The sequence below is a fragment of the Triturus cristatus genome, chromosome 3_1, assembly GCF_964204655.1.
Source record: "Triturus cristatus chromosome 3_1, aTriCri1.1, whole genome shotgun sequence".
Classification (NCBI taxonomy): domain Eukaryota; kingdom Metazoa; phylum Chordata; class Amphibia; order Caudata; family Salamandridae; genus Triturus; species Triturus cristatus.
In genome coordinates, this window is record NC_140583.1 from 611,555,922 (window position 1) to 611,628,010 (window position 72,089).

A 72,089-nucleotide genomic window follows, 5' to 3' on the forward strand; every position below is an offset into this window, starting at 1 on the left:
TGCGTTTTTGGCGGATTCATTTGCATAATAGCATTAATCTGATCTTAAGAGACTTTCTAAATTCCCTTTTCAATGATATGTCCCAAATACAGGACTTCTTTTTTACAGAACTGCAATTTTGCCGGTGACACTTTATACCCACCTACTGCCAAATGGTTCAGTAGAGCAATTGTATCTGTCACACAACCTTCTTTTGTTTTTGGATGCAACCAATAAATTGTCAATATACTAAACCAAAACTGAGTATTTAGGCATTATTAATGACTCCAAACATTTCTTTAATATCTGATCGAAGATTGAGGGGCTTTCTGTATACCCTTAAGGAACTGTGCACCATGCCAAAACACGGTTTCCGAACTGGAACGCGAATAAATATTGGCTATCCGGATGCAAAGGTATCGAGTAAATTGCTAAACACAGATCGATTACTGAGAACCATTCTGCATCACATGAAATTTGATATAAAACCACAGGTGGATTTGGTACAATAGGACAACAAGGTATAACAATTTGGTTTACCTTTCTCAGGTCCTGTACAATCCTATATTACCTATCCGGTTTGCGAGTTCCCATTATAGATGAATTGCATGGGCTCACTAGAATCTCTTTAAGAATTCCCTGTTCAATCAACATGTCTGTTACAGGTGTCACTCCTGAAATTGTCTCAGGATTCATTTTGTACTGTGTTGGAAATTCTGCAGTAGGTTTTACTGTAATTTGAATAGGAGCAACTCATTTCATCAATCCAATGTCTTTCCCTGAAAATTCCCATATATTCGACAACACTGTATCTTTCAATTCAAATGGCAAATCATTCCCTGTAAACAATGGATACAATTCATTCACCTCTGTTCTCTGCCTTGACAATTTAAAAATGACATCCTCATCTTTCATATGAAAAGCTATTCCATCAGGGGTACAATAAATGGAACAATTCATTTTGCATAACAAATTCCTTCCTAACAAATTAACTGGACTTGTATCACACACAATGAATTTGAGTAGTTCTTGGAAATTGCCAATTTGTACTTTCATTGGTTTAGTTATTGGCGTTTTAATCAACTGGTTTGAAGCTCCTACAACTTGGATATTTTCTCCTGAGAGGGGTAGGTTTGGGATTTTACAGTTCTCACAGTGGAACGGGTAGCACCAGTATCTACGTGGAAAGTGATAGCATTACCATCAACTTCGTCATCCACATATGGACCTGACTGATCTAACTCTAGAGATGCGCCAAGAACGCACTACTCTACCCCCCTCAGGCATTGTGACAAATCTGAATCATTTTCCTCTGTTTGCATCAAATATTGTGACGCCAACTGCACATTTGAATTTACTTGATCAGTAGTAGGAAAACCAGCATTCATATTGTATCTTTGCGCTTGACCATTCACATTATGATTCGGCATTTGAGCTTGTGGTACTTGCAAACCCTGTCCTCTATTATTTGATACCTGTACTTGTGGATTTTGATTTTGTATCTGATTCATCTATATCTGATAACCCTGATTCTGCATCTGAGTCAGATCATATGTTCCAGACTCTCCTGTTTTATTTAACAAACATCAACTCTCGCGTTGCCAATGTCCACATTTACCACACATATGACCAGGGAATTTCTTTTTCAACTCTTCTTTGTCTCTGAAATTACCTCTACCTCTTCCTTGACCCATTGGGACCATGTGCATCAAAATACTACCATTCGAAACGACACCTTTCATACCAGTTGTAGTCTGACCATTAGTTTGATAAACATCTGTCAAGTATCCTCCTTTCTTCACTGCTTTCATTTGTTTTACCATTAATTTCTCTTTCAACATTTTATGCCTCATTTCTTTGTCATCCCCACAATACTTCGCATAACAAAGTATTTTGTCAATTGATTTACTCTGCCAACAAATCAAATGTTGCTGAATCATGGCACTTAATTCTGGTCTCAATCCATAAACAAACCTATACACAAAATGTCCCATGTCTTTTTCTGTGATATTCTCCATTCCACTAAATTGCTTAAACACTTGAAGAAGTCTTTCATAGTATTCATGCACTGATTCTTTCAACTCCTGAGTTGTTCTATCAATCCTTACCCAATCTGTTTCTTTTGAAGAAATATTCATTTCAAAAACGTAATGACCTGGTTATATTTTTTCATAACTTCTTCTGAAGGTGCTCCTGTTTTACTATTTCTTGTATATTCCTTTTTAGCCAATCCACAGCAATCTTACACTCAACCCATAAATCTGTTGGAACCACAACATCATAAAGACCTTCCAAATCACTCCACAAAACCGTTGAGACTTTCACAAATCTTTCTACTTATCTGTATCATTCCCCAGGCTTCTCCCTCAATTTAGGAAAATCATTTGTAAATGACAAGATATCCTGTCTTGAACATGGAACGTGAACAAAACCACCTCCTAGTACTTCTCTCATTTGGTATACTGTAACAGCATCCGTTGGTGCTGTTTCTTTTTCTATGTTTCTCTCACAGGATACAAGGGTAAAGCTTTGGCACTCTCATCTTCTTTCTTTTTAGCCCATCTTACTTTCTATCTATCTAATTCTCCCCAACGTCTTAATGTACTAATCAATTCTTTAATCTGCAATCATTTCCCTGAAAAATTCAGATTTTCCAAATCCTTGTTAGTAAAATCAACCTATATGTCTTCTGTAAAACCTTTGACTTTTCACTGTCAACTCCATACATCTGTGCAACTTCAGCCAAAGTCTTATGTAGATTTCTCGCTTTCCTCGTAATATTTGTACACAAAAAAATTAACTCATCTTCCTAATATTTGCTCAATCTTTCTGGACTAATTGTACCTGCAATCGTTTCTTCTAAATCTCCTTTTCATTTGCTCACATCTATGTATGCATCTTTATTTTGCCCTCTGCAACCAGGAGCTATTTCTGAACCTAATGATCTCTGTACATTTTCACCTGTCTCACTTCTCTGCCTACTAGGTATCTGTGAATTTGTTCTTCTTTCAGCTTGCATTAATTTCTTGGGGTCAAGATATGCAACTGTTTTGGCGTTTTAGTCCTCTCTGTAATATCAACCAATTGTCCCACTTGTCCCGTGGCTACACACACATTCATGCCACTGGTTTTATTTGTTCTCTCATTAAGGAGCACATTAAGGGTGCTAAAGCCAAATATCCCCATGGAGGTCCTCACGTTGGACTCTGGAGGAGCGACGGCTCCCCGTTAGTCCTACGGGCGGTTGTGGACCTGAGCAACCGGGGGTTGCCTGCAACGCTCCGCCCCCTTAGCTGGGGGGGCGTGTGTAAGGGAGTGGACTGGCGGTCCACCGGTTGGAGGGGCCATCCCCTCCCCCAAATATAACAAACACCAGTTGGCTAGGGCCACAGTGTAATTTGGCTCATCATTCAGGCTGCCTGCCCTGGGATCGCCCGTAAGATAACCCGCCATGTTGGCATATTTGTTATGCAAATAAACCTGCAGCAATTTTCTCCACTAGGAATGTGTCTTGTCTGATTATTTATCCAGGTTATTGCTGTGGGAGGGATGGGGAGTGTTGCTGATATTGGCACTATGCAGGGCTGCCCCGGGACCATGAAGGGGGCCCTACTGAGAGGGCGCCCCCCCCCTTAGTGCCACAGGATGGCACATGAGTCAGCCTCCCAGTGTTTGGGACCGTCTAGGGTCACCCATGCCCGCATCACTTCCTGGCAGGAGGGGGTGGGGGAGAGGTACTTATTCATCTCCCGCCCACTGGTCGCCCTCTTGTTATGCTACCTTGTTTGCCATAATTCTAGTTATTTCTCTAAGAACCGAATGAGGATGTTCATTACTCTTCTCCGCAACAGTTAAAGCATGCACTCTGGTAAGTCCTTCTCCATCATTATATAATGGAACTATTGGACCAATTGTCACTGGTACTGATAAAATATCTAGATTCTTCATCATTTTCATTATATCCGACTCTTCTCAGTTCACATTTTGAAATTGTCTTACACCTTCAGACGATCTATTTATGGCTTCTTAAATTTGAATTAAAGGTGCATTTGGTGAAGCACTTGAAATACTCGTATCAATTTGTGCTTCCTGATATGGTGGCGGCCTATTCATTATTAATTCATTCAGGAAATCTTCATCAGTCTCATCTGTACCTGTACTACTTATTAAATCTGTATCTTTCTCTTGTGATTCAAAATTTGTCTTTTTCTCTTTGAGTTTTCCCCATTCACTCATTTTACCTTCTCTAACTGGAAACATTCTAGTCCCTTCAACAACATCTCTTCTCCACATCTTATTACGGGCATCCAATTTTCCTTCAGAATATCTACTCACTATATTCTTATATCTATTCTGCTGTCTATCTCTTTCTCTTTTATATGCTTCGTAATCCCACTCTTCAAGACCTTCGTACTGCATAGGTCTTGGATTTGGACTCAAATTATTCATTTGTCGTCTCAAATTTTCTAAAATCCTAGTATTAAAGGTACCATTCTCTGGGAAAGCCAAACTACCATCCTGTTCTGTATATTCCATCCAATTTTCTAACCGGGTAAAAGTATGATAACCCCTTTCTAACACCATGAATGATGCGGGCGTTCCTTCAGGAGCCATAGGAATTTCTTCTCAAATTGATATCGGTTTATCTTTGCTAAACAAAGTTTTCAACAATTTTATTATCTTCATGATTCTTCACTAACTGTAAGTTCATATTAGTAAATAAATCTACAAAATTTTCTTTCGTGGTTATGTTCTCTGCTTCCAATCAAAATGTTTTACTCTATCCAATCACAGCGCGACTCACACTAACTAACCTATAGCAGCAGGAGTTTTCTTGGTGGGGTTTTCTCACCAACTGACCAATACCAGCAAGGCACTCTGTTACTTTAGTATTACTCTTTCTATTGACCCTCCCTTTACAAAATCCGCATCAGTGTCTTCCCAAGTCTTTGACTAACAAAACAAACTATATAAACACAGCTTGTCTGCTCCACTAAAAGAAATGCAAAAGTATTTTCATATATTCCAAGGAATTCTACACTCCAGCACAATATCGACCATCACAATTATGCTCTCTTCCTTGTGGAAATTCTCAGGACTTCCCCAGTTGTGCTTTCTGAAGTGACCCAAATAAACCTCCACTACTTCATTCAACAAAGTTCCCTGTGCAGTAACTTTCAGTTCGACAACCGCCTAATACTGCTTCCACAGCAGACAACACACATAAAGCTTAGTACATGCCACACTAAGACAGCCCTTAGGCTTATCCTGAGATCTTGGACCTACGGCGGACCCTTTAACTTCTTTCCATTGAGATCAGACAGACCTCAACATGACATACAGGTGCGAACTCAACATATATCATGAAACTATTTAAATCTGACCTGTCATAAACTCCTCTTTTCACCACCTAGTATTTTAGTCTAAATTAACCATCCGATGCAACTACCAAAAATTGATTTGGCGGAAGCGGTATTTTTTAAAATCATTTTATGTCCCACACCGATCACTATAACACTAACAGAAACTTATTTCTACTGACAGGTCCATAAGTCATTATTAATCAGTTAACAGTATCAAAGGTCCTTCGATGGATCTTTGGTAGAGCTAAAAGGGACTAAGTAATGAAAGTCAGAGAGCTGTAATGAAAGAGTAAGCTATACATCAATAAACAACAGCATGATATTAAAATAACTCATAACTCATGAATAAAGACAAACATGATTCTTTTCTATATATTTTCTCTTTGTTATTCAAAATATGAATGGTCAATCACAAGTACAAATAGTATATCATCGCTTAGTTTTCAATGTTACGGGTTAATTCCCCAACAAGTATAACAGATTAAGTACTCAAAAATGTCAAAAGATCAGATATAGAGAAGAGGGAGAATGAAAACATCAGCATAACAGAGTTCACTTACGAACCTCTTGCAACAGAAATACTAATGCACAGCATGCAATTAGTAGGAAAAGCTAACCCCATGGCCGTTGATGTGCAAAGGTTTTAGGAAAGTCTCTTAAGATTTCGCAGGATACACCAGCCAGAGTAATCAGGAATCAGCACGGCATAAAGCATACCACAAAGCAGGGACAGGTCGCCAATCTTGTAAACGAGCCGAAGAACACTTTCCCACAGTCGAATTTTATAGTACAGTTTTTCTTTATCTCTGATAAAATGTTTCTAATACAAGCCTCTCCATTGGACAATGACTAGAAGAAGACAATCTCCTGACAGTGGCTTTACAAATATCCCCTAAGCATGCTTTGTCTAAAAATTGTATAACTTCCTAGAGAGGAAGAGGAAGAACTACAGCTACATTTGTATAAGCATGTTGAAACAGTTTCATTTGAGTCTACTACATCCCTCACTTAGATAGGAAAGAACCTATATAGTTTATTCAGAAAGAAACTAATATCTACATTCTATGGAAGCGTTTGAAACATTACAAGGACAGGCGCTAGGAAGCACTTCCCTTAGTATTCCTAAGGCCTATATTATTTTAGCAAAAGAGAGAATTTATTTCTAAAGTTTAAATAAACTTTCACGAAGAATGAAGCATTTTGTTTGTGAATAAAGCACATTTCTCCAGTTCAGGAGACATAATAACATTTAATTAGACCGACAGGATAATTTAATTTATCGTTAATTAAGCAATCGCCCTCACTTTCTTAAGTAATATTTCATGATCTAACACAATCTATTTCATGTTATTTATTTTTCAGCTGGGAAACGTCCTCTGTCGAGTCCAACTGCACATTTTGTGTTGTACACTTTAATAATGCATGTTTAGTGTTTTGTTTTTCAAACATTAGTATTTATTAAAATCATACCCACGGGTGGATTTCATTGAGCAGGTTTTATTGCAAAAATCATGCTCTACCTAGAGCCTGATTTAATGTCTGCCCGATGGAATAGTGTCTGTTGGGATGGCAGAGGACATTACCTCCACCATTTCAAGGGTACTCCACCTGCCAAATTTAGAGATGACTGCTAGCCCTGCTCACCTCTGTACATTGAAAGGTACCATGATGACGCTGGTTTGGTGAAAGGCTCCCGTCAGTTTTGACAACCGTACACCAAGCTATTAACATTTTTAGTTTTTCATAAACCAACTCTGACTTAGGGAGTTGGGTTTTCAAACACACAAAACAAATAATCCTCACACCCTGAGAGTTTTCTCCCCGGGAGTGGCAGTAATGTTTGTAGTTTTTCTGTCCATGACTGCCAGGGTTTCCCTGGAAACAAAAAGAACAAAATAAGCATTATGCTATACACCCTAAATAGGGTAGATCATGTACTGTCCTTTCTTTGCTGGTGAGAATCCTTCCTATTGGAAAAAGGTTATTTAACCTCAAACGTCTTTTATTTACCCGAAGGAGACGGGTATAAATTCCTTTGCTTCCTGTTGTGTTTTCCTATTTTGTTTTTGAAGGAGGTAAATGATAGCCAAACAAATGGAGGTATACAAAAGGGTCTATCCACAGTATCAGTAAAAGGCAAAGTGGATTCACAACTGTGCCATTAATCGTTTTCCAAAAGACTCTCACTCAGACATTTCATCATTAGATTTATTCAGAAAAAGCAGACAACTAAAATAGTACAAAACAGAAAATCAGTTGTAGTCGCTGTTCTGCTTGGGATTTCGGATCAGATAGAACCCGCTCATCAGAGCCTCACTAACCCAGCCAGAACGTTTCCCCCTCCCTAGAACCTATTTACAATCCTGCAATCACATATATCTATCACCTAAGGACAGGGGATTCCTACTATGCATACCAAGACCTCACAATCGGCGGCCTCGCGATCCCATACGGATCCAGACCTTTCTGCCCATACGACAGTATCACAAATGGCGGCCTCACGGTCCCATACGAACCCAGACCTCTCTACCCAGACGGCAGTCTCAGCACAATCGGCGGCCTCGCGATCCCATACGGATCCAGACCTCTCTGCCCATACGACAGTATCACAAGTGGTGGCCTCGCGGTCCCATACGAACCCAGACCTCTCTGCCCATATGACAGTATCACAAGTGGCGGCCTCGCGGTCCCATACGAACCCAGACCTCTCTGCCCATATGACAATATCAGCACAATCGGCGGCCTCGCGATCCCCTACGAATCCAGACCTCTCTGCCCATACGACAGTATCACAAGTGGCGGCCTCGCGGTCCCATACGAACCCAGACCTCTCTGCCAATACGACAGTATCAGCACAATCGGCGGCCTCGCGATCCCCTACGAATCCAGACCTCTCTGCCCATACGACAGTATCACAAATCGCGGCCTCGCGGTCCCATACGAACCTAGACCTCTCTGCCCATACGACAGTATCACAAGTGGCGGCCTCGCGGTCCCATACAAACCCAGACCTCTCTGCCCATACGACAGTATCAGCACAATCGGCGGCCTCGCGATCCCCTACGAATCCAGACCTCTCTACCTAGACGGCAGTCTCATACGACAGTTCATCCTATGATCACCATAACATACAAAAAGGGAATCAGTCTCACTATTCATCAGATCACACAAGGATTGCCAGTTCGGGCATAGCCTGTTCTCAGGTTCGAGGGGCTCCTCTTTCCTTTATTCAGTTACCACTTACCTGATCAGGGTTAACATCTGTTCATGTAGCCACAGCTGACTAGAAGAATAGGCTACCCTCTTATACAAGAACACGCATCACATGTTGGTTCACTACAAACTGGATACTTTATTACTCATACATACACAATCACATAACATTACGATATAACACATAACCTGCAAAGAAAAGTGAAAGATTAAGTTGTACACTCTAATAAGAAAGGGTCGACATCACCTTAGTAGTATGTAGCCTGCACTCAGTGGTCATCTAGGCTCCCCTCTCGTCTGTGCCTCGGCTCGCCTGGAATCACCCTTCTCCGAGTCACTGGGACCTCTTCCTTATCGGCTACTCTCTCCTCTCTGGCTATTCTGTTAGGAAAGCATCTGTCTCTCAGTTCTTCTCCGCCTTCAAGATGGCGTCTGTCTTCCCTGGAATAAGTTGTAGCTTTACTGCTAACGGCTAGATGCCGCCTACGGACTGAACATGTAACTGCCTCAGACTTTCACTAATATAGAGGTGCATTTCCTCATGGAAAATTCCGGCCCGTAACCTGCCGCCCACCAAATTCTTGTACCTCCCCGTACCAAGGACACGTTCCCAGCCGGCCGGCCTGATGTAGTGTCTTCGGCATGAAGAAAAATACAATCCTTCGATAAGGGCCGGCCTGAACCGGTTCTCTCCAAGCGAATAACACCTCATAACTAAAACATCACACTTGACCTAGAAGCATCCCAAGCTGCCGGAGCAGAAAGAAAGATGGAGTCTCTCCCGTTTGAGGCCTACCAGGCCTGAATTCAGCACGGCTCCATGAAATACCCTCACTACAGGACAGGTTATCCCTAATACTAACGAATCTATCCCCTAGGCTATGTGTGCAAGCCCTGATCTATGAGGAAGAGCACAGAATCATGTCGAAGTGCCTAGTAAATAGGCTCCATTCACTACTCTAACCCTTAGGCTTGAATGGTAAGAGACTGAAGTCACATTCAATCACTTGTTAATACAAGAAGGCCGGGAAAATCGAGCAGAACATTTCACCCTTGACTTCAGTCTATTATACATTCATTAAACAGAACTAACATCTGTGGAAGAATAATATGAAACAAGACTAACTGATCTATGTCTAGTACCAGGTGTGCAGAATTGAAGTAGTGAAGGAATACACTGAATAAAGCAACAGATAGAAATCAAAATGCCGATAGTAATCAGAATACCTCCTAATATTTGACGTAACAAATGCAAATCAGGTAACCAATTAAAGAGCCAGTCAAACCAGCCCTGGTCAATGTGTTTTCTAACTTCTTCTGTCAAGTCATGTAATTTGTCAATGTGAACCTGAATGGATTTTGTATGATCCGACAAGTTAAAACAACAAAGACCCTCAAAATCAGAACAATCGTGTCCATGTTTAAGCAAAAGATAATCAATGGCCGCTCGATTTTGTAAGATAGCCCTTCGTTCACCCTGGGCGTCTAATAGCATGTCAGACAGGATTGTAGAAGTATGATTGATGGATTTTACCATCCAGCAGGCCATTTTCCCAATAGATTTGGCATTATAAACTGCCAAAGCAGGAACACCAACAATTGAAACAGCCAGGCTAAGGTATTCAGACTTGGAATATAAATGCAAAGATGAGTCACAATCCTCCTGTAACCTCACTGTATCTCGGATCACACGAGAGTTGGCATTCGGATGTGACGAGAACATGAGTAGGCTCAGTCTAGTAATGGCACAAGGGCCTCCAGAAATATTTGCGGGGATATATGGCCAGGAAGTATTACCACATGAGAAAAGCCATCCGGCAGGCAGTAACATCGTGCGATAGTGACTGGGGGTAACTACCATACTCTTGCAAGTCATGTTATTCTGAACAGAAGTACATGTTTTCGGTGTCCTTTGAAAGCACAAAGTTCGTTCATGAGCGGTGAATGAAGTGGGACCTTTCAATTTTAAACGCATACATTCAGAAATCGCACTAGGATCACAAGTAAGGAAAAAACATAAATCACCTTGTGTGATATTATAGGTAACTATTTGGGACTGGACAGGCGGTATCGGGTCTGACAGTACAGTACACAAGGGGCAATACTCATGGGCAGCGAAATCGCCCAGAAGAACATTGGGGCGAGCATTTGTTATATTAAAAATATGAGTCAGAGTCTCCAATGAAGCAGGGACAGCAACCAAACAAGTTGCCAATATATCAGTTACCGATCTCATCGGTGTCAAGCAGAAATGAGGGGTCTTCGTCACTTGCTTGGCCAATGTAACCCAAAAGTTTGGCGACGAATCCCACGCAGCGAAGGAACGCGACACTCGGGTTCTCAACTCAGCCCGGGTTGATGGGATCCCTCCTCTCTCGTCGTACCATCCCAAAAGGAGTCCAACGCCGACACATCCTGCAGAAACAGTCCAAAGAATGATCTGAAAAAGAATCAAATACAGGCATTATTCATTCTCGTAAGTAACATTTGTCAGCCGGGACTGCTTCCCAGCTATCTTTCCCTGGTCTCATAACTAAAATGGTGTTGTCTTGACCGGTTGCAATCACTTCTGCTTGTTCAGGGGGATTCTTAGGCGACTGCACCCAAACTCTGGCCCCAGGATTATCTGTGGAGCCAAAACCTTTCTGGCCTCGTACCGTTAGCAACGTTGGGGCAGTGCCTTTTGTGATCTCACCGCTGAACACAGGCATTATTAGCAATTGAGCCACTCGGTCAGTTTTATGTATCAGTAAGTCAACCTCACTGCTATTCAGCAGGAGCACCTTAATCTCTCCCTGATAATCACTATCAATGATTCCTCCAAGCACCTGAATGCCTTTTACAGCCAGCCCCGATCTAGTGGCAATTAATCCGAAATTTCCAGGTGGTATCTGAACACCAACACCTGTTTCAATGATGACTCGATCTTTACTTTTTATAATGGTGTCATCCATGGCATGCAAGTCTAAACCTGCCGACCCTGGGGTCGCTCTGCATGGAGCCAAAGCTCCGGGAGTAATCTCCCAGTACATCACAGTCTCTCTGATCTCATTGGGCTTAGCATCAACATTCGGAGGAAACAAACGCATAAGTGGGGATTCAGCATTTAGAAAAGGACGGTTATTCAAAATCAATAGCGCTTGAGGCAAAAAATCTCGCCAATTCTTATACTTGTCATCTGTTAATTTGCGCAGTTGGTCTTTTAGCAGGCCATTCAACCTCTCCACAAGACCCGAGGCCTGTGGATAATATGGTATATGAAACACCCATTCAATATTGTTTTCCACACAGAATTCCTGTACCAATCTTCCACGAAAATGGGATGCATTATCAGATTGAATTTGGAATGGCACACCATAATACATCATAATCAATTCCAATGTTTTAATAGTATTCAATTGGGTAGCTTGCTTACAGGGAAGGGCCACCAACAGGCCACTGTATGTATCAACAATGGTGCAAACATATTGACAATTCCTACTCATAGGAAGTGGACCAATGTAATCAATCTGCCAAATTTGAGCGGGCAATTTCCCGCGATGTAAATGACCTTTAACAATTTGGGGCACTTTGCGCTGCCTGATATGCTGACAAATGGGACAATGTAGAATAACATTTTTAATTAAATCTAGGGGAATATAAATTCCTCGATCAGCAGCCCACCTGCTAGTGGCTTTTTCTCCAAAGTGTCCTGCTTTCTGGTGGGCCCATTTCGCCAATCCCGCAATATCAGAATCTTGCGTGTCCACCACTGCCTCAGCAATTTTAGATTTCTCATCTGCAATGTTATGAAAGAATTTGTCAAGAGAGTCTATCGGGGTATGAGCATCCACATGGAAGATTGTAACAGTACTCTGTGGGAGCATTTCCCAAATCTCCTGCCATAATTCTTTTCCCCACAATTCTTTGGAATGGATTTTCCAACTATGGGAATGCCAAGTCGGTAACCAAACTGCCAGTCCATTGGCAGTAGACCAAGAATCGGTAAAAATATGACATGTGCCAGGTAACGCTTGTTTCAGAACTTGATAAACAGCATAGAGTTCAGCAAATTGACTTCTCTTACCCTCACCAGTTGTACTCAGCAATTTTTGTGTGATCGGATTATAGGACACTGCCTTCCAATGCCGTTTCGTCCCTATGAACCTTGCTGAACCATCCGTAAACCAGACATGGTTTCTGTCCCCTGCGGACAAATCATCAAAAGGTTTACCCCACTTAACAGGAGACTCCTGTACTGAAGGTACGGAACATTCACTCTCAGTTTCAGTTGATGGCGCCCGTGCCACCTGCTCATGCAAAGATGCAACTCCTTTTTGTCCCACACGTGCCCTGTCTTGTATATACCATTTCCATTTAATCACACTCGCCTCTTGAGCGTGTCCAATCCGGTGAGTTTTCGGCGAACTCATAACCCACTGCATGATAGGAATTTCAGGTCGCAAAACTATATCATGTCCCAAAGTCAATTGCTCGGTATCCACCAGAGCCCAATAACATGCAAGTAACTGTTTCTCAAAAGGTGTATAACGCTCACCAGCATCAGGTAACTTTTTGGTCCAGAAACCTAACAGTACTCTACTCTTGCCTTGTTTCTGCCACAAACTCCAATTCGCATAAAGGCCTTGTACAGACACATTCAAATCCACATCACCATCACATACAGGCCATAAATCCAGAGCATGCTGAATTGCTTCTTTTGCCAGACTGAACGCATCTTGCTGTGGTTTACCCCATTCAAATGCATTCTTTTTACGAGTGACCTGGTACAAAGGGGCCAATATTTGACTCAAATGAGGAATATGCTGGCGCCAAAATCCAAACAAACCAATGAAGCTTTGGGCTTCTTTCCTATTTCTCGGAACTGCAAAATCAAGAATTTTCTGTTTAACCTGAGGGATCACTTCTCGGTGCCCTTCATGCCAATTAATACCCAAAAATTTCACAGCCTGGGACGGACCTTGTAATTTATCCGGGTTGATTTCCCAACCTTTCTCACGCAAGCACTCAATGACTCTATCCAATTGGGTCTGAACTTCCTCTTGTGATTAACCTTGGATCAAAATATCATCAATATAGTGACATATCTGAATTTGTGGATGAACTGGTACCTCAGCCAGATGCTCTGCCACCAGCCGGTGACATATCGTAGGACTATGCACATAGCCCTGAGGAAGACTTCTAAACGTCATCTGACGCCCGTTCCACGTAAAACTGAATTGTTCCTGACACTCAGGGGCAATCGGAATCGAAAAGAAAGCATTAGCAATATCAATGGACGCATACCATGTACCTGGATGTTTCTGGATTCTTTCAATTAGGGTAATAACATCCGGTACTGCAACAGTCAAAGAGGGTGTGTGTCTATTCAATTCTCGATAATCAACAGTCATGCGCCAAGAATTATCACTCTTACGTACAGGCCAAACAGGATTATTCCAAGCAGAAGTAACTGGGGTTATAACTCCTGCATCCACCAACTCCTGAATAGTGGTACTAATCTCTTCATGACCACCTGGAATACGATACAGCTTCTGACGAACCACTTTTGTCGCCTGGGGAACTTTTATGGGGGGCATTCTTAAACGACCAACCCGTACAGGCCTGGACGATATATAATGTTTAGTTCCAAATTGGTAACATCCATCATCTAAGTGCAAAGTCATTCCTTTCAAAATATCAATTCCAATTATGAATTCTAAGAGTGGCACCACTAATACAGAGTATTCTTTTCTAGGAATTCTACCTATTCTCATTTCAAGTAAGGTTTGAACTGCGGGAGTTTCCTTTCCACCTAATCCGGTAATTGTAAAAGGCTGACCTTTAAACTTCTTTGATTTTCCATGAATAAGAGTGGCCTCCGCTCCTGTATCTACCAATGCTCGGGCCCTTTGGATATTACGATGTCTCCAATAAATATCAATATCTACATAGGGTCTATTATCTCTGTGAGCCCATCTGTGTACTGGAGCTTGACCTATTTCCTAGTCCTTTTTATTGTGTTCTGTGTACCAGGATAAATCAGGATAAAGACTCTCACGGTTCCTAGGTATCGATACCTCCTGTTCATATCCATCTCCATTACGAAATGGATTACTGTTCCCTGCATTGTACTGCGGGTTTCGATCGGCCAATATGTGTCGATCCTCTCTCCTTCTCAACTCAGGGGATTGATCCCTATCATCTCTACGTCTGCTGTTAACATAATCATCTCTCCCCCTCTCTCTTTCCCCCTCTCTCTCCCTGTCTCGCTCACGACGGGGGGACAAATCACGCGCATAACGTCGATCATCACGACGATCAGAGCGCCCACGGCGGTCGTCATCATCGCTACCATCAGAAAAACCACGATCACACTCAGTTGTCCGAACACGCCGGGCACCCTCCTTTCGATCCAAGCCACGTTTGCGAAACATTTCCCACAAACGAGAAGTAGTCTCACCATCAATGTCCTCCTTCCGCACACCATCAGCCATAAGAGCAAAAAACATATCACGTCTAGTAAATTTATTGTCACCAGGAGTACGAGTGTCAGGCCGGGACTGCCGTTCAGGTTTAAACCACTCACCCAACTCACCGAGTTGGCGTACCGATTCCAGCACTACAGATAACATGTTACCAGTATGATTAATCAATAAAGTCATCATGACCTGCTTATAAGCAACAGGGGAAGAACGAATAATACGATTCCGCACAGAAGATGTCAAGAAACCATCAAGCAACCTGTCAGCAGTATTTAGAAAAATCGCCGTTTTCATCACCTCCTCTTTGAGACGTTGCGCAGCATCGCGCAAAGTATACCACGGCTTGTCATTCAGAGGCCAGTCAGACTCAGTAGGATATTTTTGATTACAACCCTCAGTCGCCAATTGAAGCAAAGAAATTTGACCACACCATTAAAGTTACGAAAATGATCCTGTACAGTAGAATCCGAACTCAAGGAACAAAACTTCAAACAATCGCCAGCATCCAACATAATGCCAGCAGCGCCCAGTTCATAAAGGCGCACCATCCATGTGAGCAAGGGCTCACCAACTCGCTGCCGAAATCGCTGCAAAATATCACTAATTTCTTGTTGAGTAAAATCCTCCAAAGAGTCTAAAGCAATACCATTCGGAGCACCGGGAGCCTGCTGCACCTTCCGTCGAAAAACTGGATGCGCCGAGACCGCGGGATGAGCATCACAAGGAGCTCGACCAGTACACGTAGAGGAACAATCAGTGGAAGAAGCATCGACCCCGCTCGAAGGACGAGCGCAATCACGGGGTGCACCATCAGAGGCGCAAGAAGCAGATTTACAAGCACGGCCGGAGCGAGAGGACTCGCGCTTGGCAGACTCCTCACCCGAGGAAGGAGAATCACTCGAGTTCCAGATATTACCATCCCATTCATCAGGATTCCAATCCAGTCCGGCTTTCGCCACGACCAGACGCACCTTCCGCGTCGAAACCCGACCACGCCGATTCTTGTATTTATAACGAGCAATTCGCACAGCCGCCCTCTCGGCAATAGTTTGGTACGTCTCAAGTTTGTCAGCAAGCAACTTATTTTGACACCGCAACAAAGTATGAGCATTCTGAATCTCAACAAAGTTCGCTTCCACATCCTTATGCACATTCTGTAACTTCAACAACCTCTCATGCAGGATCCTGTACGCAGACAGAACAATCCAACCTCTGCGCCCCAAAACGGGAAGCCCATCACCCTTAGATACCGGCGCCTTCTGTAAACAAGTAATCACATTAGCCGGCTCCGCCAGCTCCAAAAAAGAATTCCAATTCTCACTCAAACCAGTAGAATCAGCCCACTCACGGGCTAAGGCTTCATAAGGCGTTGAATCCCAGCCGGGAATATCAACGGGCAACTTAAAAGTAGATTTCGACTTTCTAGAAAACATTTTTGAAAAGAAAGAAAAAGAGAAAAAGAAAAAGAAGAAAGAGAAAAGAAAACTACACGCAGGTAGATACAAATAATATACAAACAAAACCACGCACGCGCCGAAGGCAAACACGATACAACCACAACGCACACAGGTTTCGTAAACGGTTCGTGACGCCAAATGTTCTGCTTGGGTTTTCGGATCAGATAGAACTCGCTCATCAGAGCCTCACTAACCCAGCCAGAACGTTTCCCCCTCCCTAGAACCTATTTACAATCCTGCAATCACATATATCTATCACCTAAGGACAGGGGATTCCTACTATGCATACCAAGACCTCACAATCGGCGGCCTCGCGATCCCATACGGATCCAGACCTTTCTGCCCATACGACAGTATCACAAATGGCGGCCTCACGGTCCCATACGAACCCAGACCTCTCTACCCAGACGGCAGTCTCAGCACAATCGGCGGCCTCGCGATCCCATACGGATCCAGACCTCTCTGCCCATACGACAGTATCACAAGTGGCGGCCTCGCGGTCCCATACGAACCCAGACCTCTCTGCCCATACGACAGTATCACAAGTGGCGGCCTCGCGGTCCCATACGAACCCAGACCTCTCTGCCCATACGACAGTATCAGCACAATCGGCGGCCTCGCGATCCCCTACGAATCCAGACCTCTCTGCCCATACGACAGTATCACAAGTGGCGGCCTCGCGGTCCCATACGAACCCAGACCTCTCTGCCCATACGACAGTATCAGCACAATCGGCGGCCTCGCGATCCCCTACGAATCCAGACCTCTCTGCCCATACGACAGTATCACAAATGGCGGCCTCGCGGTCCCATACGAACCCAGACCTCTCTGCCCATACGACAGTATCACAAGTGGCGGCCTCGCGGTCCCATACGAACCCAGACCTCTCTGCCCATACGACAGTATCAGCACAATCGGCGGCCTCGCGATCCCCTACGAATCCAGACCTCTCTACCTAGACGGCAGTCTCATACGACAGTTCATCCTATGATCACCATAACATACAAAAAGGGAATCAGTCTCACTATTCATCAGATCACACAAGGATTGCCAGTTCGGGCATAGCCTGTTCTCAGGTTCGAGGGGCTCCTCTTTCCTTTATTCAGTTACCACTTACCTGATCAGGGTTAACATCTGTTCATGTAGCCACAGCTGACTAGAAGAATAGGCTACCCTCTTATACAAGAACACGCATCACATGTTGGTTCACTACAAACTGGATACTTTATTACTCATTACATACACAATCACATAACATTACGATATAACACATAACCTGCAAAGAAAAGTGAAAGATTAAGTTGTACACTCTAATAAGAAAGGGTCGACATCACCTTAGTAGTATGTAGCCTGCACTCAGTGGTCATCTAGGCTCCCCTCTCATCTGTGCCTCGGCTCGCCTGGAATCACCCTTCTCCGAGTCACTGGGACCTCTTCCTTATCGGCTACTCTCTCCTCTCTGGCTATTCTGTTAGGAAAGCATCTGTCTCTCAGTTCTTCTCCGCCTTCAAGATGGCGTCTGTCTTCCCTGGAATAAGTTGTAGCTTTACTGCTAACGGCTAGATGCCGCCTACGGACTGAACATGTAACTGCCTCAGACTTTCACTAATATAGAGGTGCATTTCCTCATGGAAAATTCCAGCCCGTAACCTGCCGCCCACCAAATTCTTGTACCTCCCCGTACCAAGGACACGTTCCCAGCCGGCCGGCCTGATGTAGTGTCTTCGGCATGAAGAAAAATACAATCCTTCGATAAGGGCCGGCCTGAACCGGTTCTCTCCAAGCGAATAACACCTCATAACTAAAACATCACACTTGACCTAGAAGCATCCCAAGCTGCCGGAGCAGAAAGAAAGATGGAGTCTCTCCCGTTTGAGGCCTACCAGGCCTGAATTCAGCACGGCTCCATGAAATACCCTCACTACAGGACAGGTTATCCCTAATACTAACGAATCTATCCCCTAGGCTATGTGTGCAAGCCCTGATCTATGAGGAAGAGCACAGAATCATGTCGAAGTGCCTAGTAAATAGGCTCCATTCACTACTCTAACCCTTAGGCTTGAATGGTAAGAGACTGAAGTCACATTCAATCACTTGTTAATACAAGAAGGCCGGGAAAATCGAGCAGAACAGTCGCATGGCATGGGATTTGGCTAAGGAAAAAATAGACAAACCAGATTAAAAAGACATAATCTAATAGTCAAGTCATTTAGAATAAGTAACAAAATTCTCTGCATGAGAAAAAACAAAGTTTGACTAGCAAGCCTGATAATAATTAAATATAAGCCAACAGTACAACTGTGCCAAGTATGTTAGAGTGAGCCTGCAAAACAAGAGCTCCAAAGCAATACTACGATCTAAAATGTTCTGGCAACAAAAGAGAAAATGTGCAAGAGGATAAAGTAAGTTTATATTGTTTTGCAGGATACACATTATACAAAACAAATTGAGACAGTTTTAAATACATTCAATTCTATCAGAAATGGAAAAAGGAAACAAGGTGTTACACAAAAACAAAAACATTGTTTTTGCTTTCCTTCTGGACATTTTATATTGTTAAAATAAAAATACTCTAATATTATGCAAGCATTCACTAGTTATTATTTCTTTACATCAGAAGTAAAATAACAACTTTAAAATACATTGCATCCATTCATGGTTTTGCACAACGTTTCTTCGTGCAGGTATCATGGTGAAGGAAGATTCACACAATAGACAATTTAAATATTCACTTCTGTCTGTAGCCTACAACCTTTGCCCTTGAAATTTTACATCTTAGTAGCTAAGGAGGGATGCAGAGACCATACTACCAGGCACATTAAAACTATTTCACAATGTTTTTCTATTGTACAGGGATAGAAACTTGTGGACATTTATTTGTCAGGTACGTCTTAAAGGCCTACAATCAGCAACATGAAAATTATGCCAAGTACATTTTTGATGTGTTAATTAGCTTTCTCATATCTAATCCCTCTGAGGACCCATAGGTGACTATCCATAAGACCTATAAGGGTATGCCCAGACGTGGGTCCTATGCACGCTGTGACCCTGAACCAAGCTACACTTCATTGAACAGCCCGAGTCAGGGAGAAACCAGTCTAAGGTTGTTAGTCTTCGAGTTCTGGCAGGACCTGGCCTGGTAGTTGAAGCTAGACTGTTGCTATTAAAGATGGGTCAAGACTGATTTACATATGAGTGGGTCTAAACTGAGGTGGCATGGTGGGTAAAAGACCGATGGGTTGAATTGCTACCCAAGCATTGCTGTGGTTAGACTTATTGCAAGCATTCCTCTCATCACCTTTTGCGTTTTAAGTATTGTCCTCAAACAGTTTTGACTGGGAAATAAGGAAAGAGTGCGGGTAAAGAAAAGCAGGGAGACCAGAGGGGCCCATGTATTTTAGGAAATAAGATACTTTAACCCTATATTACAAGGTAAGGATACGACCAGACACCTCAGAGTTCGATGACCTTATAAAGGCACGTTGCTTGAAGTCTTATGTCTCTAAATGGTATCAGTACTCCTTGGTGACTTAAAATATCCTTATAATATTAAGCTGAGGGTACTTAGGGGCATATTATAAAGCACGGCGTTAATATAATCGCCGCTTTAGCGGCAGAAAACTGCCTCTAAAGCGGCGATAATGTGCTTGATAATATGCCCTGGAGAGTTCCCATAGAAGCCCATGTTGACACCAGAACATGGGCTTCTATTGGAATTCTCAAGGGCATATTATCAAGCTCATTATTGCCGCTTTAGAGGCAGTTTTCTGCCGCTAAAGCGGCGATAATTTTAACGCCGGTTCTTGATAATATGTCCCTTAGTTCCATAGATATAAGCAGACGACACCCACTATGGTTGTAGTAAGTCAAGATTATTGAGAGAAGAGGCGCAGGTTTACCAAACGAATCGTCAAAGGATTTATGAATATATTGAATTAGCTGGTAAGGTGTTAACACTTAAAGTTAGAGTGGTGGCTACTGGTAACACTAGACCTTGTGTAACTGAAGCTCAAACCAAAAAGATAACAGATGTGAATGGCATTGCCAATTAATTTTATAAGTACTATAAAGAATTATATACAGTAGATGGGCAAAATCAGTGCCATCAAGTAAGATGTTCTAAAGCTATCTTTTATCTCCCCTCTGCCGGTTTTATTCCCATCACCCATCAGCACGGGAATGGCATCACAGCACCCTATACTCCTCCCCCTACCAGGGCCTACTTAATGGCAGCTGCAAGCCAGATGTGCAGTGGATAAGCGCAGCAAGTGCACCACTGGTGCACCAAAGGCAATCACATCTGTGTCCATCTTTGCCTGGATCATACCCAGTTCCAGGAACTATGGTCTAATCACCGCCCAGCAATACTCAACACTCCTTAGGTTGCCATGCCCAGGACATCGTTCACCCAACTGCTGGCACACAGCGCCTAAAACTTTATCTTTGCAAATCTTCTTTCCCTGGTATGTTTTTATTATAAGGTTTTATTTACTTTTCCTTTCCAAAAATAACTGATTTGCATTTGTTGAAAATCAATTGTGATATATTGTTTTCTTTTTTTTAAAAACACACAGATCACAGCAATTGTATTACCCAACAGGACTAATTGTTTTCTATATCACGAGTAGTGACATACCAGCATCCTCTTCATCATAGAGACCTGGCTCAACCCCTCATTTGCTCCCAACATCGCCATGGCAATCCCAGCGGACTAAAAGATTGCTTGACAGGAATGCCTTCACAAGCCAGGAGGAGGACTTGCTACCATCTACAAGGAATCTATCAAATTCAGAGAGAATGCCACCCCATTCAAGGAACACCTGCAGTAAAAGATGCAAATCTCCAAAAACTTCACCTGAACAGAGCCCTAGCCTACCGACCACCCAGACCATAAGCCACCTATACCAACCTCATCACCAACTTCATCGATCCGCTCGACATCCCCTCCAGAGCCTACATTCTCCTTGGTGACCTCAACTCTCATCTGGAACACCGAAAAAAACCCTGCTTCACAGCACTCCTCAAAAGCTTGAGCAAATTCCAACTCACCTAGATCACCCCAGAACCAACACACACCGTAAGACACAAACTGGCTCCCATCTTCACCACAGCAACCGAATCACATGCAACTCCAACACACTGCTCATATGAACTGATCCCTCCATCATTCACTTCCAAATCAATACACCTCAAGTGAATACCCCTATCAGGTTTAGCATTCCTAGACGAATCTGGAACAAAATCACAGAAGCAGACTGGGTCAGTGCCCTCAGCATAGATCAACATAGCCCCATCTTCGATAAGGACATCAACAACTGAATCAAGAACTGTGCGAACTCCCTAACAGCCATCAAACCCAATAAGCATAGTAGACCAAACAAACAGGCCAGCTGGTACTCAGAAGATTTCTGAGACACCAAACAACACCGTAAACAGCTAGAAAGGAAATGGAGAGCCAGCCACAACACCACGCACAAGAGTGCACTCACTCTATCACAGTACATTTCTCCATTGCTTTGTAAGTACTTGTTCATGGACGTCAAACATTACACATTTCAACATCAAGTTTTAAGAAAGGAATGGGGAATATTTCAGAGAAGGGTGCATAAGATGGACAAATCTCGGTCACAGGTACTTAGGCAAATAGTAGCAAAGGCATGTGTGGTAAGGTTTGTAAATATACCTGAAAGGAGTGGTAATGATAAAAGTCAGAAGACTCAGTTTGGGCCAGCATACCGAATATGTCACTTGTAAAAACAACGATGAAAATAATGAGAAACTAGGTTAATTCTGTTCATTTGTGTGAAAGGGTGGTATCTTCATTTGATGTGAACATGTTTTGATTTAAAGGAGAGACTGGGATGACTATATGTGAATGATTCAGTTAATTTTAGTAGTGGTTATTAAAAGATGTAAGAATGGATCTAAATACAAGGCAAAGAATAAATGTGAGCAGTGATAGCCATGGTAAGTTCTTATGGATATTTGAATGGCATGTTAAGTGCTTTTTGTCCACAATATTTTGGCTACGGGTGCGTAATGTGGTGCCTTTCCATAGCTAATAAATTGCAAAGCTAGAGGAAGCACCAAGAGACTATGTCAAATGCCTTTTCTGCAATATTGTCAATAATGAAGCAAGCATAGGCGAAGACAATAGGTCTGGTGTTGCATGGCAGGCTTTTGACTTTGTTTAAGCTTTTTTGTCATGATATTAGTAAGTCTTTATTGTTGAGGAAGCTGCTGGGCCCTCACCAACATAACAAAAAGGCTAGACGCAATCAGATTATTTTTGTCTTAAAATACATTCCCATAGTAGTCTTTGGCACTGAAGGGAAATACTTTGTGGGAGGACGTGTTCCATGTGCCATCATTCACCATAAATTTTGGGCTATGGCTGAAGTGGGCTGTCCCCATGCTGTTTGCTATAGTGGGTGGGACAAAATGTGAATAACACACCAACAGGCCAATGGATGAAAAGGGTTGTATTATTTCAATGTTCTCTTTTTGTTCTAGATGGCTAAAATTTACAATTTTAAAGCTTCTTTACACCAGAAATTTTGCCTGTTGTGTATTTCTCCATGAAACATTTTTCTTAAGCACATAATCCCTCATTAAAATAAAATCAAGCATCAACTGCATTATTCCTTACTGACATGTTGATAACAACAGATCGGGGTTAATGGATAACGGGCCCTGAGCCTTTTTCTCCTTTTTCCCCCACTGTATTTATCAAAATTAAATTTCAACCTTAATGCAGGAATAAAATGATCTCAATTTCTTTCAGAGATTACAATTTCACTAGTATCTCACCATGCGAACAGAATCCACAGAAGTTATTTATAGTTACTTAGGACCGAGTTTTGATGGGAAAAGCGTTTTTTGTTTTGCTAATAACGTTGGCACCATTTTGAAACAAAATTTTAAAAACTAGTTTGTCATTCATTTCAGCTTCTGTCCGTAAAAATTTCGAGGTGATTTGTTGAGGAAAAGGTTGGTGCCCAAAGCATGTTTTCCCCATATAATTTCCCTTATGGATTTTAGACACGATGACATCATGAGCCGCTGAACGGAATTAAGCCAAATTTGGTAGAAAGCTAGATTATGGTCCAGAAAGTATGCTTTTTACAATTTGGTGTATATATGTTGAGTAGTTTTGGAGTTATTAAAGGAAAATGATTGATGTATATGTAGAAACGCAGATCCGTTGTGGATCCATTGTGGTGAATCAACGGATCCACGTGCCCACAGCAATGCTGCAATTGGCTGGATACAACCTGATACAAAAGTGTTAGAATAAAAATGTTTTAGCTGTACTATTTATGTATTGTACGTCTTAAGTTAGCATTCGCAGCACCATTTTACGTGTAACTGCCATTTTGAGTCATGATTGAAACTAATTTTCCTCTCTGTCTCCCCTGAAAGCAGCTGTGGTAGTTTTAATTTCTTCAAAGTTTGGCCTTGCTGTACTAATGAATACACTGTTCTTATTAGCGCATATCTTTCCCATTAGATACAGGCCTGCTCCCATAGAGCGGCGGGCTATGGCAGAACGACCTTTGCAGTAAGATAGCGTGTGCCCGGTCTCAGGATCGAAACTCATCCTTCTGTACCTTCTTTGTCTAGCTGCCTCCAACAGGAAATTTCCAGTCAGGGCGTGTCTTCATTGGTTCTGAATTGTACATAATGTATCATCATGTCTGCTGAAGTCAGTCCCTCTGCAGCAATCCCAGGAGGCTAGTCAGACTGGACTCCACTCGAGTGTACCTGAATAAATATACTTGGTTTGTATTCTTTACTGTCTGACCGACTCTTCATTTGTGTGGAAGGTTGAGAGGTGGTCGCGAGTGACCCGGGTGGCCCTAATCGGATCATTTCCTTCAGTTGGCGCCTGAACAGGGACTCCAATCGGGTGACCCATCCTTGTCCTTGAAGGGGTGAGGAGGTCGTGGCCATCGTCGGGTCGGACAAGCAGACCAGGGATCCCTGTGCGAGAGAGTTTCTGAACTGGCAGTTTCCCTGTCTGTCTGACCGGTCGGTGCCTCATGCATCGTTCATCCCGGCTGGGGTCCTGAACAGCAAAACCCTTGGATCTGCCCGTTTGGCCCGAAGAGTCGGCAGTGGAGAATATATTTGTTTGACCTGTGTGCACCACGTAACTTTGTTTTGGTTCTTTGTGGATATGGTACCATTTTGGATTGTCTTTGGTACAGTCTCAGGACCGATTTTGGTTTGCATTTGGCACGGTCTGGGGACAGAATTGAATACAAAGTGCTTGTGAACACTTTGCCAGGCAACGTACCGAATTTGGCTTACTTTTCAAAATCTTAGTCAGGAAAAGACCTCCTTTTCAACAACACATTCAAACCAACGCACCTTTCGTACCAAGGGGATGAGGATGGACAGCAGCAGCATAAAGCACAAATAAGAAGAAATAAATCAGACAAATTTATTAAGCATAATAAAAACAATATACAGATACAAATGATGCACAAAGTCAGATAGTTAATAATGCAACAAAGACAATTTCATCGTATCAATATATAGATATTAAAAAACAGTCAATCTGATCGAAAATAAGAGAGACCTATACAGTAATGCACAACACAACATAAAATTGGGAACAACATACAAGGAAAAAATTGTAATTATAATCCTATTGACATAAGGAAATCACCAAATCAAGAAGTTTATCAATTGTGACCCAAATAAATGTCCTTTTCGAATATATGTTACACAAACCAATATTTATAGATTTTGAGTGGTTTCCTTTTTAAAAGCATCGACGCGTTTCGGTGGGCCAAGATTCACAGCCAGCACCTTCTTCAGGAAAAGTACAATACAGTCCCAATAGTTAAAATCCTATAGAGATACAAAAAAACAATATATAGTCCCAATAATTGGAGTCCTATAGAAGAACATAACACAAAAGCAATTTTTATCAACATGTTATATCTCTTCAAATGATTATCAGGGTTATTTCTTCTTACTTAATAAAAATGCAAACTGTCCACAAGCATCCTCCTTACCTCATCCATCACATCATCCTGTCCAAACAGCAATCAGACTACATTCATGTCACACCAAAAGGGGGATATTGGTGAAATATCACTTCAACTGAAGGATATTGAACACTCTGGTGTGTCCAATAGACCAATGAAAAGGCTACACCATGAAGGTAATGGTGAAATTAATAATACCTTATTAAGGGGCGCACTGCTATAGTCTATGCGTACCCATTATGAAGCAAATAGTCCCCCATATTATAGCGAACCCTGGAATTGCACTCATTGTGTCATGTTATATTTCCCAGATATTATATGAAAAGGGACTTACATGAGTCTTTTAGTAAGCAATGTCCATAAGGATCCTGCCACCAGTTCTGTATATTCACTTATATGTATATTCTTCGAAAATTCTTTGGTTACAAACACCCTATTTAGAAAAAGAAATTCAAATACCAGACTACTTAGTTTAGTGCTAGGCTATAAAAGATGTCAAGTTTATTTAGTCTGGAAAATAAATATTTATTATGTATACCTTGTGTTTGATCAAATCCGGGTCTCAATGGACCAAAGGACAACGTTTCTTGCCTGACTCACAGATATGACACAGTCTGTATCTATTTAAAACAGGGTTTTTCATGAGACCTAAAGAAAATATATAGATCTGGTTTAAACTCTATTCTCAGTAACCACATATCGCAAGGATTTATGTTATTACATCAATCATAAGTGCCTAGTTAAAAAAGAAACTCACTCAAATAAATTGAGAAAGGCTAATTTGTAATTGGCGCCGCTGTATGGGACATATTAATGCGTGCCTCTCACTGAGGCTGTGCGGGCCGAAAGCGACTCCGGACCTAACGGTTAATAAGGACCAACCTATAGTAAGTCACAAGCCCCAAATATAGGGACAGCCATATTAACCTCATGTACACCCTCTCAAAGTCTCATTACATATGACCATAGCGATCTCTGTATGCACATAGGGGCTCCTGTGAAGTCATTAAACAGACCGAAATTTATCCCCTATACTCCAGAGAGGACACCTAAGTATGCGGATGAATGAAAAGAAAATAACCCGACAAAACTACGTGCCATAAATCCTAAAGCCGACCTAAAGCTAGCTACGACCGAGCAACACGGCCCGATCGTCATTTAACAAGATTTCCTCAGGTTCACAAAAAGAAAAGAGAACAACAGAATGTGCAATTTGGACAAAATACCTTAAATGCTGTCTCAATGGTTAGTCACCGTGCCTTCATCTGATATGCATAAACGGATATATTGTATCCGGAAATGGTGCCGAAGAAGCACTGTGGAAAAAATATTCTAATCAGCCCAAGTGCTTAGAAAATAATCGAGCAAACCACCAGCCCATCGCCTTTTGTGCTAAAAACCTACCTCAATATCGGCTTGCTTTGGTGTACGTGGCACGGTCTTCCTCGTCGGGTAAGTATGGGATGTAGACAACGCAGAATTTAAATACCGGGCATTTAATTGCACCGCTAGTCGGAAGTAGATACATCTCTTCCGGGGTATACGTGCCTAGCTTCAGGTCCCATATGTTTTGCCAAAGAAAGAATGCACCATCTTGGAGAGGAGAATTTCATATGACGGACAGCTAGCATACATGTCACAATTGCTAGCATCAAGCACAGTATGACAGATTAGACCCGAGAAGGATATAATGATGTTTATCGACCTACGGAGACAAACACACCAATTCAAGACTGGTTAACAAAGTAATTTCGGCCGAGTATCAATCGACCCCTATACCGTCAAATCCATCCTGGCAAAGTACACAGTATGGATGAGACTATGCATGCTTAATCTCGGCAGGCAATACGATCACCAATACTGCTATTGAATCATCATGATGGTCACCGCAATGAGGGTAGAACACCCTCACGTAATAACTAATACATCCCAACCGGCCGTTCAATGATTAAGAGCGCCATATTGGAAAGGTACAGCAAATACACACACTTCCTGTAAAATATAGGGAAACAAAGTATATACTAGCGGCAGACTATGCCGAACAAATGATAATAGAAGTTGTAAAAACATTAAGCCTTGTCAAAGGCTAATGTGCCGAAAGCATACCATTATGGCATACAGACTAAACAATCCTAATCACGACAACTATTAGTCACGCTGCTACTGGTGTCCAGCCAATCAGAAACCGGTTGTATATTAAACCAACCGGGATAAATAAATCACAGTGATATGATAGATGATGTACAACCACTCGCTGGTATCATGAGCCTGAATGGACCGGTACAAAGGATATAAGTCGCCCCAGAGCGGTACAGAGGTCTAAATAGGTATTTTTAAACGCAGACCGGTACTCTTGCTGGAATAACGTTTAATCACACTGACTGCCTGACGGGAAAAGTATGAGTATAAACACCAAAGCACTGAACTGGCTCTACCAGTATTAATCATCTTGCTACCAACAGATTATCCCATTCCTCTCTCGAATTAAGTCCCTTATAAACAGTATTGAGATGGGAAATATACCATTGTTCACGAGCTTTGCGTTTGTTGGCAATATTACCCCCTCTCCTATCTACTCTCACCTTTTCCAGAATGAACCACACGAAGTCATTTTCTCCATGTCCAGACTTAAGAAAATGTGAAACAAGAGGGGCAGTGAGTTTTTTTGTTTTAATTGCCGACCTGTGCTCCTGTAATCTTACTCGTAATTCCCTACCTGTTTCCCCCACGTAGCCTAAACCACAGGGGCATCGGAGAAAATATATCACATTTTTACTCCTGCAGTTGTTCAGAGTATTGGTTCTCATGGTGCAGCCATTGTATATGATCTCTTTTGTTTGTAGGCATAGAGGGCAGATATTACAGGTACCACATCTATTGTTACCAAAGGCTGGATAATTTTCAATTGTTCTCTGGCTCTCACCCTTTTCTTCACGATATGTATGCACCAACATGTCTCGTAAATTGTTGTTTTTTTTTAATGCATACAAAGGTCTTTCTAGCTTGACCTCTTCATCGTGGTTGAGAATATGCCAGTTTCTGTTGACAACATTCTTGATTTGATTGCTCAAATTGCAGAATTTGCTCACAAACACCACTTTGTTAGGTGGCTCCTTGGTTGCAGCCGGTTTTCTAACCAAGGCAGCTCGATCGTAAAACCGTGCATGTTTTAGAGAGTGAGTCAGAAGTTTCTTGGGATAGCCCCTATCTCTAAACTTGCCTTTAAGAACTTCTGCATGTTTGTAAAAGTCCTGTAGGTCCGAACAGTTCCTCCGAAGACGGAGGAACTGACTGAACGGTATGCTTTCCCTTTGAGATTTAGGGTGATAGCTTGAGAAATGTAGTTGAGTGTTTTTAGCCATGGGCTTTGTAAACAACTCCACTTCCAATACTCCATTCGCCTCTTTTATCGTGATATCTAAGAAATCAACCTTAGTCCTACTGTAGTGTGAGGTAAATCTTAGGTTGGTGTCTCCGAGATTTAACCAATCCAAAAACAGATCCAAATTGTCAGTAGTGCCCTCCCAGATGAAAAAAATTTCGTCAATGTAGCGGTACCAGCCCGCTACATTTTCGAAGAAGGGGGCCACCTCGTTGTAAATATGCTTGATTTCAAATTGGCCAACGTATAAACAGGCCAGACTAGGAGCACAGGTGGCCCCCATACTGGTCCCTTTCAACTGTTTAAAGTATTCATCCTTAAACAGAAAGATGTTGTTTTTCAAAATCAAGTTCACACAACTAACAATAAAATCGGCATTTGCTCCTCCAAGGTCACGGTCCACCAGAATATCTCGGATTACATCAACCGTGTCACTCTGAGGGATATTCGTATAAAGAGACTCAATGTCCAAAGTAACTAGACATTGAGTCTCTCCACAGAAGGGCTTCCCTTCAATGAGGGAAATGATATGAGCCGAGTCTCTGACATAGGAGCGCAAACCGCATACAATGGGGCGTAGAAAGTGATCAACATATTTACTTAAAGGCTCCAAAAGAGAACCGATACTACTTACTATAGGTCTCATAGGAGGGTCAATACAGTTTTTATGAATCTTTGGTAGACCATATAGAGCAGGGGTCCTAGGTTCCAAGTTGTTAAGGAACTTAAACTCATCATCACATATCCAAGACTTATCTCTTGCTTCTACGAGCAACGCAAGACATTCTCTAGACACAGACGCCAGATTTATTTCATTTGTGCGTATATAGTGTTCCTTGACATTAAGCATCTCACGCATCCTGTGCTCATAATCTATGGTGTTGAATAGCACTACGCCTCCTCCCTTATCGGCAGGTTTGATGGTTAAATTTCCGTCTGCTTTCAAAGAATTAAGAGCCTGTCTTTCTGCTCTGCTGATGTTGTTCTGTCCAAGAAACTTATTAGATTTGTTCAAGATGTTCTGGATATCACTTTCCACTGCTTTTTCAAAAACTTCAATATTTTTTCCAACCATAGCAAGACTTGGGGTGAACTGAGATTTTGGTTTAAGGCCTGAGTAATTTATACGTTCTCGTGTATCCCTATTCTCAAAAAATCTCCTCAATCTAATCTTTCTAAAAAAAGAACGCAGATCCTTCTCTAGTTGAAACCTATCAATGGAGGCTGAGGGTACAAAACTAAAACCTTTGCTAACAATACTAGTTTCTGTCTCACTCAAAGGTCTATCAGATAGGTTAATTATTGGTGCTCTGTCTGTCTCCAATAGCGCTGACTCCGTGTGCGCATATATTCCTGTTGTTGTGGAGGACCCCTGTTCATCTGGCCTCTCCCCGGGTTCCCATTGAATCGAGCTCCTCTCCTCGGACGTGAGTCTAATAAAGGAACATAATCTCTATTGTTACCCCTATTTCCAGGCTCGTCCCTAGACATATTATCATCTTCACTACTAGAGCCAGAGGTATCAGAGAAGGTAACCTGTTTTCTCCCACCTCTGTTATATATTTGTCTATTGAACGGTTTTTCCCAAGCCATATCATTCCTTTGTTGGAAATAGTTCTCTCTAAGGAAAGGATAAACCTTTTCCTGAGAGAAACGCTCCATATCCTTTCTTAGTTTATTGGTTTTTTTGTTTAATAGGTAATCTCTATATCCTTCCACGTCTTTGTTTATTTCATCCAACTTTTTTTTGGCTTCATCTAGTGCTGAGCAGTTGTTAAGTTCAGCCTCCAATTTATCAATTGCTTCTTTTTCAATAATGATCAGTTCCTGGGCCGTCTCAATAATTAAGAGCATCCAATCACGGCTGCATCTGTTGGATATCATGGCCCAAGTTTCTAGAAATTTTTTGTTTTCTATAAATAGCCCAGGTTCATTACGAACCTGTAGCCCAATTGGGATTGTGCCTGATTTGACATATTCTATTAAAAATTCGGCATGAGCCTCTGTGCGTATTAATTTCTTTTTTAGATTGAGTAGCTTACCCCAATTATCGCCTCTGCCTGATATGACAGTGATCTTATTGCCATTTTTCGTATTAATGATTCTATTTAATTGATCATCACTGAAACCAAAAGTCCTAAAGTGGTCCATGAGGAAGCTAACGGTCTCACTAGGACTCGTCAACAAAGAGGGAATATACCCAGCAGCAACTCTCCAGCACAACAGGCTGTACCAAGTATTTCAAAAAACGGGAGAGGGACCCCTATGACAGAGGAGAGGGGCACCAGATAAGACCTTAGTCAGGAAAAGACCTCCTTGTCAACAACACATTCAAACCAACGCACCTTTCGTACCAAGGGGACGAGGATGGACAGCAGCAGCATAAAGCACAAATAAGAAGAAATAAATCAGACAAATTTATTAAGCATAATAAAAACAATATACAGATACAAATGATGTACAAAGTCAGATAGTTAATAATGCAACAAAGACAATTTCATCGTATCAATATATAGATATTAAAAAACAGTCAATCTGATCGAAAATAAGAGAGACCTATACAGTAATGCACAACACAACATAAAATTGGGAACAACATACAAGGAAAAAATTGTAATTATAATCCTATTGACATAAGGAAATCACCAAATCAAGAAGTTTATCAATTGTGACCCAAATAAATGTCCTTTTCGAATATATGTCACACAAACCAATATTTATAGATTTTGAGTGGTTTCCTTTTTAAAAGCATCGACGCGTTTCGGTGGGCCAAGATTCACAGCCAGCACCTTCTTCAGGAAAAGTACAATACAGTCCCAATAGTTAAAATCCTATAGAGATACAAAAAAACAATATATAGTCCCAATAATTGGAGTCCTATAGAAGAACATAACACAAAAGCAATTTTTATCAACATGTTATATCTCTTCAAATGATTATCAGGGTTATTTCTTCTTACTTAATAAAAATGCAAACTGTCCACAAGCATCCTCCTTACCTCATCCATCACATCATCCTGTCCAAACAGCAATCAGACTACATTCATGTCACACCAAAAGGGGGATATTGGTGAAATATCACTTCAACTGAAGGATATTGAACACTCTGGTGTGTCCAATAGACCAATGAAAAGGCTACACCATGAAGGTAATGGTGAAATTAATAATACCTTATTAAGGGGCGCACTGCTATAGTCTATGCGTACCCATTATGAAGCAAATAGTCCCCCATATTATAGCGAACCCTGGAATTGCACTCATTGTGTCATGTTATATTTCCCAGATATTATATGAAAAGGGACTTACATGAGACTTTTAGTAAGCAATGTCCATAAGGATCCTGCCACCAGTTCTGTATATTCACTTATATGTATATTCTTCGAAAATTCTTTGGTTACAAACACCCTATTTAGAAAAAGAAATTCAAATACCAGACTACTTAGTTTAGTGCTAGGCTATAAAAGATGTCAAGTTTATTTAGTCTGGAAAATAAATATTTATTATGTATACCTTGTGTTTGATCAAATCCGGGTCTCAATGGACCAAAGGACAACGTTTCTTGCCTGACTCACAGATATGACACAGTCTGTATCTATTTAAAACAGGGTTTTTCATGAGATCCAAAGAAAATATATAGATCTGGTTTAAACTCTATTCTCAGTAACCACATATCGCAAGGATTTATGTTATTACATCAATCATAAGTGCCTAGATAAAAAAGAAACTCACTCAAATAAATTGAGAAAGGCTAATTTGTAATTGGCGCCGCTGTATGGGACATATTAATGCGTGCCTCTCACTGAGGCTGTGCGGGCCGAAAGCGACTCCGGACCTAACGGTTAATAAGGACCAACCTATAGTAAGTCACAAGCCCCAAATATAGGGACAGCCATATTAACCTCATGTACACCCTCTCAAAGTTTCATTACATATGACCATAGCGATCTCTGTATGCACATAGGGGCTCCTGTGTAGTCATTAAACAGACCGAAATTTATCCCCTATACTCCAGAGAGGACACCTAAGTATGCGGATGAATGAAAAGAAAATAACCCGACAAAACTACGTGCCATAAATCCTAAAGCCGACCTAAAGCTAGCTACGACCGAGCAACACGGCCCGATCGTCATTTAACAAGATTTCCTCAGGTTCACAAAAAGAAAAGAGAACAACAGAATGTGCAATTTGGACAAAATACCTTAAATGCTGTCTCAATGGTTAGTCACCGTGCCTTCATCTGATATGCATAAACGGATATATTGTATCCGGAAATGGTGCCGAAGAAGCACTGTGGAAAAAATATTCTAATCAGCCCAAGTGCTTAGAAAATAATCGAGCAAACCACCAGCCCATCGCCTTTTGTGCTAAAAACTTACCTCAATATCGGCTTGCTTTGGTGTACGTGGCACGGTCTTCCTCGTCGGGTAAGTATGGGATGTAGACAACGCAGAATTTAAATACCGGGCATTTAATTGCACCGCTAGTCGGAAGTAGATACATCTCTTCCGGGGTATACGTGCCTAGCTTCAGGTCCCATATGTTTTGCCAAAGAAAGAATGCGCCATCTTGGAGAGGAGAATTTCATATGACGGACAGCTAGCATACATGTCACAATTGCTAGCATCAAGCACAGTATGACAGATTAGACCCGAGAAGGATATAATGATGTTTATCGACCTACGGAGACAAACACACCAATTCAAGACTGGTTAACAAAGTAATTTCGGCCGAGTATCAATCGACCCCTATACCGTCAAATCCATCCTGGCAAAGTACACAGTATGGATGAGACTATGCATGCTTAATCTCGGCAGGCAATACGATCACCAATACTGCTATTGAATCATCATGATGGTCACCGCAATGAGGGTAGAACACCCTCACGTAATAACTAATACATCCCAACCGGCCGTTCAATGATTAAGAGCGCCATATTGGAAAGGTACAGCAAATACACACACTTCCTGTAAAATATAGGGAAACAAAGTATATACTAGCGATAGACTATGCCGAACAAATGATAATAGAAGTTGTAAAAACATGCCTGGGATCAGCCGGGTTTTGGTTTCCTGTTGGCGTTGTTGTTCTGCTGAGGCTCGACTGGAAGAAAGTCAGCCAGCGCCTCCGGAAGGCACTCCGAATTTTGATATGTATGTGAAGCATGGCCTTGGCCCTATTATGTTTAGTACGCTATTGCACAAATATACGAGGGACAATGGCAAGTTGCAGTGGCAGTTGACGGGCACTTTTGATGAACAAAAAACATTTATTTATTTATTTACAGGAGAAGTTGTTTGCCAGAAGAAGTAGACCGTCTAAGTTTGATTCCCTCAGAACGTGACAAAAGGAGGCTAAACAGAGGCGAATGTAAGCAGAGAAAGAGGCCTTGAAGGGGAGAATGCAAACATTGACTCAGAAAACTGTAGCATATGATAGGGAGAAACAAGAAATAGGGATTGAACGTGAAGATAGGAGATTCTGATTACAAATTGATAAATCTTATGTGGCCCAAGAAGAAAATGCTACATTTAAGGAACAATTGTTAGTTACTCGACCTCCACCTCCGTATGCCCCGCAGACAGGGCCCAAAATGCTATGGCCTTCCAGGGTCGCTCTGATCAGAACTATTTTTACGATGCTCGGGGTGGACAGTATTATCATGATGATTATGATACAGATGCGGTGACACGGATGTCTTATATCTAGGCCAGCCAGGGACAGAGTGAGAGACCAGTTCCGATATCTGTTGATCAATGTGGTCTGTACGTCAGTGCGGATGGGCATGGTTCGACTAAGGAGTTCTTGGTAGATACAGGTGCAACAAACAGTTCTATTTCTGGTTCTTTGGTCACGGGGTGACTCTGTTTGGCCTAATAATCTTTGGTAGGTTTTTCTGGTGTACCGGTTGTGAGCCCCATTTCAAAACCCCTTGTGCTGACTATTGGTCCCTTTACTGTGGATTCGCTATTTCTTATTGAGGTCTAATTTCGGAGAAAATTTGATGGGTTTGGACTTGTTGAAGGAATTGCATGCCACAATTTACTGCTCCCCGGAAGGTGTCACATGACAATGGGTCCGAATGTTGTGCGTGCTACACAGTGTCCATCCAAAGATGCGCCTCTTCCTGTGAAGTTTAAAGATGTGCCACCCACACTGTAGGCAACGGGTGACACACATGTGGGTCTGTTGCAGATATCGCCTGTTTTGATACGTGTCAAGGAAGGTGCTATTTTACCCCATATCTCTCAGTATAAAATACCACATGCAGGTGAGCGTGCTTTGTTGCAAATTGTGTGGGATTTGATTGAGGTAGGAGTGGTTGAGGAGACAACTGCTAATGTTTGGAAAATCCCTATTCTTCTCTTTCTCAAAATTACTACTTCTGGTTTCTGTGATGATCATGCAGACGTTTATCGCTTTGTGATGATTGACTTGCGTGAAGTTAACAAGATAGTGATTCCCCAGTTTCCGATGGTCTCTGACATTATGACTCTTTTGATAATGATTCCTTATTCTGCTAAATTCTTTTCTGTCAGTGACTTGAAAAACACATTCTTCAGTATTGCCATTCATCCTGCGAGCAGATATCTGTTCGGGTTCACCCTAGCTGGTAGAAGCTTTAGATTATGTTGCGCTACTCAAGGCTATACAGAGAGTCTGAGTATCTATTTGTTGCAAAGTCATCCTGTGCCCTGGGCACCCCCTAACTTTTTTCTGACTGGTACTGGTAGTGACTGACTCTGACTGACCCTGGGCTCTGCCTAACCAGGCCCAGGGCCAGTGCTACGCTGAAAACACTTAGAATACAGTGAAAACACCTACATACGCTCTTCCCTCATAGGCCCAGCTACCCGGTTCTTCTGTCTCCGCTGTTTCTGCTCCTGTTACTGTTGATCAGACTGCCTTGGCCACAGCACCTCCTGTCCTTTCCTTGCCCCTAGCTGTCTGTGGCAATTATGACTGTTAGTACTCCTGCAATACCTATTGCTTCGGCACCTCTTTCGCCAGCTCTTACACCCGTGGCACAACCAGCAGGGGCGTTAGTGTCTACTGCCCCTGTCGTCACTCCCACCATGTTCTTCCAGTCCTCAACATTGCAGAGTAGTGGGATACCAGTATGTGGATTTGAGGATAGAGACTGGATGAAATTTAAAGAGCGTATGGGGCAGACGTTAGTCCGATCTGATATGGGAGATGAAGAGAAAAAGTGGTGGCTAATCAGGCTGCGCAGTGGGCCCGACACCCCATTTCTAGTGTGGAAGATGTGTAGAGTGTGATGAAAGAGTATGAGCCTTTTTTACAGCAGCATGCCCTTAAGCATATGTCGGCTACTTTGATCGCTCTATGAAGTAGTGTTTCAATGGTGCAGCACTGCAGATTATAAACAATATTAGGGATCATGTGTATGTTACTGAAATGAAGCCTGCTCATGTCTTTGGTACTGTTGTGATGTTGGTTGCTTATCGGGAAAGGCGGCTTGAGAAGAGCCCTAACCCGGAATCCCAGTTTCCGATGTGGGAAGTTCATCTTATCTACTATCCAGAGATACCAGAGCTAAGGGATCAGCATGATCATGTTACTAGGCCAAGGGTGGAGACCCGTTTCTAAGAACAATGGGTTTATATTCCGTAGAAAAGGAGTGAAATTTCGTCTCTTAAGACCCTAGGAAAAATCCTACCGCTTTTGATAAGGAATTGACTGAAGCGGCCTCTTCAATATTGCTGACACTTGCGGATATTGAAATGTTTTTTGGTTAACTAGTTCTGGTCGATATTTGGAGACAAGTACACACACAGGATCACGTTGCGGAATTGGGTGGTATCTGGGACCAAATTAAAGCATGGGAACAGGAATGGAAGCCAGGTGATAAGCCTAGAGCTGAGATACTTGCTTCGCCCGGCCGCATCATCACGTATATGCATTCTTTTATTCCTCCGAGAAAGTTTGATTGGGACAAGTTATCGGCTTGTCGTCAGAAGAAAGATGAAAGTGTGTGTGATTTTTTCACTCTGTTCGAAAGTGTGTTTCTAGGTAATAGTGGACATATTTTGAATATGGCCCAGTGCTATGAGCACAGGGAAAATGAGGATAAGGAGAGGTCAGAGAAGAAGCACAAGGATTTGAAGACAAAGGTTTTGTTGCACCAGGCTTCTAGGGGGAATGGTAGAGGACGTGGTGGTTTGGCCCGAAATCTTCCACGCACTAGCAGGCCCACAAATACCGCACCTTTAGGGGTGAATCAGTGTGCGTACTGTAAAGAGGAGGGACACTGGCGCAGCGAGTGTCCGGTGCTTTTGCAGAAGGTGGCGGTCCCCAGAGGACGAGGTTCTCGTGGACGAGGTCGTGGAGCTGGTGGCCAAGACAGAGCCCAAAATGCTATGGCCTTCCAGGGTCGCTCTGATCAGAACTATTTTTCGATGCTCGGGGTGGACAGTATTATCATGATGATTATGATACGGATGAGGTGACACGGATGTCTTATATCTAGGACAGCCAGGGACAGAGTGAGAGACCAGTTCCGATATCTGTTGATCAACGTGGTCCGTACGTCAGTGCGGATGGGAAAATCCCTATTCTTCTCTTTCTCAAAATTACTCCTTCTGGTTTCTGTGATGATCATGCAGATGTTTATCGCTTTGTGATGATTGACTTGCGTGAAGTTAACAAGATAATGATTCCCCAGTTTCCGATGGTCTCTGACATTATGACTCTTTTGATAATGATTCCTTATTCTGCTAAATTCTTTTCTGTCATTGACTTGAAAAACACATTCTTCAGTATTGCCATTCATCCTGCGAGCAGATATCTGTTCGGGTTCACCCTAGCTGGTAGAAGGTTTAGATTCTGTTGCGCTACTCAAGGCTATACAGAGAGTCTGAGTCATCCTGTGCCCTGGGCACCCCCTAACTTTTTGCTGACTAGTACTGGTAGTGACTGACCCTGACTGACCCTGGGCTCTGCCTAACCAGGCCCAGGGCCAATGCTATGCTGAAAACACTTAGAATACAGTGAAAACACCTACATAGACTAGGGTACACTATGGCATGGGGTACCCCTGTGATTGGCATGACCTACCCTATCAGACCCCATTAATAATAGGGCAGGGGGAGTAAAACTACCTATCAGTCCCTAGTATAAATAGGGCATGGCAGTTTAGAGGCCAGCAGACCTTTCTGCAATTGCATGTGTGCACTGCTGAAGCCTGATGTATTTTTAAAAGTGGCTCTGCGTGGCAGGACTACTTTTAAAAAGTAAATTGTGCCTTTTGTGTTTGGGGCACTTATAAATGGATAACCTACAATGTTTTTGCATATTAGGAACCCACAGGGTCTCCTCTAGGTGCCCTAGGGGTGGCGTTCAGGTATTTATAAGGTGGACCCTTATAAAATGAGTTTTATATGCCCTGAGTTAAGTGAAATTTCACATTTCACTCCCCACATTGTGAATTAGTGCTGCCCAAATTCGACTTTGATGCTAGGAGCACTGTGGAGGGAGGATCTGCAATATTTTTACATATTCAGAACCCCTTAAGTCTCACCTAGGTGTGCCTGAGGTGGGGGTCCTGTAGATATATGTTGCGCACTTATATAAAATATGTTTTTATAAGCCCTGGTGCTGGAAAAATGGCCCACGTCAGTTTTTCCATTGCAAATCCCCTGCCACTTTGGTTAACGTGGCAAGAAGTTATTAACTAATGACTCCTAATAGGAGAATGACAGAACTTCCATTCAAAGACTTCCCAGAATGCTAGTGATAAATCCAATAATATGATATTGTTGAATTTCTCCTAAAATGTACAAACAAGAAGTTATAAGAGGTCCAGATTCAGCCTTCCAGTGGTCTGTCCTGATTGGTCAGAGTTAAGTGGGTGAGCCTGGTTGCTTTGAACAGGTGATAAAGAGCCCCTAGGGTTAACCAGCTCTGCTGGGAGGGAAGTGTGCTGCTAAACATGAATGCCAGAGTAGGGGGCAGGAGTCGTAAATCATGGTCTTCAAAGGGAAGGGGACAGCCTCAGTGTCATTTACGACTACTCTTTTGACCCAAGGCCAGAGTCAGGATTAAGGGAAGAATGAGCAGATGCAAGGAGGAGAGTCTGAGGAAAGTAGCCATCCTAGGGATGTGTTTAGCCAGCTCTTACTCCCTGCTGGAAAATCAGCCATTATGAATTTGGAGGATTTGGTGCACTCCGGGACAAAATATGCCACACTCTATAGGGTGTGGTCATACAATTGGGGAGTTACCCTGCTCTCTTTGGTCAGGAGTGACCTCCTGCTTGACCCAGAGAACTTGGGATAAGTATCTGAGAGGGGCAGAGTCTCTCAGATCTGCTGCTTGAAACTTAACTGGGCGTTTCCAGCAGCTGCAGTGTGCGCTCTCATTTGCGATCTCTGCAGTGGCTCCTGGCGGAGGCTCGAATAAAATTTTAAAATGTATATATTGCCCACAGAGCTCTCCATGGTCTGGGACCCATCTACTTGCAGAAGAGGTTCGCTTTTTACATTCCGGTGAGACAGTTGCGTTCTTCCTCCAAACTTTTGGCGCAGACCCCTCGGTTTAACCGCCAAAGGCTTGGCGGGAGCTCTTTTGCCTGGATAGCTGCGCTGGCATGGAATGCATTGCCATTGGCTTTGCTCGGCATCAAAGATTCTGCGATTTTTAAGAAAAAGTTGAAAAACTTTCTCTTTTACCTCTGCCTTCTGACCCCTTTTCTGGTTCGCGCCGGGACACTCCTTGGAGTATCTATGCGCGTTACAAGTTCATATAACATAACATAACATAACATTAAGAGAATCAGAAGGGTCTGCGCTGAAGATTTTGATGTGCATTTCCAAAGGGCAGGACTCTGAGATTGCGCCTTTTTTGCACCATTTGAAACAACAGCCCTGTGGATCAAACCTCCTTCAAAAGGACTAAAGAGTGGACTCCCTGCACGCTACAGGTTAACAGACCTCACCTGGACATCACCACAAATAATCCCTAGCCTGGAGTACTACCAGTGGATTTTAAAGGGTTTTGATCAAGTGGATTGTGGAATTGAAGTCTCACACTTTAAAGGATCCTCTTGGAGATTCCAGAACCTTGGATTGTGTGTTGAATGCTTTGGGACCCGCAAGAAGAACTTCAGGAAGGTGTTCTAACTGGACCCAGCCTGCTGGAGAAGGCAGCACAACAGTGGTGATAAATTCTCCAGAACAATTGCTAAAGGTGTGTCCCTGTCAGAGCAAACTAAATGACTAAAAGGAGCACTGTCGGTTTCTAAGCACTAGAAAGTTATTCATCTTTAAAAATGCATATCTCCGGTTCCCTACAGTGGATTTTTTTGTGTTTTGGTGTCATTCAAACAATAAGAATATTTCCTATTTTATAAATTGGTGTTGGATTTTTATTTTGTGTTGTGTCTTAAGTATTTACTGGATTGGTGTTTTTAAATGCTTTACATGCCTACTTTGAAGTTAAGCCTGCCTGCTCGCAGCCACGTTACCAAGGGTTGAGCATAGGAATCATTTTCTAAGACCTATTCTGAGCCCAATACTGTGTTAGTGGCCTTATTGCCAGTGGCAGACCTACATTTGCCCCTACCAATAATCCAATTTCCAACACCATAGTCAGGCATTGAAAGGTCAGCGGATTCCCTGTCGCTTCCCACAGCTGTTGTATTGCTCCAATATGTCGACGACCTGCTCATCGCCTCAGATACAGAACAAGGTTGCAGAGACAGTACGGGTTAAATTGGAACTACATTTAGCTCAACATGGCCATAAAGTATCCCTTTCCAAATTTCAGTTTTGTCAACAGGTGGTCACTTACTTAGGTGACCTACTGTCGAAGAAGGGTAGGAGATTGACCCCTGAGCGCATCAGTACCATTGCTAAAATGCCTATTCCGCAAACTCAGAAAGATGTGCGCTCTTTCATAGGTATCACTTCCTATTCCAGGATACCTGGCTATTTACTGCTTATTAAGCTCATGGGTGCGTTAACACTAAAAGATGTGCATGAACCCCTGCCTTGGATGCCTTAGTGTCAACAGTCTTTTGAGCAAATAAAAACTGCGCTTTGCTAGGCTCCACTGCTTGGTACCCCTAACTATGCTAAATGCTTTGTATTGTATGTCCATGAGGTGGGTGGTTGTGCACTTTCTAATTTAACACAAAAAATTAGGGATAAGCAATAACCGTGTGCTTATTTCTCTGCTGTGCTTGACCCTATTGCACAAGCCCTCCCAAATGGTCTAAGAGCGGTTCCGGCTGTGGCTGTCTCAATAAGACAATTGGCTGGACTCGTTCTTGATACTGACATCACAGTTGTGGTACCCCTTGCTGTGGATACACTTTTGAATAAAACAAGGACAAAGCACCTCACCAGTGCATTTCTGACAGGTTACGAGCTAACGCTCTTTGCGAAGCACATTACGATCAATTGCTGTGCCACTCTGAACCCAGCCACGTTACTACACCTCCCTTCTGAGAATGAGGAGATTGATATACATGATTGTGTCTTCCAGATGGAAGAAGAGACGAAAGGACCGGTAGACCTGACTGATGTTCCCTTATTTGACCCTCAGAGGGAACTATATGTCGATGGCTCTTGCTTTAAGTTACCAGATGGCACTACAACTGCTGCGTACACCATTACTACACTGCGTACAGTAGTTGAGACCTCACAAGTTCCCTATCAGTCGGCCCAAGCTGCAGAGCTCGTTGCCCTTATTCGAGCCTGTGAATTGAGTGAGAGACTAGTTGTCAATATCTATACTGACAGTCAGTACGCCTTTGGAGTCACCCATAACTTTGGGAGGCTCTGGGCAGAGAGAGGGTTTCTTACTTCCAATGGAACAAGAATTCAGCATGGTCCTTTTATATATAGGCTTCTGTCTGCTCTGACACTCCCTAATGTTTGTAGCAGGTCCCGCTAGGTGGGTGCCCGAGGTCACTATGTTTGAGGGTACACTAGAGAATGGGAAGGAAATTCAGAGTGAGGCTACAGTGGAAGAATTAGCAGTGTGGCAAGAAGGTATAGCACAATTGAACGATGAGGGATGTTGGATTAACAAGTCAGGGAAGCAAAGATGGATGTTGCCAGATGCATATGTTCTTCCTATAGTCACGATCGCCCATGGCCCAGCTCATATCAGTGCTAAGGGTATTTGCAAGTTCTCAGACCCTGTATGGCAAAATTACAGCATTTCGAAGACAGCTGCACATTTAGTAAAGTACTGCATTGTGTGCATGATGCACAAACCTCGCAAGGGTACCCCTACACCACCCGGCAATTTTGCACCTCCCACTTTCCATTTTGAGGTCCTTCAAATGGACTACATTGGGATGGACAGGATCAATAATTTGAAGTATTTGTTGGTGGTTGTTTGTGCATTCAGTAAATGGGTTGAGGTTTACCCTACTAAAGAAAATACAGCCATTCTGACTGCAAAGATACTCCTAAAGGAGTTCTTTCCTCGCTTCGGCTTGCCCTGTTTGATCTGGAGTAATAACGGAAGTCACTTTAATGCCAAGGTTATCCAGTTAGTTTGCGACGGTATGCACATAAAGCAGACATTTCATGCTGCGAATAACCCCCAGTCAGGAGGTTTGGTTGAGAAGTACAATGGTACTCTCAAACTGAAATTGGCAAAGATTCAGGAGACTCCTGGGTAACAGTGGCCAGATGCTTTACCATTAGCTCTTTTATCAACGAGAACTAAAGCACATTCTAGGACAGGATTGTCACCCTACGAGGTCGTGTTTGGACACCCGGCAAATGTCTGGGGCATTCCACGCAGGTTTTCAGAAATGTAGTACCCTTTATTGACAGACTACCTGTACAAATTAACTGGTTGTTTGCATTCTATTTACGAACAGATTTGTGAGTTACACCCACCCGAACCAGAGGGCCCGTCACAACATCCAGCCTGGGGAATGGATTCTGCTGCAAAATGTTCAGCGGAAGAAGAGCTTGGAGCCCCGGTGGAAGGGGCCCAGGCAAGTCCTCCTTGCAACTCGGACTGCTGTGAAAGTCACCGGCCAAAAGAATTGGATTGATTCCAGCCATTGCTGCAGGATACCCTTACCCTTACCTTATGATCAATGGGTGAGGGACTGCATTGGGGACGGTGAGGGTGAGAAAGTGCCCCAGTTCATCCCTTTTGGTGACGCAAAGCTTACATGGACCCAAACGGATGAAGAGAATGATGACGTGCTAAATGCAGCGGTCCATACGTAGATCCGAACCATGAAGGAACCATTATTTGTTGACTCCGCTGTGCCTGGAGCCACCAGGTACAAGTCAGGGATGGACTGTGCAAGAGCGCCAACGTCGATGAACAATCGGAGCCTGTACCAGTGAGGCTCAGATGGACACTGGGAACAATTGCCTTTGCTATCAGTTTTTTTGCATTCCTTTTCTTGCTTCATAATGCATCCGTTTGCTCGACCTATTGAAGAGGAGGAGCAGCCATTTGCCTCGACTAGCGCAGGGCTGGTCCACAAAGAGTAAAATAGTTTTCATATTGATAGTTGTCATTGCGTTAATAACAGTACTTGGAATAGCTTGGTTTCTGGAGGAAAAGTATCCTGTACATTCATTGGTTGGTACAACGCCCACTTCCCCTGAGCATATGTTTGTAACTTTAGCCCCTCGCAAAGGGGAGCATAGAAAGACTTACACAGACAATATATTTATACAGATGTTGCATCAAGCCCATGATGTGTCCAATACAACTAATTGTTGGGTTTGTGGATTGCTTCCCTCAGTTACTCACTAGAGTGATAATTTGTTGTCCATGCCATTGTCATATATTGGTAGCTGTGAAGGTTGGTTGAATTGCTTGTTATGGTGCATTACCATTTCCAACTCTTTACTCAGGTTATGGCATATGCTGACTTTTGCACTGTGGTAAAGTATATAAGTTTTCATCACAGATTTACTCCCATAGGAAAGGAGGGAAATGTTACCTCCGATATATTGTCACCAAAATCCTGTATGAGAATCTATGATAAAATGAAGAACGAAACATGGCTTAGGATGGAAATGGCTGGTTTCCAAAGGTTCAACACCTCTGAATAGTTCCAATCTTTCCAAGATCGTAATGTTACTATGGGCAAACCGATGCCAGTGTCCGTGGTCAACACACAGCTAGTTTCTGTGTCCAGGGGACAGGGGAGGTAAACGTGGGGGAAAGTAGATGCAATTTCACCTACAGACTGAGCATGATTAATAGTCCACCCTTAATACTACCCCAGAGCGTCTGTGGAACCCAAGCTCACGTCTGGCATCCGAGGGGGTGGTCTGGCAGATGTTACCTCTCTTTCCTTCTTCCACCTGTGTATGTTGCCCTCTCCAATTACCATAAAGATCATCGGCTGCAACGTGGGAGTGTGAACTTGCCCCGAGTCAAAAGAGTTGTTGACACTGAGGATATAGAACAGACAGATTCCACCTGGCAATAGTTTGTCAATGCTGTAAGGGGTCTTTTACCTTTCTGGGGCCCCATAGCTAATAGACTTAAGCTTCGTTGGCTAACTAGAGTTGTTGAAGGGCTTATTAATACAACAGCTGGGTTATTGACAAACATCACTGCTGAGCTCCAGGCTACAAGATTAATTACCTTACAGAACAGGATGGTGTTAGACGTAATCCTCGCTGATCGGGGAGGGGCCTGTTGCATCATTGGCAGCAGCTGTTGCATTTACATACCCTACCATGCCCCCAGTGTGTCTACAGCCATACAAAAATTGCACAGACTTGCGTCAGACATACACCAAGAGACAGGTACTTGGACACTATTCGGGTGGTTCTGGAATATGCTAACAACATGGGGTTGGAAGATCCTTATCTTTTTGTTTGTAGTCACCGGTATCATCTTTACATGTTGCCTTTGCATACACTGTCTCCCGGCTTGTTGCACCTATTGTGTAAGTGCTCTGACACCTAAACGATAAAAATATCCATTCATGATACTAATGCTGCGATCATGTTGCAAAACATATTGATGAAATTATGCAAATCGATGAGGGTAAGTTTGAATACTGAGTATGTGCGCAACAGCTTATAGTGATGGTTCTTAACCTAGTAATACGTTATCTGCTTCTAGATAGTAACATAAAAGGTGTTAGCGAACGCTAAAAGGAGGGTCTGATGGAATAAAAATGTTTTGGCTGCGCTTTTTATGTATGGTACCTATTAGATTACCGTTCGCTGCATCATTTTACGTATAGCCGGCATGTTGAGCCATGATTGAAACTAATTTTCCTCTCTGTCTCTACTGAAAGCAGCTGTGGTAGTTTTTGTTTCTTCAAGGTTCGGCCTTGCTGTAGTAATGAATACACTGTTCTTATTAGCGCCTACCTTTCCCACTAGATAGAGGCTTGCTCCAACCTTTAGAGTGGCGGGGACAGGCAGGACAACCTCAAATAGCGTGTGCCCGGTCTCAGGATCGAAACTCATCCTTCTGTATCTTCTTTGTCTAGCTGCCTCTTACTGAAAATTTCCAGTCAGGGCGTGTCTTCATTGGTTCTGAGTTGTACATAATGTATCACCATGTTTGCTGAAGTCAGTCCCTCTGCAGCAATCCCAGGAGGCTGGTCTGACTGGACTCCGCTCGAGTGTACCTGAATAAATATACTTGGTTTGTATTCTCTACTGTCTGACCGACTCTTGATTTGTATGGAAGGCTGAGAGGTGGTCACGAGTGACCCGGGTAGCCCTAATCGGGTCACTTTCTTCAAAAGTTACGTCTGCCATTTTGTGAATCAGGGCTGGGTTCCCATGGGGGGAAATAAAATCTAAAAAGGATATAGGGGGTCAGGATAGAGGTAGCCTGACCCTATTGGACTGATGGAGGGGTTTGTGAATAACCCCTAATGGGGAAGAAATTACTCAAAATATTTTTGGGGGGATTCACTGCGGCACTCAGTGTGGACCTCCATGGCAGATCTGTAGATCCAGACCCCATTTTAAAAATACATATACCCACTCACAGAACCACTCATGTACTCTCTCACACATCTACACAACTGCTTATGCACCTACTCACACATCCATACACCCACTCACACACCCCTGCAGTCATTCCCACATCTACTCACTGATCCAGAGAACCACTCACACACCCACTCATTGGCCACTCACACACTCTCTCACACACCTCCACACACCCACACACCTACTCACACATCCATACCGTCACTCACACATCCACTCAAAAATCCAGAGAACCACTCTCACACCCATTCACAGGCCTGTATAGGCACTCATACACCTACTCACACAGCCACATATAAACCAATGAAGCTGCTATCACACCCCTCACAGACCCTCACACCCACTCACATACCTAATAACACAGCCACTCACACACAACTCAGAGACACACACTGCCAGTTACACACCCACACACCACACACGTAGATGCCTATTTATGTACCCATGCAACCACCCACACACCCTGTTACACACTCACACATCTTCCCAGAGACCCAAAAACCCACTCACACACCCTCTCATGGACTCAGAAACCACTCACACACTCACTACCACACCCATAGACACTCACACACCCAGTTACACATCAATAAAGCGTCTCACATATCCATTCAGTCACTGATACATTCACTCAGAGTTCCAGAGAACCACTCACACACCCACTCAAAGACCCAGAAAAACACTCAAATATCCATTTGCACACTCATACAGCCACTCACACACCTACTCACATACCCATTCAGTCACTGAAACATCCACTCAGAGACCCAGAGAACCACTCATACACCCACTCACTGACCCACACATGCACTCATGCACCCACTCACACACCCACTTATATACCCACACACCCACTCATTCACCCACTCACACACCCATAAAGCCACTCACACACCCACTCAGAGACCCAGAAAACCACTCAGACACCCATACAGCCACTCACACACCCATTTACATACTCATACAGCAACTCACACACCCACTTACAGAACCAAATTACCACTCATACATCTACTCACAAACTCACACAGGCACTCACACACCCACTCAGACACTCAGACATGCACATACACACTCATAAAGCTAGTGACACTCCCTCACGGACCCACCTAGCCATTTACAAACTCTGTGGCCTGTGGGTTGGCAGCCTTTCGGGGATTTTGGTTGCAAGCCCTGCAACCATCCCACTACCGTGCACAGCCTTTGGCTGTGCTCAGCCTTGGTTGGGTTAAAGCATGGTAATTAAATATTACTTTACAGTATGAAAAACCTAGAAATTCACTGAAAAAAACAAACATTACAGGGTGTTATAGTTAGGAAATAGAAACTATGTGCCAGATGTACATAGGTTTGGGTGTCGGCTACCTAATAGCAAATAATTACAATTCTCTATTTGGTAATTACAAACAGCTATGTACAACATTATCAATACCCAGTGGGTTGCAAATAGAACTAGCTCATTAATATTTATGAAGTAGGACTTGGCTTGCAACACATTGGAAAACGCAAAATTCACAGGGATGGTAGCATGCTTGGGTCAGCAGATCACCATGTCTGTGATTGCTTTTAAATAAAGCAATTTTGGGGTTTGAAATGCAGGCCTTTTCTTTCACATTCTTTTTTAGAGTACAAAAAAAGGTTTTCACCAACATTCACAAGAAGGAAGGGGTCCCTGGGGGACCAGCTCCCATTTGCGAATGGATTATCACCAGCTCAGAGTTGGTGGTAACATGCAAATGTTTTGCAACCGCATTTCATTCCCAAAAGATTCACACATACCACTGCGAGTTGCTTCTAGGAAGGGACACCCGAAACACACCCCTTCCTAATACAGAATCGCAAACCCAATTTACTGTTTTGAAACAGGTTACTGAATAGCAAATTGGGCCTTTGTACATAAAAAAGTTTTTTTTGCGGTCGCAAACAGTCCAATTCTGTGAATCGGGCCATTAGCGGCCTCAAAAACGCTTCATACATCTGGCCCCATAGCTCGTGCCGTTAAGTAACTATAATTTGCGCCCTCATCATGCACTGCAAATTAACCCACATATTACTTCAGTCATGACATCTTCTATGTCGTCATTGATAATATCACTGTAACATTTGCATACAATTATTGATGAGAAAACTGTGCATGGCGTGGGTGTGAGTTATAGTTACTTTAGGACACAAGTTATAGTTTCTTGAGATAACTGTAACTATATCTGCTGAATTTCTATGGTTTCTATGTATATATAGATAAATAGATAGATAGATAGATAGATAGATAGATAGATAGATAGATAGATAGATAGATAGATAGATAGATAGATAGATAGATAGATAGATAGATAGATAGATAGATAGATAGATAGATAGATAGATAGATAGATAGATAGATAGATAGATAGATAGATAGATAGATAGATAGATAGATAGATAGTTAGATAGATAGACAACACCTTTCAGGTTTAAAGTGTTGCTTACATTATGCAAAAAATAAAGTTTAGTGAGAGTAGCTCCTTTATATGGCGCACCCAACAACACTACTGACACTAAGAATCTGCTCACCTCAAATGTCTGTTTTTTCTAACAGATATTTTAAGCATTGTATTAGCACAGTGCCATCTATGCCGATAGCAACCTAAGTTCTAAGTGAAATACATACTTCTGCCTATCCCGACACTGCTATAGTTGAAAGGGTTTGTCCACCACTTCTGGCTGCCATAATTAAGGGGTTTAAACTCAGCAAAAAGGTCAAACCAATTCTGTCAATCAACGCTTACTTGAGCACACACAAAAGTAGTAAAAAACCCATGATTTCATCTTTCTTTTCAATGCTTATCGACCTAGTCTGCCTATTTTCCCGCCATGAGATTATAATAGCAGATGACTTTAACATATATAATTTAGGCAGTACAGCAGAATCCTACCACAACTATAGTGCTTACTCAGTGGGGGACCTACCAGTTTGGTTAAAAAACAATTAACTTACCTCCTTGCACTACAATCAACTCAGCAATAAAATTGCTAATATACCCATACCTTCATCTAGAGGCATTACTACACCAGATTACACCTTTGTAAGTGTGTCGCTATTGGCCAAATGTAAATCCTATGCTGTAATGGAACACACAGAAAGGGATCATTATCCAGCCATAAAACAGTTGACCTGGAGTTCTGTAACACCTCCTTTAAGGAAACCACCAGATCCACAGTACAATTTACTGGTGCGTTTATTGAGAGATAACATTGAGCTCCAGTCAGGGAGAGAAGCCTGGGCCAACTGACAATCTCTGCAACGCCAACTGTGAACGTTCTGTCATAGGCAAGATTCCAGTGAGAATGTCACACATTCCCCTGTTATACTCTACACAAATATATGAGAAAACAATCAACACAAATATGACATAAATATAAATATGCACAAAGTAGTTAAATTGAACAAAGTATACATTTATAGTATCTATTATTAACATACTAAATGATATGTGTTAACCTTGTATTTCCATTGTCTATTCCTTATAATTTACTAAAGATTCTATATTTATCTTAACAAAGTGAATTAACTAAGATACCAAGCACTTGTGATAATTCTTATGCCATTTAGGTGGCTCTTTTTCACACTTTGATTCAAAATGCAACACCTCTCCTCAAAACCACAAAGAAAATGGCCCTCCAAGAGAGAATCAACATCAATGCACATAACAGCAAAGAGCTCTTCGCCATCCTCAAGGAGTTCATCAGGCCCAACAGCGAGACCACAGGCATCCCTCCCTCCCAAAACCTCTGCAACAATCTCAGCATCTTCTTCCACTACAAGATCAGGCACATCTATGACAGCTTCGGCCCCCAAGAACCTTCAACAATGCCCGTCACCACTGCATGCACCCTCGCCGCACCCCAACAGATTCTGCTCAACTGGACTGCGCTTACCACAGACGACACACTCAACACCATGAAGAGCATCGAGTACGGAGTACAATCGGACCCATGCTTGGGTCACATCTTCCACAGAGCAACCTTCTCCATCGCCACAGATCTTCGCCTCACCATCAACTGCTCCATCGAGACTACCACCTTCACCGATGTCTGGAAACACACCAAGATCAACCCCCTGCTGAAGAGGCCATCCGCCGACCGAACAGACCTCAAGAACTTCAGACCCATCTCCATGCTCCCATTCCCCGCCAAGGTCAATGAGAAGGCGATCAACACCCAACTCTCCAAGTTCATTGAAGAGAACCACATCCTGGACATCTCTCAATCTGGCTTCTGAAGTAACCACAGCACTTAGGTCACACTCCTCGCCGCAACTGATGACATCTGCTCCCTCCTTGACCAGGGTGAAACAGCAGCCCTCATCCTACTGGACGTCACGGCTGCATACAATACTATCTCCCACTGAACCCCAACCATGAGACTCCATGACGCTGGCATCTGCAACAAAGCCCTGGATCCACTCCTTCCTTACCTGCCGAACACAGCAAGTCAGACTACCTCAGTTCCTCTCAGAACCTACAGAGATCAGCTGTACCCCATGGCTCCTCCCTGAGCCCAACCCTCTTCAACATCTACATGGCCCCCTCATGGCCATCGTCAGAAACCATGGACTTAGCATCGTCTCCTATGCTGATGACACCCAGTTGATCCTCTCCCTCACCAATGAATCCACAGCCACCAAAATCAACTTTCACAGCGGGATGAAGGCCGTTGCCACCTGGATGAAAGACGGCTGCCTCAAGCTCAACTCGGACAAGACGGAAGTACTCACCCTTGGACCCACCTCCTCAGCCTGGTACAACTCCTGGTGGTCCACTGCACTGGAAACCCCTCCCACCCCCAGAGATCGCGCCCTCAATCTCTGTATCATAATGGACTCCTCGCTCGCAATCTGAACCACCAGATCAACACCATATCCTCATTCTGCTTTCACACACTATGCCTGCTCCAAAAGACATTCAGATGGATCCCCACAGAATCCAGGAAGACGGTCACCCACACACTTCTCATCAGCAGACTTGAGTATGGCAGCGCACTCTACGCTGGCGTCACCCATTAACAGCTCCGGAAACTAATGAACGTTCAAAACGCCGCAGCCAGACTGGTCCTTAACATTCCCTGGCGCAGCCACATAACACAATACCTCTGACAAGTACACTGGCTCCCATTCAATAATAGAATCACGTTCAATTTCCTCAAATATTCCTTCAAAGCTTTCCACGACACAGAATCAGCATATCTGTACCACTGTCTCTCATTCCACGTACCCGCCAGACAACTTCGCTCTGTCCAACTTGCCCTAGCTACAGTCCTACAGAACCACAAGACTAAAACCGGAGGAAGATCCTTCTCCTACCTCACTGATAAGACCTGGAACACGCTACCCCTTCACCTCAGGCAATCCCCATCGCTGACCCAATTCAGGATGGAGCGCAAGACCTGGCTCTTCGATTGAACCTCTACCCCAGACGGATCAGCAGCCCATTCGCCCCAGCGCCTTGGGACCCTCATGGGTGAATAGCCGTGCTTTACAAACTCCTGGTTGATTGGAATGCTGATCATCTTGTGACTTTCTTCCACCCATAGCGGCTGACAAACTAGGTCTGTCAAATATTATATCACCCTTGGGCCACAAATACCCTGACACCCTGACCACTTTACTCATGCACCGCACATTACCGTCCAACAATTCAACTACCTGATTCCCCCTCTGAGAATCTTTAAAGGATTTGAAAACTTGGATTCCCCAGTTTTTACAATCATTGCTTTCTTTACTCGAACCCACTCACGTACCTTCAGAGTTTTTGACACTTTGCTGAAATTAAAATTAGGTCTAGGTTCAGACATGGATCTCAATTTTGATTTTCCTTCAGCCCATCTGCTTTTCTTACATCTCTCCTACTTTTTTCCGCATCTATACTTTACAGCCAATGACCGCATCAGTTTCAGATTGCACACTGCTTCCCTTCCTCCCATTTCCTCAAATGGATATTTGTCCTCATTCAATCTAGGTGTGGTACTACATCTCCACAGTAAAGCCCTGATACATTGATAACAATTCCTTCTATTAGCTACAGCCAACTGCAAACCCTCTTTAAAACCTCTAATTCATCTTTCTACTTTGCCATTACTCTGTGGGCAGTAAACATACGTGCAAATAACTTCAATACCATGGCCTGTCAAACACACCTTCATTTCACTTGATGTCAATTGTACACCATTATCCGTTGCTAATTCCTTAGGAAAACTCTCTTGTTCAATAGCATCTTTCATGAACTGAATTACACACTTAGATGTGACCTGGTTTACAAATTTGACCTCTGGCCATTGTGAAAACTGATCAATAATGACTATGGCACATACGTGACTCTTGGCTAGACAAATGGCACAAATTATGTCTAAGAAAACTCTCTCCCATACCTTGCTTGGTCTTTACATGGGTACTTTTGTGTATTCAATTGTCTTCTGAGATTTGTCACTGGTGGCACATTCCATGCAGGATCTGACTGGCATCAACTGCTCTATCTACACTAGGCCACCAGAAATTACTTCTTGTTCTTCTTTTCAAGGAACTCATACCTGGATGTCCCTCATATCCATGTCTTTTGTTCACTGCTCTTGATCATAGTTAATTGATGCCGGCTGGCTTCCTTCCTATGCATTACGGCCCTTTACTCTACATGTGATCCCTGTTACTTTGTCTTGTGCTCAGCCCGGATGCTTGTTATAATACAAATTGGACACCCCAAACCTCACCAACACTCAGATATCCAGCCAACACTATCAGCGTTTCCCTATTGCGTCACTCCAGATCTGTGGTGGCTGATACCTCCTCACTACCACAGCGCTCCAGGCTCTTCCCCGAACCACCAGGTGTGTCCGTGTTCACCTTGTTGCCAGTATAACATCCCTTTTAAAGAAACCACATGAGCTGCCATACAATTTACTGGTAAGTTTATTTAGAGATAACATTGAGCACTGGTAAGAGAAAGAATCCTTGGCCAACTGACAATCTCTGGAATCCCACCTGTGAATGTTTTCTCGCAGGTAAGGTGTCAGTAAGAATATCACAAGTTCCCCATGTGAAACCAACTAAATATATTAAGAGGCTTCACAAGACTGGAAAAACACACTGGTCAGGTGACTAAAGTGGGGCAAGACAAGCTTCGATCTATTCAACATCTGGAAGAAGCAAATTACAATAACACTTCTCAACTCTGAGAATCTACAACACAACTTAAATCTAATGATTGATTTGGTGTTTTGAAACTTGAAGGACCAAAAAAACCCTCGCCCATTAAGCACTAAGATATTTAGGTCGAAGAACGTACCTTGGTATACCTTGGTATACTGCTGAACTAAAATTAAGTAAATCTGCCCTGAAGGTTGCTGCTAGAAGACAGAGTAAGGATAAATCCAGCCAGAGGGCTTTACAGCAGCTGAATAATTAAAGGAAAGTCCATCACACCCTGTTGTGGAAGTTAAAGATAAAATATGTTGAATTAGAATGGATACATTTATTTTCCGTTTTGCCTTGTAATATTTAAGATAAGTTCGGGGTCTGCATCAATACACTAAATAATAAATCTGCTGTCAGAGGGAATGGCGTCTCAACAATGAAATGGATGGAATATGTACATAAGTTATATGCATATTCTGATTCTTCGATTTGCGGCAGGAACCAGGCCCAGGTGCTGAAGAATAGAAAACAGAGTTCATGTTTTTTAAACGGGATTCCATTTCTAAAGTCATCAAGGCCAGGAGAATCAATGGAGCCACTGATCCCAATGGGCTGCGAAGTGCATTTTTCAAGTTTGATATAGAATTCTGGGCTGACTCCCTCACTCCCTTGTACACAGATTGTTTTCAATTGGCAGAGGTTCCACAACTTCGGAAGGGATCCATCCTCCATCAAATTCATAACAAGCATTTACAATGCAATGGTCTCGGCATTGTTAAAGTTAAAGCTATTGGCATTGCTCATGACATTATTTTTGTTTTTGTTTTTAAAACATTTAACCCCTTCCCTGCTCATGACGGAACCACTCCGTCATGAGCCACGGTTGCGCTGTGCTCATGACGGAGTGGTTCCGTCATGCTGCGGCCGTTGGCCACCGCTCCGCCCACGCGGCGCTAATTCCACGCCTGTGCGGGCGATTAGCGCAGTGGGCGGAGACGTGACGGAACCACTCCGTCATGAGCACAGCTCAACTGTGGCTCGTGACGGAGCGGTTCCGTCACAAGCACAGCGCCACCGCGCTGCCCCCAAACCCCCCCCCCCCCAGCGCCGCGGCGGAATTCCTGCCGCGGCGAAGGGGTTAAAGAAACGGCATTGTTATTTACAATGTCAATAGCTTAATCACTCTCAAATGCGAGACATATTGCATTTGCACCCACACACAGAGCCACACACACAAAGCCACCCACACACACAGAGCCACTCACATAGCCACCTACACACACACAGAGTTACCCACACAGAGAAAGCCACCACGCATAGAGCCACCTACAAAAAATGCCACCCACACAGAGCCTCCCACACGCACACAGAGCCTCCCACACGCACGCAGAGCCACCCACACGCACACAGAGCCACCCACACACACACAGAGCCACCCACACAACACAGAGCCACCCACACACACACACACAGCCACCCACACACACACACAGCCATCTGCACTCCCTCAGCCTGCTTGTGAGTGTAATGTCCCATGTGCTTGTGCTGGCGTCACTAAGATAAGCTAGTCCCCATTGTTTGGTTTGCTGCGCACGTTAATGACAGCTTTGCGGTAATTGTTCAGTATATGTAAGACATCAGGCCAATCTGAGCTGTTAGCCGAGACCTAAAAAACAGCTAAACGTAATATATCACTTGTAAGGCATCTCCGGACAGATTTTACACCTTCTGATGGAGTAGGGATCATTCAAAGATTTCTTAGCTCCACACAAGGAGCACCTGTCAAGTTGCTGAAAGAAGAGAAAAAGCAGGAGGAAAAGACACTTCCTGCAAAATAATGCAAGAATGTGTAGGACTTGGAATGAAGCCAAAAAGCCCCCCACAAAAGCATGTTTTAGCCAAAAAAAACTAGAAGGCAGCACTTTGTGGATCCTCCTGACAGAAACAAAATGCCTCACTGACCCTTCCCTGCATGGTAGATAGTGTGGATGACTCTGGAGTTCCTTAAAGGGGCAGTGTAGTAAATTGTGGGGATTTACAAAAGGAGGTCGTTCAGTGATGTTTTCAAACCTTCGAGCCGAGACCTAAAAAGATGCCTCTACCCGGGAAGTGGCATTTTCCGAGTGATGTGCACGGGCTGCTGCCTCTGCCCGACTGTGCTGCTGTCACGTGTGCATGCCGGGGCCACTCCTCTACTGCTGAGCCTGGCTGTTCTGTACCAACCCTCGCCTGTGTGGAAGTGACCACTGCACCGGTTGGTGGCTGTTCTTTACTCATCCCGTGAGTCTGTTGGAAAGACTTCACAGCTGCTGGCTTTATTGTACTTTTCTGGGTAGTCAGTGCGCCGGTGAAAACGGAAGTTTTTTTTCTGGCCATTTACCTCAAAATGCAAAATCATTGAAGTACAAAAAAAAGGAAAGATAAGGAGATACATATAAAAGTTAAGTATTAAAGTCCTGGGGTATGAGTAACTGTTGTTAGAAATTCATAAGGGTAAGTAAAATGGGGCAAAGCTAAAACGGGAATCTTAGACGAGTATTGGCAAAGCCAATAGGTTTCGTCTTTGTGACCTATTTGCTTTGCCAATGGCTTTCAGGTACGATGAATAGTATCAGCGATGCTGTGGAGCATGGCTAAACTACAAGAAAAAAGCCGTAGACGCGGCCACCCGAGTCAATTTGTAAATGCTGATGCGCACGCGAAAAATACGATACAGGTGTGGTTTTGTTGCTATAGTTTTCTAAGCGCGCAGGGGAGCGAAAGCTACACGGGGGAATAGGGCAAAGCAACATGCAAGAGAGAGGGGGAGAACAAAGCAACACAGAAGGAGACGAGAAAGTAAAAGGGTAGGAGGGCTGGAGTGGATACGAAAACAACAGGGTGGAGGGCACAGTCTCTAATTGGGAGCAGTAGTGGAGCCTACCACGTGCACACACAACTTAACGACACAGCACTCTTGAGTGGTGGTACGTGCACTGGCAACGAGCGGCGAGCGCAACTTTACTAACGGATATCCAAGAGATGGGATCATATCTGGCTGGTAAAGCGAACAATGCGATACAGGTGTGGTTTTGTTGCTATAGTTTTCTAAGCGCGCAGGGGAGCGAAAGCTACACGGGGGGAATAGGGCAAAGCAACATGCAAGAGAGAGGGGGAGACCACAGAAACACAGAAGGAGACGAGAAAGTAAAAGGGTGGGAGGGCTGGAGTATATACGAAACCAACAGGGTGGAGGGCACAGTCTCTAATTGGGAGCAGTAGTGGACCCTACCACGTGCACACACAACTTAACGACACAGCACTCTTGAGTGGTGGTACGTGCACTGGCAACGAGCGGCGAGCGCAACTTTACTTACGGATATCCAAGAGATCTGATCATATCTGGCCGGTAAAGCGAACAATACGATACAGGTGTGGTTTTGTTGCTATAGTTTTCTAAGCGCGCAGGGGAGCGAAAGCTACACGGGGGGAATAGGGCAAAGCAACATGCAAGAGAGAGGGGGAGACCAAAGCAACACAGAAGGAGACGAGAAAGTAAAAGGGTGGGAGGTCTGGAGTGGATACGAAACCAACAGGGTGGAGGGCACAGTCTCTAATTGGGAGCAGTAGTGGAGCCTACCACGTGCACACACAACTTAACGACACAGCACTCTTGAGTGGTGGTACGTGCACTGGCAACAAGCGGCGAGCGCAACTTTACTTACGGATATCCAAGAGATCTGATCATATCTGGCTGGTAAAAGAGGGCGGTCTTGGCCAACACAATTGTTATACGAGAGGAGCACCGAGGGAGCTGAGAGCAGGGGCAGTGGTGGACGGGGATGACGCACCACCGCCTTTCTCCGAGGTCAAGCAGAAATGCAGTGGCGTTTTCAAATTCGGGGGCGTGTTTTTCTTTTTCTCCTCTTGCCATTGGCTGGAATGTTTACATTCCAGAGGAGAGAAAGAATCGAAATAACACGCCCCCGAATCCGAAAAAGACGGGGTTTGTTTGGAGAGACAATGCTCTTCTCCAATGGCTGACCAGTATTTCAGAGGCCAGCCAATGGAGAAGGGGTAAAAAAAGGAGCAGGTTAAAGCTCCACTCCTAACATTAAATCTCGGAGCGAGACTGCGCAAGCGCAGCCTGCAAGCCGAGACCTAAAAAGGGGAGTAATGCCATCCCAGGAATTTAACGGTTATTTGCACTATTAGATGTAGAATCTAAAACCTACACAAAAATCTTACTCCATGAGCTTGAGGTAAGGGTGGCTGAAGCTAACATCATACCTTTTTATCAAACTGGATTTAGACAGCATTACTCTATGATCAACAAGATTGTCACCCTGTTATATTTGGCCTATTTCACTTCTCTTTTTTCTTGGCCACGTCAATTTGTATGCTTCTTCGACTATTCTGCCACTTTTAATAGTGTTGACTACAATGAGCTCTGGGCAAAGCTCGCAGATTGGGAAATACCCGCCATTTAACTTAGAGCAATCATTTTTTTTTACTCAGAAATTTGGGTTTGTGTTAAGACCTGCACCAAACAAACCCCGCTACACGAGACCTAAAGCAAGAGTGTATTCTAGCCTCTACGTTGTTTAACCTTTACACGGCAGTCATCGTTCGCTCACTAGCAAAGTCGAACACAATCCCACCAAAGATCAGCCCTGTTAGACTTCCAATGATCTAATATGCTGATGACCTGTTCATACTGAATCACACAAGAGATGGTCTGCACCATACTTACAATACTACAAAGATGCCCGTAGTTAATCCAGGTAAAACAAAGGTGATGATTGTCGGCAGCTACAAAATAACAGAAATCTAAAATGGGGGCTGGGCAACAAATCAATCTTTCAAACATCTAATATAATTATTGCTGTATCTGATTTATGGACACAGGTAAACCAAGTGTACATCCTAAACATAGCAGGAAGGCTCAGGCAGTCACATTTGCCTTTTGCAGATTATATCACCAGCTTTACTCCCCTTCAGCAGAGACCATCCTGCGAATCACACAGGCGTAGTTGCTACCTAACCTTACCTATGGTCAACATGCCTATCCAGAGGCATTCTCTCCAATAATGGATAATTCTCAGTACAATGCCTTCAGGAGGCTGTTTCACCTTCCAAAATTCACTTGCTGCTTACTACTTTGCCTGGAGTTTGGCCTGCATGGACATGGATGAATGTTAGGCTGTTTTCCTCAAAGACTATTACACCATACAACAAGCCAAACCATATCCCTTAAAAAAGGCCCACAAGTGATTTTCACACCTTTGACCAATACATGGTCTCTACATCTTAGCAAGGTAGCTCTTGATCTGGGTGTTAATTAGGACAGGCTGACAGCGCTCACTTTTCCTTAGTAAAGCACAAAAACAATTTTGAGGTAACAGGTTGCACAGGTTTCGAGGAAAGTCGACTTAGCAACTGTATATTTCATTGCATATGCCACCCCAATCGTAAAAGTGTATGGGGAAACGAGAATGCAACCATACCTAATGCCACCACTAACCAAGAAGACCAGGCACTGTTATCTTAGAGCTTGACTCATGGTCCTTCCAGTTAACGAATTTCAACCAGAGTGAGCAGCAACATCAGGCAGCAGGCCTTGCAGATTCTGCATTCATAAAAGAGTGTCCATGAGTCACCTGCTCTGACTGTTGCAGAGAGTTTTTAACTACACGCCATACTTTAATAAAACCAATGCTCATGTTGAATGGGGTTAATCCTGCAATGATGCACTGGAATTGGGGAACAACCTTTACAACGCAACTTTTACACCGCACTACCATTACAACGAAACTTTTACAACGCATGCGATGTTACAACGCATGCTTTTACAACGCAAGTCTTTACATCGACTTGCACTAGATGGCGTGCTAACATTAGAAATAGTGTAGTTTACTATCCAAACACCTTCCCTACTGCAACGTGGACTGGAGTTAGAATAGTAAATTACACATTTCTAATGTCAGCACGCCATCTAGTGTATGTCGATGTAAAGACTTGCGTTGTAAAAGCATGCGTTGTAACATCGCATGCGTTGTAAAACTTTCGTTGTAACAGCATGCGTTGTAAAAGCATGCATTGTAACGTCATACATCCACTGGAATTATGTATGACTACTACTGTTCCCATGTATATGGCATGCTTTGGGAAATTTGTTAATATGATCTTCACCACCATCAGGCAGTGAAGCACTTGAATACGCCGACTACTGCCACTATCACAAGTTTCATATTTTCAAACCATGTTTATTTACTTTTTGCTATAGAGATGCATTTTAAAATATTGTTCTATTTTGTGGTTGCTGCTTATTTGTTCCTAACTGCTTTTATCTATTGTTTTTAATACTTTGTGGTTAATTGTATCAATTTTAATTAGTGGACACAAATAAGTTCATTTATTCACAGTGCCATCCATGCAAGCTAGACAGTGACAAAGCCTTTTGCCATTTCACAGCAAAGTCTTCAAGCATAGAACTAGCGAATGCCATCCACGCCAAGCTGAAAAATGACAAAGGCCTTTTACCGCTCCCTGGGGTAATTAACATAGAATGCGGATTATGTTATGACTATTCCACCTCCCTGAGGCTTAAGTAAAATTAGATGCAGGGTGGCCACGCAGCCCCTTGCATCTGCAGGGACCACCTCCTCTCCAAATTACAACAAAGGAGGGGTCCGCATTGCTATACATGGCCCTAGGGACCGCTACCCCCAGGCCCAGCTCCTGCTATGTGCCGGGGTTCCCACACTAGAGCCCAGACCCCAAGGGATGGGGTCCCCGGAGGTGAAATTTGCCCAGGAGGTGGGGCGCTCCGCCCCCCTTCCATTTATTTATTTCAAAAAATTATTTTAAAAATCCCAGGCCCAAGAGATGGGGTCCCCGGGGCCAAAATCGGCCCTGAAAGGGAAGCCACGCAGCTCCCCTTCCCCATTCAAAACCGGCCTGGCCCAGTTCTCCAGGGCCAAAATCGTCCCAGAGAAGGGGGCCACACAGCCTCCTCCCATATAAAGAAAAAAAGGGACGTTATAGTTAGGCTGACATTTCACTCGCACAAAACCAGAGAAATTCAGCCATCATCAGTGATGTCATTTGATATTTCATCAATGATGTCATCAGTGATGTCACTGACCATATCATGAGTGATGTAATGTGTGAGGCCATAAGCAGTGCATTGCAGGGCTGCTAACTTTAAGGGCTGGATTTCTATGGTTTTATATGAGGGTAATGTCAGCCTAACTATAATGTCCCTGTAGCCTTTGTTTCTTTTTTTTGTGAACTTCTAAGTTTTTTTAAATGCCAATTCCTAACTATATTGTCCCTGAAACCTGTGTTTTTTTCAGGGAATTTGTAAGGTTTAAAAAAAATGCTAATTCCTAACTATAACGTCCCTGAAACCTTTGTTTTTTTTCAGTGAATTTCTAAGGTTTTTTAACTAACAGTCACGTTTGGAGAGTGGTGGAGAAAAGTAGCTGAGCCTCCAACCAGCCCTCAGGAATTCCGCTGCGTAGGACTTACAGGAGCTACCAGGAGGGCTTCTTTGCTCCGAAGGTCCCTCTGCAGTAAAGTCGACTACATCCCCAACCAGTAGTGCATCAGGAGGCACATTTGCAGAGTGGTGGAGAAGGGGGGCGTGGCCTCTGAACACCTCCTAGCAATCCCATTGTATGGGACTTACTGGAGGTAACAGAAAGGGTAGTTTCCCCAAGGACGTCCTTGTGGGCCAACTACCTCTCCCGTTTCCTACAGTATGTCCCACACAGCAGGATTGCTGAGTTCTGATAGCAGGCAATGCCCCCTTTCTCCACCACTCTGCAAACACGAAGCCTGGTGCGCTCTTGGTTGGGGGTTGAAGTCCCCTCCGCAGCTGGAGGTCCTCAGGGGCCAACTAGCCTACCTAATACCTCCAGTAATCCCTACACAGTGGGATTGCTGGGGTGGATGCAGGCCATGCCCCCTTTCTCCACCACTCTGCAAACATGCTTCCTGGCACACTCTTGGTTGGGGGGTGAAGTCCCCTTGCCTCTGGAGGGTCTCTGGGGGCCATCCAGCCCTCCTGTTACCTCTAGTCATCCCCACACAGCTGGATTGCTGTGAGGTGTTCAGCGGCCATGCTCCCTTTCTCCACCACTCTTTAAATGTTCCTCCTGGCACACTTCTTGGGGGATGAAGTCCACTTTAGGCCTGAGGCCCTCAGGACACAAGGGGACCTCATTGCCCAACCAGCAGTGCGCCTCCGACGACCACTCAGAAATCCCACTATGTGGGGCTTACTGGAGGTAACAGGTGGGCAAGTTGGCCCCTTAGGATCGTCAGGAGCGAAGGGAAATTCATCCCCCAACCAAAAGTGTGCCAGGGGGCGCGTTTGCAGAGTAATGGGGAAAGGGGGGTTTCCGGCTTCTGTTTTTTTATGTTTTAGGAAGGGAGGCTGTGTAGCCCCCCTTCCCTTGATTGTTTTGGGCCCCGGGCACCCCAACCCCTGGAGCCTGACCCATTTGTTTTAAAAACATTCAGAAAAAAAGGAGGGTGTGTTGTGGCCCCCCGGGGCCCTACAATCAGGGCTGTACTGGGAACTGAAAGCAGCCCTGGCAACATTTTCCAGACCAGCCCCTGGTGCATTTTACAGCGCATTTTTCATTACATATTTAATTGTATTAACTTTCAAAGCACAGTAAATAGTAGATGATGATCTTAAAGAGCAACAGGTTACCCAGTCATATGTACCCATAGACATTCTTACAGAGAGCACCAAAAATAGACACAAATGTAGTGAATCAGAGAGCACAAAGTATAAGTGAGACCAGCCCCCATACGGTGTGTAGTGAGCAAGTGCAGTGAGTGACAACTACTAGGGGGAGTTTTGGGAGTTCTCCCCCCCCCAAGAAAATTTTGGAGACAGAAAGGCCAAAACAATGCATTTTTCAACACATTTTACAATACATTTTTAATTGTATTAACTTTCAAAGCATAGTAAATGATGACCTTATGGTGAAAAACTGTCATAAATCACAGACATTCCTATAGTGAACACCAAACAATGAAATGTCTTGAGCACGAAACATGAATTTCAATATAACCGATTTATTCTTAATATGAAATAATATAAAGACATTTAAAAATGCACTTAACCTCAAACAATTGTGCAAAGGTTTGACACATGTTTAAATATGCTACTTCAGTGGGTGGCACAATAAGTGCTGCTGGCCCACCAGCATGCATTTGATTTACAAGCCCTGGCACCCTCAGTGCACTTTACAAGGGATTTACTTAGTAAATCAAATATTCCAATCATGGAAACAACAATTCATATCATAATTTATACAAGAGCACTTGCACTTTAACACTGAACAGCAGTGGGAAAGTGTGCAGAGACAAGAAACTAGCAAAAACAAAACCAGGAAGTAAGAAAGCAAAAAGACAGCGAAAACACGTCAAAAGATGCCAAGTCTAACACCCTTATATATATTCAAGACTTATATGCAATTTCCATATGTCATTTACATGCACTTCATCATGGATTATTCCTAGTTTATGGTTACTCTGCACAATGGTACTCATTTTATCAATCTCAGGGAATAATAGGCTGCGTCCTGCCTGTCAGGCAAAAACTTGTGACCTAAAAACTACACAAATATTTCAGTAACTGATGGTTGCCCTATTGAGCTACCTTACAGCATGCATTCAGTAAATACATTAAAAACAATAGACAACGTTTACCCTCCCATCTACCTAAACCCGAGCCACATTCACAACAATAATTTTCGTTAACTCTGAAAATTCTCACTCAGGCCTTTCAGTTTCAAGAAACACAAAGTTCTCCTCAAACCCACTGATAATATGCGGGCGTGGTAGTGGTCATTAATTTGCGGTAGTGAAAAAGACTTCTTAAATCTGGATGTTTCGTTCACATTATTTTCAAGTGCAAAAAACATCAAATAGGACTCTGAAAGCATTTATGTCCATAGAGTAATAAACTGAGCACGGATGTATAACTATAACCTGAAAGATTATTGTGATCAATCCGGTGCGATATATTTTGGTTCCGATTTGTTCAGAATTCTTTTAAACAAGCGCTGTCACAGCACGATTGCCTCGCAAACATACTTAAAGTGAAAGATTGTGTTTTTATTAAAAGCAGCAATGTGTTGTTATAGGCATGCTGCTGAGAAGAACATTGGTCTATACAAATGGACTCTTCTGTTCCAATAAACCAATACTCCTAGAGCGCTTTATCGCCCAAGTATCAAGGCGCTTTAATAATGGATGTGCCTATTACACAAATGCAATGTCAATCATCTTTTCAACCCTGGATGATCATTTAAGCGATCCTGCAGGGAGGAAACCTGTGACTTACAGGCTAGTCACAGATCTCCGCAGGAGGTGCGTTAACCTAGAGAGCTAGCTAAAGCTGTTCAGCTTACCCCTTGTCGTCCTGCAAGTGTACGCCCATCCCGCAGCAGTTCCGGAGTCACAAAGCTGTACAGGCTGGTTCTGAGCACAGACTGGTCAGAAAGAAGACTCACGTGGCTGTGTGTCAAAGACCAGGACGCCCAAAATAGGAGCCCTCCCTAAAGTGCCACTCACACTGATGTTTGACTGATAGTGAGGTTCTGTTTCACCACGGGTGCACCATTAAATGTGCATGTTACCCGGCCTGCATTTAACACCCCTATTTTGCCTTGTAGACGTGCTTACTCGAGTACCCTGGCCCTGTGCATCCATCCCAGACTTGTCTCCCAAAACACCACCTGGTGTGCTGGAAAATTAGCTCCCTGACACAAATATTTGGCCTTTTAGCCTCATTTACAGTTGTTTGGATTTCTCGCTGTAATACCACATGCCAGTTAATTAAATTACAAATCCAGATAATCTTGATGGTACTGAAAATGCAGCTTTAAATTACGAATCTGAGTTTAAATCTGTAATGTTAGCACACACACCTTGCTTGTGCGAAAGGGAATGATTTTAGTGTAAACAAAAGCTACATTTGCAAGCAATATCTCCAAAAAGTAGGAAATTGTTTTAAAGGGGCAGTAAGCCCAATATCCCATATTTAACATGTATTTTCCATTTTAACCTTTATTCAGCCGGAGGCCCGGGGAACTAACTTTTCTGCAGCACAGGTGGGCGAACTTAGGGAGGGAGGGCAGATCACTGGTCAGACTCACTCGTCGCGATGTGCGACGCCTGAGTTAGACAAGTGAATGATCTGCACCCCCTCCTACGTCACTACCTACATTAAGGCAGGTCAGGTGCCTCAGTGCCTGGTCATGAGTGGTGGTGGTGGCGTGGCGCCGAAAGAGAATATGACTCATTACAATGCATAGTAATACAACACGTGCAATTACAACGCGGGTATTACTACGCATTGCCATTACAACTACATTCCATTACATTGCATAGTTTTACCACGCATATTCCTTTACTACGTATGCCATTACAATGCAAAGGCATGCGTGGTAAAGGTATACTCATGGTAAAAGTATGAAAGGTAAGTGACACTATACTGCCATACCCTAAACCCAAATGTATTATCCCTGCACGACACTCCCCCGACCCCCAGTCCTAACACTACCCTGCACGACCCCCTCAACACTACCCTAAACTCTAAAACACTACCCTACACTACACAAACACCACAATGCTACCCTAAACCCTTATACACTACCCTCAGCATGACCCTCCCCTGACCCCGAGTCCGGTCCCTACTCTGTAACACTACCCTGCATGACCCTCTGACACTACCCTAAACCCTAAAACACTACCCCCAGCACGACCCTCCCCCTTCCCCAAGTCTGGTCCCTACACTCAAACACTACCCTGCACGACCCCCCGGTACTCCCGTAAATCCTAAAATACTACCCTACACTATACAAACACCACAAAACTACCCTAACCTCTAAAACACTACCCCCAGCAAGACCTTCCCCAGTCCGGTGCCTACACTCAAACACTACCCTGCACGACCCACCAACACTACCCTAAACCCTAAAACACCACCCTACACTACACAAACACCACAACACTACCCTAAACCCTAAAACACTACCCCCAGCACGACCCTCCCCCTTCCCCCAGTCCGGTCCCTACACTGTAACATTACCATGTACGACCCCCCCAACACTACCCTAAATCCTAAAACACTACCCTATTCTACACAAACCCCACAACACTACCCTAAACTCTAAAACACTAACCCCAGCACGACCCTTCCCCCATCCCCAGTCTGGTCCCTACACTGTAACATTACCCTGCACAACCCCCTGACACTACCCTAAAACCTAAAACACCCTACACTACACAAACATTACAAGACTACTTCGACATTACCCCAAACCCTAAAAAAGTAACCCCAAGCCCAATCCCCTTACCGCTCTCTCCTTGTGGTTCCTCTCTCCTGGTTCCATCGTCATCTGAGGGGCGGTGCACGGTGCACGTTGTTGTGAGGAAACGGAACAGCCTCAGTTTCCTCACAACGATGTGAATTGCCATTACATCGCATCTGTTGTAAAAGCGCTTGCAATGTAATGACTTGCAGGCTAACAGCTGTGTTGTAATGGCTGTTTACCTCCCTCCTACGTCACTGCCTACATTAAGGCAGGTCAGGTGCCTCAGTGCCTGGTCTCGAGTAATGGTGGTGGCATGGCGCCAAAAGAGTATGTGGGCGCAGCCTGCGCGCACCCTGCCCCTGCGCAGTGTGCATGCACAGTGCAGGAGCTGGCTATGGTAACTTGGGCTGTATTTAGTAGTGCGCGTGTGACGCACACACACTATAAATTCAATCCAACTACTGCATCTCTGTCTGTGCGGGTAAAAAGCACCATTCTCATTCATGAGATGAGGTCACCTCATCAATGGCAGTTGTGCTTTTTCTCTGCAGAGCAGAGGTCAGAGTGCACTGTGCAGAGCAGTGAGTCTGACTCTGTCTGTTTGTCACGGACGCAGGCCTAGCAGGACGGCCTTCTGATTTTGTTGCTGGGTGCCGATTTTTAAAAAATCGGCCACAGTGACAAAACCGACCCCCTGTGAAGAAACCGGCCCCCACCACTTCAGGCCTACCGGGGGGATGCCCGGTGTGCGGCATCACCAGTCCGGCCTTGCCTACCATTTCATTTTGAATTTTTTATATTTGTTTTTAAGGAAGGAGACGTGCGTCTCCCCCTGGCCTGATGGTCGAGGACCGTGGGTGGAGCCTGAAGGCCTCTGCGGTCCCGGCCATCTCCCACCTCCTGTGGGAGCCAGCATTGCTTTTTACCACTAGAGAGCTGCTGACATGCTGCTCCATGGGGAGTAAAAAGAAGTGAGAGCAAAATGCTCTCACTTGTTCACAGTGGAGCACTTGCTTGCTATGGGATGGTGGGAGCAATGCTCCCCCCATCCCATAGCAAACTGCAATGTCCCAGGGAGGGTACCATGGGAAATTGCTGGAGCCACCCCTGGGGGGTGGGGGTCCCCAGGGCCATTTTTGGCTCCAGGAGGGAGGCCACGAGGTCACCCTCCACTATTGAAATTAGCCCTGGGGAGGTGGTAGTCCCCAGGCTGAGTGGGCGGGCTCGAGCCCCCACACATCTTTTGAATTTAGCCCTAGGGAGGTGGCAGTCCCCAGGGCTGCAGGTGTCCTGCATGGACCCCTGCATTTATTATACATAGCCCCGGGGACGTGGCGGTCCTGGGCCTGTGTGACGGGGCAGAAGCCCCACCACACGTTCTTTTTTTATAATACAGCCCGGGTAGGTGGTGGTCCCTGGGGCTGCGGGTGGCCTCGTTGTAAATGCGACAATATCTCAGCAGGATGTACTGAATTATTTAGAAAGGTATGTACAAGACATTACAAGGAACACAAGAGAGGAAACTCAAAGTTGTTCTTTCAAAGCGCCAATAGGCGTCATATATTTGGCAGATCAAAAGAATTGCAGTAATAAGAGCACAGCAGGGTATAAATACTCTGGCAACCCTAGTGAAAAAGTGTACAAAGTGCTCGTGCTAGTGAAACAACGGCGCTAGTGACAACGTGAAAAACCACAACAGACGGCGCAAAAAGGCAATATATACAATACAAGGTCCATATAACAATTTACTCGATAGTATAATTGGTATTTTTCTTTGTTTCAATGAACCAGGTTTGTGTGCGCAAGAACGTTTAGGCTGGTGGATAATGTTCGACGGCGTTTCGATCCTGTCAATTAAGGATCATCATCAGGACCTGGGTCGCCTAAATTGGGAGTGCTCTGTAAAAAACAATTACCGGATCAGAGCGGCGGTCAGGAGGAAAGAAGAAAGGAGAGCTGGGGCAGGAAAATGACAGGAGGGATGGGGCGTGTAAAAGGAAAGATGGGGAAAATGAGAAGGAAAGATAGGGAAAAACAAAAAGGAGGGGGGGGTGTCGTGGGGGTGAGAAAAAGGGGGCGGGTGGGGCGGTGTGGCCGAAAAAGAAAGAAGGGAAAAAAAGGGGGGGGGGAGAAAGGGAGGCGGGACGGGAAAAAGGGAAAAAAAGGGGGAAGGAAAAAGCAGGGAGAGGGTAGAAGTGGAACAGGCAATGACTGGAAGCCTACCTTGTGCATGGGGAGAAGGCTGGGTGTTCAGCAATGGGTGAATGCTAGAAGAAAGGGCACGGGGAGAAATACCTCCCTCGGATTTCTGTGGAAAACGAGGGATAAGAGAAATTTGAGAGGTGGAAGTGGAACAATACAAAGGAAAGGAGGCAGCAAGGCTAAAAGGGACTCACCGAAGTAAAGAATTAAGGAACTTCGCAGGAAGGGCAACCGATGCAGGGGGAGGAACGGTATGCAGCCTAGGAAAAAAAGGGAAAGAGGGGGCAGGAAGTTACCGGCTGTACAACGGGGGTATGACTCAGAGCGAACAAGGACCATAGGAAGCTTACCCAAAGCTTAATGGAGCAGCAGTCAAGGATCTGGTCGCGCAGTCAATTGGCGATCAGCAGCAGAACAGGAATCAATCCAGAGCGGGAGAAATTACCGCGGGGTCAAGAGGAGCCAACTACGTGTGCAACCCCTAGGTCGATTAGTGACAATGAGGTGAAGGACGGAGCCTCCTAAATGAAGGCGGAATGGGCGTGACGCGGAGCCGTCGTCTATAGGACGCCGGTGACGGGAGGCGGGGAATGAGTCAGCGATCTGGTAACTAGGGTTATGGGAATGCAGCCCGGTTGCTAAGGACGCTAGATACACGGGGAAAGAAGGGAAAGAAAGGGAAGAGTTGAACGGGGCTGCTGGGGATCGAACCAGCGGGGTAAATGACAGGAAAAGCAAAAGGGCAGAGAGGAGGGCAGACAAGGGGGAGAAAAGGGGTGAAAAGACTTGTTTACGGGTAAAAGGGCAGCATGGAAAAGGAGACAGGAAGGGGGCAAAAGACGAGGAAAGGGGGAGGAAACCAGGGAGAGGGGATATCCGACCTTATGAACACTAGAATTGTGGTAAACAACAGTGTTATGAAGAAATATATGCAAGAACAAACATCATGGAGAAAAAACAATTCATTAGTAGAAAAAACAATGTTTTAAAACATGAACTACCATTCAGGGTAAGAGGGCAAAGAATTTCTGGATCTGTAAGGACATGGAGGAGACGGGACACGGGACACGGGAGTGTAGAATGGCAAGGATATGGTGTAGATGGCGCCAGGAGGGACTGCACATCAGGTGGTATAATGAATGGTACCATTCCACTCATCAATCGTGTTCAAGCCATGGTGTACAGAGTTACAACGAGTTATCCATTTGCATTCACTTTTGTCAAGGAGAGCTTGAAGGTTTCCTCCTCTGGGAGGCAGGCGAGGCTGGTCAATAACTTGCCATTTCATGTCCAGAGCATCGTGATTTTGTTCCAGATAGTGTGAGACCAAAGGTGCTGTAATGGTCTTACAGTTAATTCTGCTCTTATGTTGAATGATTCTTTTCTTAATCATCTGAGTAGTTTGTCCAATATAGACGAGATGGCAAGGGCACTCGATGGCATAGATCACATTCTGTGAGTGGCAGTTGGTAAATGTGTTCAGGGTATGTGATTGGTTGTTGAACTTAAAATCCTTGATGTTGGTTGTTAATTCACATACGCTGCATGATTGACATTTGTAGTGGCCCAGTATGGGTGGTAAACCCCAACTCGAGGTGATGGTATTGGTTGTGGTCGATTTATTGGGCCAAGTGATGGCATGGACAAGATGGTTCGATAAATTGTTGCCACGTTTGTATGAGAAGAGTGGCGGTTCTTGGAAGGATTTGTTCGTCCGCAGCAGTGTCCAATTACGAGTAATAATTTTCTTGACCTGGTTACTACTCGGACTGAACTGGGAGACAAAAGGAATCCGGGAATTGGTTTTCTTAGGTTGAGGTGTAAGTAAGAGATCACGATGGCAGTACCATGCCCTCTTTTGAGCACGTGAAACCAATCTTCGTGGGTAACCTCTGTTTGTAAGTTTCTTGCATAGGACTTCGGGTGGCCTCGTAGCACCCCGCATTGAATAGATAAGCCCTGGGGAGGTGGTGGTCCCCGGGCTGCAGGGGCTGCGGGGGCTGCGGGGGCTGCGGGGGCTGAGGGGGCTGCGGGGCCCCACACGGGCACTTGCATGCATTTTAATCATTGCCCCCAGGACCTGGTCCAGCCGGTGGCCTAATTAAACAAAGTGTGAGAGACCGCGCTTTGTTTTTTAAAAGGTTTTGGTCGGGTTTGCGGATTCAAAGCGAACCCCTGTGGGACCCCCTGAGCAGACCTAGGGGGTCAGGGTGCTTCCACCCTGCCCACTTTTCTTGATTTTTATCCTTTTTTACCTTTTACCTTGTGACTCGGTTCAACCGAGTTACAAGATGACTGCCAACACTATCTGTTTTTAAGTGTTGGCAGCTAATCAGATCTTAAGCAAGAGATCGGGAGAGTTCGCAGATCCTCTGCAGCCATTTTTGTATATCTAGGAAATGTTTGCATTTCTCAGGAACTGCTTGAGGGATTTACGCCATTTAACAAAAAGAGTGCACTCTGGACCAAGAGCTACATTTCTGTCTAATTTGGTGTAATTCCGTTCAGTAGTTCGGGCTGTAGCTGCATCAATAGTTTCCTATGGAAACTAACATGGAGAAAAAGCGTTTTGGGACCCCTCCTTTTTCTCGGCCCCCGCTAGACTAATCCCCCCAAAACTTTCAACGCAGCAGCTGACCTGACCGCCCTATTAGTTTTGAAAATTTCACAAAGATACGTCAAACGACACCAAAGATATTGGCAAATCAAAAAATGATTTTCTATTGGAAACTAGGTCCTAACTATATCATTTCCAAAGTCCTTTCTTTCTCGGCGATGTCACGTCACCACAGACGAAAAGACAGCCAGGGCACAATTAACATGTGTTTATTTTATTTTCAAGCAACAAAAGAAAAATGCCTGACGCATATATACATGTGACCTCCCACCGCCATAGAAGTTGGACTACACAGAGTACTCATATATGCCATTTTACATGGTGGTCATGTTTAAACACTATTGAAGTTACTTTTCTTGGCCAATTTCATTCACAACCAGATATTCTCAGGCTTTTAAGAGGCATAATTCATTGCAGTTTATCAGCTAATACTGTATATAATTCACAATGTGAAATTAACGATATCTAATGGGTGAAATTCATTAATATATTTATACATGTATCTTCCTGTCAAGGAAATTGTTACAATCCCACCTCAGTGGGCATTTTTTTGGAAAACTTTTTTTAGAAATCCCATTCTGCCTAAGTGAGCAATATGTCACTAAAGTCCATACAGTACAGTTCTTATATATTCTCTTTAAAAAACTTGCCTTCTTTAAATAAGTGCAATATAATTTGACCTCATGTCAGCCAAAAAGATATATAGGTTATTTTGCATTCCTTCCTTCTTATTTTTCCTCTATTTCACCAAAAATATAAAAAGACAGCATTAGATCAACATAACCTAAATTGTATCATCTAAAACCAGTAAACATTTGTTCTCCTACACTTGCATCAAAAATTTCTTACTCTCCTCTCACCCGATGATATTATTTGTGCATCTATCCCAGAAGCACTGCTAGCTCTTTGTCCCCGTTCAACCCTGTTGGAAACATAGTTTTGTATTTGACTATCATTTTGGACTCTAATCTGTGCAGTATTTATGTTCTATTGCCTCCCATTTCCAGAGCCGAAAATCTGTCCAATACGCAAACTTTCAAAAAACTAATGTCCTTATTGTGTTTCTCTTTGAAATGTCTAGCTATTGGGTATTGTTTGCCGCCTTCATTTGCAATATCCCTTAACTGTTCTAAATTCCTCTTTTTAGCTTTGTACTGCCGATGTAATAGAGTGAACATGGACTTTTCAAGCAATATACACAGAAATCAGATTTACATGTCAAATGTTTTCTTATGATGAAGGCATTTTTCCTCTCAGAGAGTTTTACCTCCTTGCAGCGTCTGCTGTTTTTACAGTTCTTACATTCATCACAGACATAAAACCCTTGTATGCTACTCTTGTTCTGTTTCTTGACGCTGTTTGACAAATCTTCACGAAATTTTCAAAACAAGTTTGCCATTTACTTCAGGTGCTGTCTGGAAAGTTTTGGGATGATTCATCAAGCGGGGGCCAAGAAAAAGGAAGGGTCCCAAAACACACTTTTCCATGCAGTTTCCTATAGGGATTTTAGATACAACTACAGCCTGAACCGCTGAACAGAATTACACCAAATTTTGAAGAAAGCTAGATGTTGGTCCAGAAAGAGTGCTTTTTGTAATTTGGTGTAAATCTGATCAGTAATTTAGAGATATTAAGGAAAAAAAGATTTCTGTGTATCTATGCGCCAACCGTAATACTGTGATTGGCTGGGGGCAACTTGAGAGAAAAGTTGTGCCACCATTTTGTGAAACAGGACACAGTTCCCGTGGGGGAAATAAATTGAAATAGGATATAAGGGGTCAGGATAAAGGTGTCTGACTCAATGGGACTGATGGAGGAGCCTGTGGGGGATACCTCATGGACAAAACATTGTCCAAACATTTTGGGGGGGCATGCGAGAATCTGTGGATCCACTGCGGTACTCTGCATGGCCCATCATGTGAATCTGCAGCGGATCCACATGTCCTGATC